At 39.0% G+C, this 71,047-nt stretch overlaps 4 protein-coding genes, 1 long non-coding RNA gene and 1 other non-coding gene across 8 annotated transcripts; 4 read left to right on the forward strand and 2 right to left on the reverse strand.

Annotated features, from left to right (window-relative positions):
- The first annotated feature begins 24,966 nt into the window (after nucleotides 1–24,966).
- On the forward strand, nucleotides 24,967–31,606 carry LOC121991965 (auxin response factor 17-like). The gene is made up of 15 exons (XM_042546052.1): nucleotides 24,967–25,418; nucleotides 26,181–26,278; nucleotides 27,009–27,133; nucleotides 27,251–27,346; nucleotides 27,439–27,495; nucleotides 27,581–27,736; nucleotides 27,925–28,009; nucleotides 28,285–28,375; nucleotides 28,460–28,624; nucleotides 28,693–28,815; nucleotides 28,944–29,019; nucleotides 29,107–29,254; nucleotides 29,362–30,572; nucleotides 30,991–31,181; nucleotides 31,258–31,606. The coding sequence occupies exons 2-15, from the start codon at nucleotides 26,236–26,238 to the stop codon at nucleotides 31,457–31,459; spliced, it is 2,769 nt and encodes a 922-aa protein (XP_042401986.1). The 5' UTR covers nucleotides 24,967–25,418; nucleotides 26,181–26,235; the 3' UTR covers nucleotides 31,460–31,606.
- A 139-nt stretch (nucleotides 31,607–31,745) lies between these two features.
- On the forward strand, nucleotides 31,746–32,563 carry LOC121991967. 2 transcript variants are annotated; one of them, XM_042546054.1, is made up of 3 exons: nucleotides 31,746–31,931; nucleotides 32,003–32,061; nucleotides 32,190–32,563. In XM_042546054.1, the coding sequence occupies exons 1-3, from the start codon at nucleotides 31,894–31,896 to the stop codon at nucleotides 32,399–32,401; spliced, it is 309 nt and encodes a 102-aa protein (XP_042401988.1). In that variant the 5' UTR covers nucleotides 31,746–31,893; the 3' UTR covers nucleotides 32,402–32,563. The 2 variants fall into 2 exon arrangements, with proteins under 2 accessions (XP_042401988.1, XP_042401987.1); XM_042546053.1 differs by having other exon boundaries at nucleotides 32,003–32,563.
- Nucleotides 32,564–33,408: 845 nt separating this feature from the next.
- LOC121991968 (N-acetyl-D-glucosamine kinase-like) lies at nucleotides 33,409–41,360 on the reverse strand. 2 transcript variants are annotated; one of them, XM_042546055.1, is made up of 8 exons: nucleotides 40,820–41,360; nucleotides 39,751–39,898; nucleotides 36,870–37,061; nucleotides 35,504–35,632; nucleotides 34,650–34,819; nucleotides 34,387–34,517; nucleotides 33,652–33,767; nucleotides 33,409–33,550 (listed from the first exon to the last, which is right to left on the reverse strand). In XM_042546055.1, the coding sequence occupies exons 1-7, from the start codon at nucleotides 41,019–41,021 to the stop codon at nucleotides 33,663–33,665; spliced, it is 1,077 nt and encodes a 358-aa protein (XP_042401989.1). In that variant the 5' UTR covers nucleotides 41,022–41,360; the 3' UTR covers nucleotides 33,409–33,550; nucleotides 33,652–33,662. The 2 variants fall into 2 exon arrangements, with proteins under 2 accessions (XP_042401989.1, XP_042401990.1); XM_042546056.1 differs by having other exon boundaries at nucleotides 33,409–33,561.
- An 824-nt stretch (nucleotides 41,361–42,184) lies between these two features.
- Nucleotides 42,185–48,288, forward strand: LOC121989935. Its single transcript, XR_006114368.1, has 3 exons — nucleotides 42,185–42,640; nucleotides 47,689–47,768; nucleotides 48,154–48,288. It is a non-coding gene; the product is annotated as an uncharacterized LOC121989935 (long non-coding RNA).
- A 2,241-nt stretch (nucleotides 48,289–50,529) lies between these two features.
- TRNAR-CCG lies at nucleotides 50,530–50,602 on the forward strand. Its single transcript has one exon. It is a non-coding gene; the product is annotated as a tRNA-Arg (tRNA).
- Nucleotides 50,603–51,050: 448 nt separating this feature from the next.
- Nucleotides 51,051–53,984, reverse strand: LOC121991969 (tubulin beta chain-like). Its single transcript, XM_042546058.1, has 3 exons — nucleotides 53,454–53,984; nucleotides 51,994–52,263; nucleotides 51,051–51,887 (listed from the first exon to the last, which is right to left on the reverse strand). The coding sequence occupies exons 1-3, from the start codon at nucleotides 53,845–53,847 to the stop codon at nucleotides 51,211–51,213; spliced, it is 1,341 nt and encodes a 446-aa protein (XP_042401992.1). The 5' UTR covers nucleotides 53,848–53,984; the 3' UTR covers nucleotides 51,051–51,210.
- Between the last annotated feature and the right edge of the window lie 17,063 nt (nucleotides 53,985–71,047).

Consider the following 71,047-nt stretch of genomic DNA (forward strand, 5'->3'; position numbering starts at 1 on the left):
AATATAAATATATAAACTGGTTCTTTCTAAACTGGTTCTAGGGTTTAAGATGAGAAAACAATTGATGAGGGACCTATAGCAAGGTGATTCAAGATCAAACCTTGGGATTATTTTTCTGGAGCACTGGGACTGCAGAAGCCGTGCAACAACAAAGGTAAAATATTAGAAACTCTGATCTGAAAACCAATATTCTTCTTGATTTCTTTTGACAAAGGGTCCCTTTTCCACAACTACTCCACAGAAATGCCTTGCCCACTAATTGACCATGCATCCAGTTTCATGTTCATGACCCCGGTCGTGTGGGGGCGTCTGGGCAGCGTATGACCTTTTGCCACCCAGAGTACAAGGAATTACATTAGTTGGCCATATACTTTTGCATAGAAGATAAACATTCATATAATTATTTATTATCAGTGCTTAAATCTTATAAAGATCAACACAGATCTGACACTCCAAGCTTATTGCGATCTGACAGATCCATTCCATAGCTGTCATACCAATTACTCATTCAGAAGTAGGTGCAAAAACAATGCTGCATTTTTCTAGATCCAAATTTGACTCTGATGTGATGGACAACTAAAAGGTGTGTAAACCTAATCTTCAAACCCTTTGGGAAGCAAGGCAACAAAACCATTTATGCAAAAGGTTGAACTCATGCCACTTAATCACCTAAACTGAACTCATGTCAGGTTTCAGATTTGGTGGATAATTTTAATTCAGTTGTCAATTTTTTTGCCCATCCCTATTTAGCATGAAGCTCTCCCTAAACTGCGTATACAGGCCCCAGGTGTGACAATACCTATAGTAAGAGCTTCAAGCACCAACCTCACTTCTTTCACAAATAATGCAATTGCATCTCTTCTACAGAAGATTAATCACCCTTAATTGTCAGAAGAATCATCTGCTAATTCCCAGTGTTTGGGGACCAGTAGGGAGTGTAAATTAAAGCTGTGGTCCTGTCGATAACTTAATGTGTTCTCTAAACTTTTTGAGAGATAATTTAATGACACTGTCACTTCCTGGAGAAGGCTGGTGAGGGCTGAAGATTAAAGACGACCTAAATTCAATTGTTTTTATTGCATTTTTGGAAATTCTCATTCTTGTTTGTATGCTCATGTTGACAAATACTTTTTTAGGTTCATGCACTTTGTTTCTGTAAATCATAATCATCTCTCATGTTTTTCAACTGAGCAAATTCAGTCCATTTTCTCTGAAACTGATTATTTGACTAGACTGAAGTTGAATAATTTATACAAAACTGAGATCAGTCTTATTCTAGCATGTTTAAATTAGAAAAAGAGAAGGAAAAAAAATGAGAATAATTTATTTCCATATTTATTATAGAGTAGTTAATATTATTATTGTTATTATTCTATGTCAGTGATGCAATGTACGGTTTCATCAGGGAATTAAAACAATTAATATGTTGTAATCACAATCAAAAAGATACTTATTTCCCGTAATTATAGGCTTAAATCAGCCATAAATGATTAATATCTCTTTTAATATTAAATAACTACAAAGTGCAATAAATTGTAGGATTGTAAATACGTGAAAGGAGGTGAATCATGTGTATTTTATAAACTTTTTTTTTTTGACTTTTTTACAATTAAGTGTGAGTGTGCAACGGAATAAATAGATTAAGTAAGAAAAGTGGAAATGGAAAATAAAAAACAATGACACGATTAATTTATTTGGTTCGGATCTTTCGACAACCTCTGCTTCAAGACTCAGGTTTGTTGGACATTTTCAATAAGTAATTCATTAATAAATGATCGATTACAAGGAGAAGAATAAGGAAGTGTAACAACATACATTTCCTTTAAGTAGGAATGTAAATAACTTTAAAATAAATATTATCAACACAATATGTCGAAGTTGAATTGTTCGTGTGTTGGTGTCGGCCTGCCGTTAATGGTTGGATGTAGTCAAGTAGTAACATGATAGCAGCGCGAGGATGTAGTTGTAGAATGATCGTCAGAGCTCGTGAAGAAGTTGTAGAAATTGATGTCTAAGGTTGCTATTTTAGGCTCCTTTTATAGTTATTTTTGGGCATCTGGACCACTTCGGATGCTTGGATTGATGTATATTTGATCTTGCTTTGTCGTTGAATTAGCCACCTTCGGATGCCTAGACCACCTCAGGGGACGTGGATCGTTGACATGGTCACACATCAACAAAGCTCTATATGGGAAGTTCTATCCAACTCCGAGCGCCTGGACTGGTCTAGGCACTTGAACCTTGACGTGTGTCGGTCAATCTGAGTGTGCCAACTCAGATGAACACGTGGCTTGGTTCGATATCATCCAGGCGCCTAGATCCACTCGGGGAGCTTGAACCTTCGGGCACCTGGACCTTTTCTGAGCGCTTGGAAATCATTTTTCCAATCAACTTTCAACTTTTAATTTCTTGCACCATCAAGTTAGCAAAACAGACAATAATATGAAAATAAGTATTATGTTTGATAGTGTCCGGACTGTTCGATCCTAACTTTAGGTTTCACTAAAATCCTAAGTTAGATCGACACTTATTGTTTTCTCAATGGGGAGCACATCTTCACTGAATCTCTCCTCCAATTTCTTACCTTTACTTATCATTTATGGACTTAGTTGACCTTGATCTCTTGACCCATCATATCTTCTGTTAGATGTCTTATCTGGACTTTAGCTAGTCGTCTAGTCCTGACCTGACTGGACTTCCTGTCAGCTGCCTAGTCCTCTCTGGTTCAGCTGGACTTTCTACTAATTGTCCGGTCCTTCCTGATCAGACTGGGCTTCAGCCTGGTGTCTGGTCTTTATCAACTCTTTTAATCCTATACACTTGGTAAATGGATTAGAACACAACATCTAACTTTAACTTTTTATCATACATCAAAACCTGAATTTGATCATCAATGTTAACTGCACCAATAAATTTTTTTTTTTTTATGTAATAATAATCTGAGTTAAAGTTAGAAAAATATGTATAAAAAAAAAATAATAATAATAACATTAATGAGAAAATAAAATTATGTTCACTCTTAACATTGCTATTTTTATTTTTATTGGATTAAGGTTTTTCTATCTTAAACCATTTACCCTCTCTTTAGCAGTCATCAAAATATAAAAACTAAGAAGGTAAAAAAGCAAGCAATAAAAACAAAAAATGTTTGTCAGCATCTAACAATTAACAAGTAGAGCAAAACAAACTAACAAGTCAAATACACAACTGTAGCAAAATGCAAGTGTGATGATCTATTAAGAAGATGATAGAGGGTAGCTTGAGCTCCATGATCGAAGCGTATCCATCAATAGAGTTGTCAAACGGGTCAATTCATGACGGGGTGGGTCGACTTGTGGCGGGTCAACCATTTGACGGGGCGGGACGGGCTAACCCGTTAACTTGGCGGGTTGGGAAATTTCCAACCCAACCCAATCTAAGGCGGGTTGCGGATTTGGCGGGCCAACCCGCGGGCCTATCAATTTTAAAAAAAAAAAATAAATTTTTTTATATTTTCAACGTTTTACTTCGAAAATGTTTCATCAACCAAATGTATTCATAAACATGTATTTTACATATAAATAAACACAAACGAGTAGTTATGTGGGATAAAAAATATTATTTTTATTTCAAAATTATAATAAAGAAAGATAATAAATTAGTAAAAAAAATTTAGTTTACATGTGTTTCTCAATCCGCGGGCCAACCCAAGCCCATCACGGGTCGACCCGTGCGGGTCGCGGGCCTAGGCGGGTTTGCCCATGGCGGGTTTGGGTTGATAAAATTCGAACATAACCCGCTTAAAGATAAAATTCTTTTGTATATTTTTGTTGATATACATAATTATCCTCTTTAGTTTATTTAATTTATAAACCTAAGAAAAATGTTAGTTCACTTAGTAGATTCATTTTAGATTCTTGTTCCATTAATAATATACATTCTTGTAAAAGTTTTAAATTTGTTGACCTGAAAACTGTATTATGTACAATACTTGTGCTATAAAAATGTCTGACTCAAGGTTTTTTACAAAAAGGGTTGAGTCGACACGTTCTTCATTAAATCTTTTGTTAATTAAATATATAGATAATCTTTCGCATCATGTCCTAGGTGCTTGTTTTAGATCATATAAATTTTTTTTTTTAAAATTTGAATGCATAGTTAGAGTAATCTATATTTTCAAATATAGGTGGTTGACTTACATAGACTTCTTTCTTAATTAGTCCTTTTTAGAAAGCGGATTTGACATTCATTTGATAGAGTTTGAATTCTTTATGGGTTGTATAGCTGAGTAACGTTTTAATATATTCAAATCTAACTACTGGAGCATAGGTTTCATGGTAGTTAAGTTCCTCTACTTAATTGAACCCTTTAGTTATTAACCTAACTTTATTTCTTATAGTTTTCTCTTTTTTATTTAGTTTATTTTTAAAAACTCATTTTGTTTCTATGAATTTTTTATTTTTAAACAAAGTTACTAAGTCTTAGACTTCATTTCTTTCAAATTGAGTCAATTCTTCTTGCAGGACTATAATCCAATCTGAGTCAAGTAGGGGTTCTTCTATTGTTTTATGTTCAATTTTAGAGATCAATGCAATTTAACTTAGGTTTCTAAAGACTGATCTAGTTTGAACCCTTTGGTTTGGGTCATCTAGTATTTGGTCAATTGTATAGTCTGAACTGACTCTTTTAGTTTTTAAATTAGTTTGTTCTTGTTGATTTTATTGTGGTTATTCTTGCTCGTCTTCTTATTCTTTTATTTTGTTTATATTTTCACTAACTTTCCATTTATCAGTGCTAGCCCTAACAAAGTCGATTGGCTAATATTAATTTTGATTTTGGTTATGTTCTCTAGAGTTAGTGTTTTTAATAAATTTTACATTTATTATTTCTGCAATTCTTAATTTGCTTCTATTGTAAAGTTTATAACCCTTACTATTTATGGAGTATCATATAAAAATTTTATTTTCTACTTTTGAGGTAAATTTTTTAAAATGTTTTCATGTATTTAATATATAAATTGAACAATCATATACTTTAAAATATTTAATATTAGGTATTTTATGATAGTAAATTTTAAAAGAAGTTTTATTATATTTTTTATTTATTGTTGTTTTGTTTTGTACGTAGCAAGTTGTACTTATAGCTTCTGCCTAAAAATATTAGGTAGTTGATATTCATTGAACATTGTTCTAGTGGCTTCTTATAGACTATAGAGTTATATTTTTTCTTTCTAATATTCCATTTTGTTGAGGTATTTTAGGACATGAAAATTCGTGGTTATAATCATTTTCTAAGTAAAATTTGTTGAACCTATGATTTTTAAATTTACCACCATTATCACTCCTAAATTTTTTATTTTTAAGTTTTTTACATTTTATGATTTGTTTACAAAAATTACTAAAAATTTTAAATGTTTCGTCTTTATTTCTTAAGAATTTTACCCAGGTAAATTTTGAATAATCATCCATTATTACTAAACAGTATAAGCTTCCATTTATTGATTGAATTCTATGTGAGTCAAATAAGTCTAATTGTAACCATTTAAGTATTGAATTGGTTTGAGCTTGATTGGAGTTAATTTAGTTTGTTTTCCTTGTTGACAAGAATTATAAATTGTTAAGTCTTAATTGATTAATTTTGGTAATCCTTTAACTAGGTCATTTAATTTAGTGAGGTTTCTAAAGTGGGTGTAGGACAATCTTTTATGTCATAGTCAGGTTTCTTTTTTTTTTATCAAGTGACACTTAAGTGAGGAACTGGTTGGGTTAATGACATAGATGTTGATCCTGTCTGAAATCGTGAAGCTGGAAAGCTGGGAGGTGGCGGCTCCGCTGACCATGCGTGGACTTCACTCCGCTCTGCAAAACAAACGACGTCAGTGCCACGACAGGGAAGGGGTTCCCAGCGTTGGCCCTCCGACGCTCAAGTCAGTCATCGTAATATGGAGAAAGGCGGAGCAACAGTATCAACAGTAGAACTCAATTATAACACTTACCTCCGCTAGTGAAGGACCTCCCTTTATATAGAACCCTGGTGGGCAGCGTGCACACTTCTTGAGGCATGGGTACGCTCTCTCATATGTCTCATGAAAGGGCCTTGTTAGGAAAGTACCCCTGACACCATACTTTAATAGGGCATACATATCTCTGACGTGACAGTAGAAGTTTCTGCCGTACGATCCACCTGTCGACTATGCCTTGTGTTAGCAATACCATCTCCCAAAAGGATGTCGAGAGATACTACAATGGCCTCGTTGCTTGGCCGAGTGGGGTAGTCACTCGGCCGTGACTCCGCTCCGTCCATGGCCAGGTTCCGTTGCTTGGCCGAGCAAGGTAACTGCTACGCCGGGACTCCGCTACGCCCCTGGCCAGGTCCCGTACTACGTTCTGCCACTCTGTGTCAAGTGTCGGCTGTCTTGCGTATCATCCCGAGCCTGGGTGGGGGTTAGCTTGGACCCGTCTCCTGTCGGTTGGGGCCTGATTGCCCAATCGACCATTGCAATTGTCCTCAGTTTGACCCTTTGTCATCCGAGCGTTGACCGCCTTGACTTTGACCTCCACCCTGGTAGTTAATCTCGTGCCAGATAGACTTCCCTCCATTACCGCATCACAAGCCTCCTCCTCAAGTCTAGTCGAAGGAGGCTGCAAGTCTGACTAATTGGACCGGTAGTCTTCGATGACTTCCACGCTTTTGCCATTCAGCCTCACATGGCTCGACTGGGTATATAAACGCCACTCGGCCTAATTCCTTCGAAGTGACTGTGTTTCGGCCATTCGGTTGTGTGATAATCGCTTACTTGCGCCGCTCTGGCCATGAGTGGCAACACTTGGTGAAAAAAATTCCTTTTCATGCGCTCCTCGGTTGAGCTCTCTGACGTCGTCCAGATTTCTCGGAGACCGTGCAAATTCCTGATCATTATGTTCGAGCACATGGCCATCCTTTTTAATTAAGCCTCATTAATGTCGTCCGATGGTTGAGCGCCATGTGCCATTCTTTCTGTCACCGCACGTTTGACGTGATAGGTGGATATCCGCTGGCGACGTGACAGACGCCTTTTCGAATTCAACGGCTGAATCTTCTCCTAGTTTTTCGCAACCCTGGATCGGACGATTTAGGTTAATCGACCGCGAGGTTTATAAACCTCGCGTGCGTCACCTTCTTCCCTACTTCGCGCATCTTCGTCTTTAAATTCTTTGACGACGTCTCACTACTTCTCTTTCTCCGGCGATTCATTTGGTAAGCCTCTTCATCCCTTCCTTCGAATCTTTTCTTTGTTCTTTGTGGTCATCCTTGTTTTCGATGGCAAGCTCTTCACAGCTCCTTGCCTCCGTCCCTGGGTTCTGATACACTTTCATCGAGTCTAGGTTCGACGAGGGCGACGCTGAAAGCTTAAAATCCGCTTATGAACTTCCCCCTGATTACCAAATCATTCTTCCTTCTGTTTCCGACCGGCTACATGAACTACCACGGGGTACTCTTTGTTTCTTTAGGGACCAGTTCACCGTCGGTCTGGGGTTCCCGATCCATCATTTCTTTTCTGCCGTTTGTAAATATTTTCTCATTTCCTTTCATCAATTAGTGTCGAACTCCTTTCGGCTGTTGTGCGGGGTCGTCGTCCTGTTTCGCCTGCACGACATTCCTCTTACTCCTCAGATCTTTCACTATTTCTATTATCTCAAATTGTCCGAGCCGGAGACTTTTCTCTTCCAAGCCCGAGTGGACCTAGTCTTTTTTGATAAGATATCGTCCTCTAACAAGTATTGGAAGGATTACTTCTTCTTTGTTCGCTTTCCCAAGTAGTCGGACTTTTCGACCAATTGGCAGTTAGGAGTGTTGAACCTTCCAGAGCTCAAGAAGTACAAGACCTGATCGGACTATCTCCATGTGACTTCAAGTTTGGCTGGTCAAAAGTACCACATCCACAAGTTGCTGCTGGAGGGTGTCCTCTACGTGTTCGGCTTGAGCTCGATCTGCACAAGGCTTCCGTCCAGCGTAGTTATGCTCTTTCTATCTCCCAACATTTGAATCTAATTGATTTTTCCTCCTTTTGTGCAGCTCGAATCATGTTGCGAGCGCGTCTAACCGACAAGTGCAAGCTTGCAGACGCAGAGATCAACGTTATGGTCGTAGTCAAGCTGGAGAGTTGTGGTCTGCAGTCGGTTGGCTTCAACAAGGATCCGCTCGGTAAAGAGGAAGGAACACAGGTGCTAGGGAGTGGAGTTGGAAGAAGTCAAACAGTTGCGAGCGACGCAGAGGCTGTAACAACGAATCTCCCTCCCATTCGACCGTCAATGGTCCCCATCGCCATCGCCTTAGTCGGCCACCTCTGGCGAGCTCTTTCGTTAACGCAAGAGACGTTGAGCGGAGGGATCCTCCCAATCTACAATTTGAGCCCTATAGATCCCAATAATGATCATCTTTCGATCCTTCTCCGAGCGGAGCGAGACTTCGCTTCTGCCTCTCGAGCCGAGCATCGAGCAGTGTGACCTTTTGTACGAGGATAACAACTATACATATAACCTCGGGTTGGGATGTAAATTAATGGTTTGGCCTCTTTATGCTGGTTTTCTCACACAAATAAACGGTGCCTTTCTATACTTTGGTTCAATTCTGGCTGTACGGACCAGAAAGCATTAGGTACAAGGAAGCTTCCCGCTTTGAAACAGAGTACCGAAAAGGGGAGATTAATCAAATCTTTGTCGATTAATTTCTGTCTCCTTTTTTAAAATTTATTTATTTTTAAAGAACTTTTCAGCATTTCACGCAATGAAAAATCAAGATCAATGATGAGCGTGTGGACATTTTGAGGGAGAATTGAATGATAGCCATTTCTCTCACTGCCTTTGCCTTTGCCTTTGCCTAAATGACGAAAAGGAAGAGTGAATGAGTTACTCTGAAAACCTCAATCATCACAGTCCAAACTTCACCTTAACCTACAATGCATGCACCTCGGCTAGAACCCCTCGACTCCTCAAAACTCTACCAAGCTGGACGCCCCTATATAGGGCTTCTTGGCTTGCGCTTTCCTAATATCAAATTCTTGATTGTGTTCCTACTTTTACTCATCCTTAATCTCTTCTCTAGCACAAGATTGATAGTTAGATGCATGATTACAATTAGTTTGAGTTTGGTTTAAGGTTATTATTGATAATTTTAATTATCTATCCAAGGTTATTAATAACCTGTCACATCAGTAAATGAGGGGATATAATATGAAATCGGAATACCTACCTCGGAAGTATAAGATTTTTCATGATTTCGAGGTTAACAAAAAAAAAATTCTTAAAATTACCCTTTTTCCCACTCGATAGTTGTTGTGAATCCATGTTGAGCGTTGGCAAGGTGCTCACGTGTGTTGCCTGTAGTTGCTGCTGGAGCTTCCACCGGAAAGACCACGACGAGATGTGCGAGCTCGGGAAAGGAGCCGTAACACCGCTCTTGCTTTTGCCACTAGCAGCTTTGACGGCGTTGCCTCCGCCATCTCTTCTCAACCACCGAAGTCTCCCTCTCCGCCACCCTCTTTCCCTCTACTACAATCCCCCCTTTCGCTCCTTCACCGTCCTCATCCTCGAGCTCTCCCCTACACTATTCCCCACCTCCGACATTGACAGAGGTTTCTACCCGATCGTGTGCCAACTCCATTGAATTCGTCAGTGGAGGATGCTGAGGTTGGGGAGTTCGTGCCTCCTCGCTATAGGGGAGCGGTGGTTGTGGGATTCGTTCAATGCTTCCCCAACTACTTGTCGTTCCCTGATCTTGACTTCTTGAATTAGGGTTTTGAATTCTTGAATCAAACAAGATCGATCTTGATTTCTTGAATAAGGATAATATAGTAAATATTAAATTAGGTTATACACGAAAACTTTAACGAAAACTTTCAAACTTAAGTTGAACTAAACAACATTAGATTATATTATATTTTTCATAATTTTAATTATATAATTATTTTATAATTACATAATCAAAATTATGTATGACAGATAATTATATAATCAAAGTTATGTATAACTTAAATTAAACCCATCCTAAATATTAATGACAAATATATAAAAAGATAAAGAGGTAATGAATGCCATGAGATGTTAAAATTATAGTTCTAGACATTCATAATTCATCTCCAGATAAAATAAAGGGAGCCCCTCAAATAATTAGGGTCACGAAATGATCACGAGATGTTATAATGTTTGCATGCATGCATGAACTCATGCATGCGTTTTGTAATGAGTTTAATGTGGTTGTGGTCCATTTAACTCTCTGCTGAAATCAATCCCTAGTACAATGCATGATGATGGTCCAACCAAGGTGGAGGCGGAGGAAATTGGGCATGGTACAATGTGGGGCTGCACCACAAATTAAGGAGAGAAAGCTGTGCCGACACATCCGCATATCATCCTCCTCTCCTCCTTCAGTCAAACTAGCTATTCCTTACCCCAGATATAGGTATTTTCTTAATTTTTTTAGAAGATCGAATCTTAATTTTAATAAATTAACGGATAAATTTTTTTAATAGACAATTGACCTAAAAATGTTATATTGTCACTTATCCACTATGAGTATTTTTCAATTTAACTTAGTGGTAGAAAAATTTTATGGAATCCGATTGATTATCCTAAGATTAATCGACATAAGTTGAATACATTGATGCGGTGATAATAAGGGGCTCACCCTGCAGGGGTAGTTCCCACGATGGAAGTCAAAGTTAGGACGATCAATGTTCAGGTATCATATGGTCAAACGGATGATAACCGTATTGGCCGGTCGGATGATATACAGAATCCTGGCCGAGCAGCTCAGCCCGACAACAGGACTCGGCAAGGCGCAGCGAAGTTCTGGTTGAGCAGTTACCCCGCTCTGCCCGACAACAGGACTCGGCACAGACGGAGCAGAGTTTCGGCCGAGCGGACGCGGCACAGACGCAGCGAAGTTCCGACCGAGCAGATAATCCAGTCGGCCTAGCAACGGACCCACTATGTTATCTCTCGATATTCTTTTGGGAGTTAGTACCGTTGACACCAGCCATGGTCAACAAGAAGATTGTACGACAAAAGCTTCCACTGTTACATTAGAGATATGCTCAACTTGTTAAGGTATTGTGTCAGAGACACTTTATTGACAAGTCTTTTCAGGAGAAATTTCGAGAAGCGTGTCTGCTTGGGGAAGCGTGCACGTACGCTACGGGAACTTTATATAAAGGGGGGTTCAAAAGTATCAGCGGAGGTATACGATATACACTATTTACGTTACAGTGTTCATTCTTGTTGCTCCGCCTTCTACATCATCGTCGGTGACTGACTTGAGCGTCGGAGGGTCAACGCCGAGACCCCTTCTCTGGCTCGGCACTGACCTCATCTGTTTTGCAGGGCGGAGCAAAGTCTACGGGCGGTTAACGGGATCTCCACGTTCCCAACTTTACATCTCATCGACTTTCGGACAGGATCATATTGGCGCCGTCTGTGGGAACTTAACCTGCATCAGAGTTGAGAAGATGGAGGACGCTGACGACTCACTACCGTGACGCTCACCAAGAAGGAGCTCGACATGCTCGTGCAAGCCCAAGCGGCGAAGATGGTCAAGCAGCAGCAGCAACAGGCGTTAGTCGATTGACAAGCATCACAGCCTGCGACGTCGGCAGCCAGAAGACGAGCGAGGCAAGAAGACCAAGCGGAACAAGTTTCTGTATGGGGGCAGAATAGGAGACCGATCGGCACGCAGGGGGAAGCGCTGCACGTGCCAATCCCCTTCCATCGTGCCTTGTTCCAAACCCCCTTAGAAATAGCTTAGGCGAACCAAGAACGGGGATCCTCTTCGGATGACGCTCTCGTTCTGGATGCACGAAAAGGCAAGGCGCCCTGAAGCCATGCTTCGCTTGAATGGATCAATCTGTAATTCTCTCAGGAGATCTTGCATGACCCTCTACCCAAACACTATACCCCGTTGACGATCGGGGAATACAACGGAGCGAACGATCCAGATGATCATCTGGATAAGTTTGATAACGCAGTCACACTGCACCAATACACAGATGGGGTGAAGTGCCGAGTCTTTCTCACTATTCTCTCCAGATCGACGCAACGCTGGTTCAGAAGATTGTCGGACGGATCAATACGTAGCTTCAAGGACTTCCAAGTTGCATTCCTGCACCATTTGCCAGCAGTTGACGCTATCAGAAGACGAGCGTCAGCCTCTTTACTCTAAAGCAGGGGCCCAAGGAAGCGTGCAGAGCGTACATCAAGCGCTTTAACCAAGTAGTCATGGACATTCCATTGGTCTCTTTCGAGATGTTGATGAATGTCTTCATCCAGGGGCTCGCCGAATGAGAATTCTTCCGGTCACTCATCAAAAATCCACCCAAGGACTTCAACCACCTGTTCAAGAAGGTTACTGAATACATAAATGTAGAAGAATTCCAAGCGGCAAGGAAAAAGGAAACGTCGATCGAACCCTCGGCGACATCTATGCGTCGACCATCGAACAACCACCAACTACCCAAAGGGCCAAGGGCAGAGGGAGCGCGGCCACACCAGGAGGTCAGGACACATGCCGTGCAGCATGTGACCTCTGGTCGTCATAAGGCTGCAAAAGACAAGGTATGGACGCCAATATTTTACTCTTTTCATCAGTCGGCGACGCACAACTTGTGTGATTACTACGATTTGACATCGATCGTTAGCCGACCGGCGCCGAGAGGATATCGTCACCGATCTCTGTTGCCCGATCGGCGCCATAGGCATAAATCCATGAGACGACGTGAGGACGAAAGAAGGGCGTCCGAGCGACGCGATCAATAACACCAGCAGAGGGATAACACGAGTCCCTCCCAACTCCCTGCTGAGTAGAATAGACCCTCAGCTCGGAAAGAAGAAAACAAAAGCAATGCTGTCCGAGGAGAAATAGGCATGATCACCAGGGGGTCGACTGGCGACGACTCCAACAGAGCCAGGAAGTCGCACGCTCGTCGACTGAAAATCCACGCCGTGGGATGTAGCAGGGAGAAGGCCGAAGGGCTCGAGATCAGCTTCAATCCCAGAGACTTAGAGGGAGTGGAGATCCCTCACGATGACGCGCTGATTATCCAAGTGGTAATTATCAATTATACTATTCACCAAACTTTTATTGACACGGGGAGTTCAGTGAACATCATCTTCAAGAAGACGTTTGATCAATTTCAAATCAATCGAAGCGAGTTGCTGCCTATGACAACCTCGCTCTACGGTTTCTCAGGCAATGAGGTATTGTCGCTCGGATAGGCCAGGTTGGCCATCTCGCTCGGAGAAGAGTTGCCGAGGAGAACCAGGACCTCAAACTTCATTGTGGTGGATGCACCGTCGGCCTACAACGTCATCTTAGGCCGACCGGCCCTCAACGAATTCCGGGCAGTGATGTCTACATACTGGCAAAAGATCAAATTCCCGGTGGACGACCGGGTGGGAGAAGTCAAAGGCGACCAGCTTGCCTCTCGGCGATGCTACGTCGAAATGATCAAATCGGAAGCTAAGAATGTTCGGAAGAATCCACGTCTAGAGGTAAACGCAATCACTGAAAAACCTCCTACATTGGTATACGAAGAAAAGGAGGAGATTCAAATGCACCCAAACTGGATGGAAGCAACCACCTTTATCGCCACCAACCTGGAGGAGGAGGAGAAGGCAGAGTTGGTCGCCTGCCTTAGACAAAATCACGATGTGTTCGCATGGTCGACACACAAGCTTCCTGGAATCTCACTAAGCGTCGTCCAGCATGAGCTTCACGTTCAATCGGACGCTCGGCCGGTAAAGCAAAGGAAAAGAGATTTCAACACGGAGCAAAACTTGATCATCCGAGCGGAAATAAAAAACTGTTGGAGGCCGGCCATATAAGAGAAGTCCAATTCCCGAGCTGGCCGCTAACGTCGTGCTAGTCTCCAAGCCGATAAATAAATGGCGGGTCTGCATCGACTTCTATGACCTGAATAAGGCATGCCTAAAGGATTTCTATCCGTTACCTCGGATAGACCAAATGATGAACTCTACTGCGGGCTGCGAGCTGATCTGCATGCTTGATGTTTATCAGCGCTATCATTAAGTACCGCTCGCCCGAGAAGACCAGGAGAAGGTCAGTTTTATCATTGCCGACGGAACGTTCTGCTACAACGTCATGCCGTTCGGACTCAAGAACGCGAGCGCCACTTACCAGCAACTCATGAACAAGGTGTTCCGGAGGCAGATCGGTCGTAACATGAAGGTATATGTGGATGACATATTGATAAAATCTCTTCGTGTTGCTGACCTATGCACAAATATTGACGAGACCTGTCAAACTCTGAGGGCTTACGGGATAAAATTGAACCCGAATAAATATCTGTTCGGCGCAAAGAGTGGTCGTTTCTTGGGTTACACCGTCACCGAGCGGGGCATCGAAGCCAACCCAAGCAAGGTTAAGGCGCTACAAGACATACCACTACCCCGGAGCTTGAAGGAAGCCCAACGGTTGACCAGTCGGATCACAACACTATCCATATTTATATCTAAGTCATCCGATTGAAACTTGTCATTCTTTAAGGTGCTTCGTCGAGCTACAAAATTCCAGTGGGGCTTCGAGTGTGATAGGGTGTTAGAAGAGCTCAAGGAGTATCTTAATTCCTTACTTGTATTAGCCAAGTCGATTGTTGGCGAGCCGCTCTGGATCTATCTATCATCCAGTGAACATGCGGTCGGATCGGCTTTAGTAAGGCAGAACAGCCAGGAATAATAGCATGTATACTTTTTAAGCCATATATTAAAGGATGCAGAGTCTCGCTACACTAGTCTGGAAAAATTAGCTTATGCATTGATACTTGCCACTCGGAGGCTTTGTCCATACTTTCTAGCACACTCAATCATCGTGCTGACTAACAGCGCCTTGGGACGGGTCCTTCTCAACCCCGAGTCATCTGGGAGCTAATCAAATAGACGACTGAGCTAAGCGAATTCAACATAGAATATCAACCCCGAATGGAAATCAATGCCCAAGCCTTGGCTGATTTCGTCACAGAGGTCCAGAATGTTGAGCCGGAGGCAACCTGGAAGATATATATGGATGGTTCGTTCACTTGGCAAGGTAGCGGGATTGACATAATGTTAAGCTCATCACAGGAAGACCATATACACATGTCCGTACCGTTGGACTATAAAGCCACCAATAATGAAGCTAAGTTTGAAGCATTGATAGACGACTTACAGGCGGCCTGACATGTGGGAGCCGTTAAAGTCCTCATCCACTCAGACTCTCAGTTGGCTGCTCAGCAGCTCTCAGGGACGTTCAAGATAAACAATGCCCAACTCAAGCTCTACGCGGAAGTCTTTTAGAAGCTGAAGGTCAACTTTAAGAAGGTCGTCATATAGAAGATCCCCCGATCGGAGAACCAAGCAGCAGATGAGTTGGTAAGATTAGCCAGCTCCTTGGCAACGACCGTCATAGAGCATCCGATCGAGCAAGTCTCATTGGTGGCGCATATCGATAGGACAGAAGGAATAACTCTCCCGAGTGACTGGAGGATGACACTGATAGAGTTCCTCTGATCGGGAGTCACACTGGTTGATTAGGAGGAAACCCGTCTACTGAAAAAGAGAGTCGAACGGTTCACCCTTGTCGGAGATCAGTTGTATAAAAGAGTTTTCTCCAGGCCCCTGCTCAAATGCGTCGGGCCGGAAGATGCCGAGTACATCAGGGCTCTTGTGGAGGTCAACTGGGCGGTCGCTCGTTGGCCCAAAAGATACTCCTGGTCAGATATTTTTGTCTCACTCTTCAAGAGGACTCCGTTCGAACAATAGGCACTTGCCTGTCCTTCAAAAAATATCAAAATATTCCGCACCATCCGATCGAGGAGATAAAGACGTCCACGGTATCTTGCCCGTTCGACCAATAGGGTATGAACATCGTTCGTGTTGGTGCGGTTAGCACTAACGGTCTAGCTCAAGTTTTGATGAATGATAAAATAAGTTAAGTTAGTTTTGTTATTATCTAACACTCTGATCGAGTGTGCAGGAGAAGCCCAGACAGGTCGACGGGCTGACCTGATGTCTGGCACGAAGCCCAGCTAGGTTGATGGGTCGACCGGATAGCTGGCACGAAGTCCAAACGGGTCGACGGGTTGACCGGACGTTTGGCACGAAGTCCAGCTAGGTCGACGGGTTGACCGAATAGCTGGCACGAAGCCCAGACTGGTTGAAGGGCTGACCGGATGTCTGACAGGTAAGTAAAGGTAAGTCACTGGAGGGGAGTGACTGTGAGGACGCATTCCCGGGAAGGGAACTTAGGCGCTGATCCGACTTAGAACCATTTCGGAACTCTAAGTCGAGATCGTGACTAGATTCCGGTCTTGGAGAGACGGAATCTAATTAATACTCTACTTGTTAAACTTGAACTATGCTAACACTTTGTTTTGCAGGATATATGTATTATATATTTGCTTTCGGACTAACGTTTTCTTGCAGAAAGGAAGATGCTGGAAAACTGGGGTCCGGGCGCCCGGGAACAGTCCGAGCGCCCGGAGGTGAAAACTTATCCTCAGCGTCACCTCGCCACGTGGAGCGCCCTGGTTGACTCAGCTACGTCACATCCAGGGCGCCCTGAAGGTTCCAGGCGCCCCGAATCTCATATATAAGGAGGGTCAAGGCTGGAGTCAGAAACACAACTCACGATCTGATCTTTTGTGCTCCTGCGACGCTGCGAAAAGCTCTCTGACAAATTGCTAGTTTGCTTTGTATTCTTTTTATTGTCGGTCTTTTCATTTTCTAATAATTCCTGTACTTTCTTTGTAATTCTCATTTCGAATTATTAGTGATTGTCCACCGAAAGCACCCTTGTGTGCGGGTCTTGGAGTAGGAGTCGACACAGGCTCCGAACCAAGTAAAAAATTACTTGTGTCACTTCTCTTTTCTTTACTCTTTCCGCTGTGTATTCTCGATATTTTTTTAAATCGATATACACCCCCCTCTATCGAACGCTTATGATCCAATAGTTGGGTCATTCCCCATGGTGACATGTCAGCGGAGATTCCTGATCGTCGCGGTGGACTACTTCTTGAAGTGGATGGAAGTCGAGCTGCTCGCGAGAATAATCGAGCATATGGTCATTAAGTTTGTTTGGCAGAACATCATATGTCGGTTCGGCATCCCACGTCGGCTCGTATCAGATAATGGGAGACAATTCACCGGTCAGAAGCTTAGAGAGTGGTGTGAGGGCTATGACATCTAGTAGGCCTTCACCTCTGTGACCTACTCCCAAAGCAATGGGTAAGCGGAAGTCGCCAATAGGGAAATCCTCAAAGGGCTACGGGCTCGACTTGACCACACCGGAGGCAGCTGGGTTGACGAGCTCCCCAATGTGTTGTGGACCCTTCATACGACTCCAAAGGAGGGGACCGACGTAAATCCTTTCCACTTAGTATACGGCAGCGAAGCAGTCGTCCCTGTAGAAGTTGGAGTGGAATCCGATAGGGTGCGGTTCTATGATGAAGAAAACGCTGGACGGAGATTCATGGAGCTCGGCTTGGTGGACGAGACGCGGGCTAAAGCAGTCATTCGGCTAATGGTGTACCGGTAGCGGATGAAGCAAAACTACAATCGGAGGGTGATCTCGTGTGGAAGAAAGTAAAGCTGGTCAGTGACGTCGCCAAACTCGAAGCCCCATAGGTGGGACCTTTTAAGGTCGTGCAGAGGTTCCGCTCAGGCGCCTACTACTTGGAAGATGAGAGCGAAAGGCAGCTCGAGCAACTGTGGAGCACGAATCATCTCCAACCCTACAGGGTCGGGTGAGAGGTGCGCAAGTGAACACGGATGTATTTGTATATTGCTTCATAGATGCGAAGTATGCCCCTTTTGAGCTGAGTCAACGGTCGAGCGGCGACCTTAAACTCTCGTCTTCACCAACGGTCGAACGACAACCTTAAACTCTCATCTTCACCAACGGTCGAGCAGCGACCTTAAACCCTCTGTCCTTATCAACGGTCGAGTAGCGACCTTAAACTCTTATCTTGATAAGCGGTCAAGCGTCGATCTTATAACTCAAGAATGATGAGCGGTCGACCGTGAATATACGCTACTCAAAAGCTCCAAGTCTTCAAAATACGATGACCGTTCGGGATTATTCTGCTATAACTTCTCGTCACCGGTCGGAAGGTCACAAAGCCACAATAAGCAACTCGCAATCTCGCTCAGGGTTTTACATGGCAACATGTGAACAACTAAAATGCGAGTCAAATCAAAAGATGTCGAATGCCGGCAAGGGGATGAACGAATAAGAAAAGATCGTCGGACGGGCGATCATTCATTAATACTTGGCATGAGGATTACAAATAGCTTGCATGAAGATTACAAACAGAAGGGTGAATACAAAATCACTCGAGCAAAGGTCACTCTAGATAATCTAAGACGTCATCGGGCATCGATTCAGTCAGCTTGTCCCGACTGATGACCTTACTCTATAGAGTAGCAGGGAGGTAGCCGCCTTCCCTGAGTTGGTCGAACGTCCCTTCGATCGCCAAGTTAAATAGACGAAGTGTCCGGTCAGCAACCTTGTCATTAAAAACATCCGAATGGATGTAGGCTTGCTTTATGAGTTCGAACCTACTCAACTTGGCTCTCTGATAGGTCTCTAGGGTCACTCAGGAGGCCTCAAGTTCTTCCTTCAACCGGGCCAACTCTTTGTTCTTGGAGTCGAGCTGAGTCTTCGTTGAAGTCTGCTCGACCAACCGCCCATCCCTCTCGGCCTTCAGCATGGCCTCAGCACCTTCATGTTTTGAGGCAACACCTGAAACTCTTTATTCTTGATCTCCAAATCTTCAATAGTCCGGAGTTTCCTAGTGTTGGCCGAATAGATTTTGGCTTCAAAGGTGTTGGCATGTTTATTAAGCCGAACTATTTGGGTGGCCTGCTCAGCGTTTTTTCCTTTCTCCACCTCCAGCAGCTCGGCGCTCTTAGCCAGTTCGACTCTTAGCTTAGCCATCTCAATATTCATCTGCTCTAGCCGCTCCTGAGAAGCAGATGATTGGTCCTCGCCTCTTGCGCCAGATCGATGAAGTCTCCGCCCGGTGCCTCTTGCGCCTTATCAATTGTTCCCCAGATGAGGCTGAATCTGATGCCCTATCAACCGGAATCACTGGCAGCCGCTCGAAGGGAGGGTGCGATGCACCAACCGCTCCACCGTTGGGCGTCCGACTGGCTATCCCTTCGCTCATTAAGGCTGGAGCCACCTCGCTCTCGTCATGCAGGTCTTCTCGTGAGCCGATCGGCTGCAGACCACGACTCTCCAGTTCGACCACGACCGTCGCATTAATTTCAACATCCACAAGCTTGGCCTTTCCGGCCAGATGCGCACGCAGCATGATGTCAGCTGCAAAAGAAGAAGAAAAATCAGTTAGAATCAATGGAAGAAGTGAAGAAGCTGCATACCTAGGCTGGACGGAAGCCTTGTGCAGATCGTACTTAAGTTGAAAACGTAGAGGACATAATCCAACAGTAACTTGTGGATATTATATTTCTGACCGGCTAGCATTGAAGCTGTATTGAGATAGTCCTATTGACTCTTGTACTTTTTAGGGGAGGTTGACTCGCCACTTTGAGCTGCCAGTCGGTCGGAGAGTTTGGCCGCTCGGGAAGGCGCACAAAAAAAAAGTACTTCCTCCAATGCTTGTTGGAAGTCGATATTTTATCGAAAAAAAACTAAGTCCACTCAGGCTTGGAAAAGAAAAGTATCCGGCTCGGACAATTTGGGATAATAAAAATAATGAAAAAGCCGGGGAGTGAGAGGAATATCGTGCAAGCGGAACAGAACCATCACCTCGTACAGTAGCCGAAAGGAGTTCGACATTAGTTGATAAAGAGAGATACGAAAATATTTACATACGGTGGAAAAGAAGGGATGGATTGGAAACTGCAGATCGACAGTAAACTGATCCTTAAAGAAACAAAGACAGTCGGGTGGCGGAGTATTTAGTCGATCGGAAGGAGAAGGAAAAAGAACTTGGTAATCAGAAGGAAACTCATAGGCGGTTGTCAAACTCTCACCGTCCCCGGCGTCAAACCTGGACTCAGTAGAGGTGTACCAAGACTCAGGGAGGGCAACGGGAGGTTGTGAAGAACTCGCCATCGCAAAAAGCAAAGAAGGCAGCGAAGAGATGCGATTGGAGGGAAGGAAAGCTTACTGGAATGTTGGCGGAGGAGCAGGAGAGGAAGGATATCGTCGAGAAACAAAGGTGGAGTATCGCCAAAGAGCTCGAAGACGGAGATATGCACAAGGAGAAGGCGGTGAACATGGATTTATAAACCGCAGGGTCGGTCGATTGAGGCCGTCCGATCTAGGGTCGCGGAGATCTAGGTAAAAATCTGGCCGTTGAATTCAAAGCACCGAAAGTCACATTGCCAGGGGATATCCGCCTGTCACGGCAAATGTGCGGCGGTGGCAAGAGGGACATATGGCGATGGGCCACGGGATGACATTTAATGAAGGCAATTAAGAGGCATGGAGGCGCGCTCAGTAATAATGAGCAAGGATTTGCACGATCTCCCAGAAATATGGATGACGTAAACCTAGATCGCGCCCACCCAAGGAAGCGCAAGGATCTTGCTTGTGCTGATTGGCGTAAGGAAGCAGGCATATCGCCGAACGACAGTCTTCAACAGGCCGATTGGCAAAGAAACTTGCTAACACATTCGCTCAGTTACAAGGGAGTGGTCACATAGCCGACCGTCGGGCTATGTCGTTCCGATCAGAAGCTAAGGAGTGTCATAAGCCGATCGGGTGAAAAGCGTCATTAACAATTTGTCCAGTCAGTCGGACATGCAGCCTCCTTCGTACGGCCGGCCTTAGGGTGGTCAAGGTGGGGCCGGCGCACAGGGCCCCACCTCGGGTAGTGCCCATTTCTATTAGTAAAAAATATGTTAGTATTTATTGAATAAAAAATTAATTTAAAAAGATCTAATTATAAAATCTAAAGTGATTGTAGTTTTTTTTTAAAGTGTTAATAATAAAAGAGAGAAATACCCATGGGAGGGAGCTTGATCATATCTTTTCTTCCTTACTTTTTTTCTATTTTTTTCCTAGACTCTAAATTCACTTTTGCTCCTTATCTCACACTTACTCTTCACTTTCGTCCACTTTGACAGCCACCGATAACCACCTTTCTAGTTCTCACACTGTGATTTTCAAAGTCATTGTCGTCGTTGCATCGTTGCGTCACCACCGATGCCCATAGACACTACACACGCGCTTAAGACCCTTTGAGACTTCAATTTAGGTAGAGTTTTCTTATCTCATCCATGTGTGATTTAGCTTGGTGCATGATTAAATGAAAAATGATTTTAAATTACTCAATTAGTTTGTTTGATCTCTTTTTATTATGCTAAAATCCTTATCCTGTTAATGAAATTATTTTTATAGTATCGATTTTATTATTATTTTTATATAAATACAAAGGGTCTATATATTTTTTTTTTTTTGTACCGGATCCTTCAAAATCTAGGGTCGGCCCTGCTCCTTCGACTAGACTTGAGGAGGAGACATGTGATGCAACGATAAGGAGAGGCCCACCTTGCAGGGGTAGTTGCCACGATGGAAATCAAAGTTAGGACGGTCAACGTTCAGGTATCATATGGCTAAACGGATGATAACCATATTGTTCGGTCAGACGATATGTAGAATCCTAGCCGAGCAGCTAGCCTGCTGGCCCGACAACAGGACTTAGCACGGGCACAGCAAAGTTCTGGCCGAGCAGCTATCCCATTCGGCCAGGCAATAGGACTCGACACAGGCGAAGCAGAGTTCCGGCCGAGCGGACGTGGCACAGGTGTAGTAAAGTTCCGACCAAGCGGCTAATCCGCTCGGCCTAGCAACGGATCCACTGTGTTATCTTTCGACATCCTTTTGGGAGTTTATGCCACTGACACCAGGCATAGTCAACAAGAAGATCGTACGACGGAAATTTCTACTGTCACATCAGATATATGCTCGATTTGTTAAGGTATTGGTCAGAGACACTTTACTGGCAAATCTTTTCGGATAAAATTTCAAGAAACGTGCATGCCTGAAGAAGCGTGCACGCGCGTTACAGGAACTCTATATAAAGGGAGGTTCAAGTATCGACGGAGGTACGCGATATACACTATTTGCGCTATAGTGTTCATTCTTATTGCTCCGTCTTTTACATCATCGTCGATGACTGATTTGAGTATCGGAGGGCCAACGTTAAGGACCCCTTCCTTGGCTCGGCACTGATGTCATCTATTTTACAGGGCGAAACGGAGCCTACGGGCGATTAGCGAGACCTCCATATCTTTAATTTTTCATCTGATCGAGTTTTAAACAGGATCATAAATGATCATAATAAAAAAAATTATATATATAACATTTTCGATGGGTCATTGGTCAACGTGCCTACCTACTAGCTGTTTTGTCACTCAACAAACTCAACTAAGTTTAGAGTAAATTTGGTATGGTACAATAATGTTGTTTTGATAGGTTGATAAAATATTTAATAAAGTTTGTCTGTGATATTATATGTATTGTGTAGGGATTCATGGGCGCGCATGGAGCTAAGAGAGTTTGTGTAATTTGATGTGGTTAAGTTGTTGGAAGGCTAACTTGACCCGGTAAAGTAGCATGATGAGATGGAGATCTATAACAAGGTAGACGCAGAGGTGATTGATGAAGAATGATGAGACATTTAAAGGATTAAAAATTTAGGCAAAAATTAAAAGGTTTTTTAAATATGTAAATCATTAGCGCCCCTTAAAAAAAATTAAAAGGGCATGATAATAATTTTTTATTCTCAAAATATCTTTTATCCAACCGTATTAGAACAATTAATCATAATTGTTATTAGAGACGGAGCCAAAGAGGAGACGATAGCAGTCGTCCCTTTCAAATTTTAAATATAAGAAGTATATGAAGTATAGAAATAGAAGGTGAAAAAGAAATAAATGGGAGATAATGACATGATCGTCTCCCCTCAATATAAATACATATATTTCGCCCTCTCGATATGAAATTCTTAACTCCGTCTCTAGTTGTTATAGTGTGTAGAAGTTACTGTCCGTTGCTATAAATATTTTTAAGTGATTTTAAGTTTAGGATTTATGATTTATGATTTAAGATTTAAGTAAAATTATTTTAAAATAATTTTGATTTATTTAAAATAATTTTGATGAATTTTAATTAATTTTGATTAAGTTAATAAAGAGGATTATAATATAATAGTGATTTATGTGTAATAACTTTCATTAAAGTGAATATTTAATTTTTCATATTGTAGTAGTTACTAAATATTTAAGTAAAAGATAAAGTCATCCCCTTAACGACCACTCCCATATAACCATAACAATTATTAAGTAGATTCTATATAGCTCTCGGTAATTGTTATATAGTTATAACGTGTACCTAAGTTTTAAATTCTAAATACTATTTCATCAAAATATAAATCAATATCATTTTAAATTAATCAAAATTATTTAAAACAGTTATAGTAATTACAGAGTAATTTCTATATATTATAACAGTTATTTAATTACTTCTCCATATTGTAACAGCTATGCTATTATACTGTTGGATAAGGGATATTTTGGAAATATAATTTTTTATCTAGAGCTCTTTTGATATGTTTTTTTTTATAGGAACACCTTTTTAATTTTTGCCCTAAAATTTTTGACCTAAGTGGATTCTAGGACAAGGAGCGTGGAATCACTGAAGATTTTCAAGCAACTCGATGCATGCAAACATAAATCATCTTCTTCCTTTTATTCATGACTTTAAATATGCAACCACAAGTTACTCTTATTTGAATCGGATCATTGTCATCCATTCCAACTACGATATGATACATCGATCTATAATTGAGTCGCCATCATTTGGATAGGATCAGGATCGCCATCCGTTTCATTAAAGACAATTGCATACAAATTATCATGTCAAACAATGAGAATTTGATCCTTAGCTCGAAGATATTATCTCGCCTAGGTGTTAAATCAACTTGTGTATTTTATTGCTCATCAAGGACACTCTCAATTCATTTAATCATATCTTCTTAAGTTTTTTTTTTAACTCTATTTCAAAAATATTAATTAATTAATTAATAAATACACTTTAATAGTCAAAAGACATTTAAGTAGATAACAAAACAGTTTATTTGTTTAAAAGTATTTTAAAAATTTTAAATTGTTCAAAGTATGATTCTTAAAATTTTTCCCTCATTCATCTCTTGTATAATTATTTTCTAATTTTCTAATTTTTTTTATAAATATTTTAGTATTATTTTTAAAAAAAGTCAAATATGAGGGTGTCACATCGTCATAAATCCAAATTGGAGGGTGTTTTTCAACGTGATGGAGATTGTAGATTGTAAATAAATGCAGCACATGGAACACTACCTCTTCCCTTTTTCCACATTAACACCTCCACTTTCAAATTTTGCGCTTCGACACTTACTATTTGTTCCAATTTCTTAAAAATTTAGGTATAAAGATTTTTAAAGAGTAATCTACACTTTTTGATAGGACATTTTTAAAATATCTAGGATAGTAAATGAATCAAATGAAACTTATTTAATAAAATAATCAAATCAAATTGAGTTTGATTTATATTTAATTTCTTTTTTATAATTATAAATTGTTTACTTTTTAAAATTTATTTAATTATTATTGACTTGATAATATAAGTTTATTTATTTTAAAAATATATTTTATCCTAATTGATAAGTTTTGTTCATCATGTCATGTTCGAACTTATTTATTTAATTTAATAAATTATTATTTTTTGTTGAATAAATATACATATTTTTTATTAAATTAAATATTAAATTGACTAACATTAATTCATTTATTATGATTTTAATAACTTCATCTAAAAAAACCGCTCGATTATCATAATTTACTCTTTCATTTGGTTTGGATGTGCAAAATGATAATAGTAAATTTTGGGGTAATATGAAATTTCTTATCTCTCTTGGGGAAAAGAATAGCAGCGTTTAAAATTACCAACCAAGAAAAAGCGTAGCTTCGATGGATGCCGGAAAATAAAAAGGAGTTCTTGGGACACTCTCTTCTCAAACGAAGCGCCCTCAAGCTCGCTCCTCGGCGCACGCACTCGATCGCAGCGAGTCGACGGCCGGCATTCGATTGCGCCCGCCCTCTAGCTAATGAATCTTCCATCGCAGGGTTCCGCTTTCGCTTCCTAAATGCTTGTTCTGCGTTTGTGATTTCGGAGCCTGGCGCTGGTTCGCGGCGGCGGGGTGCTGAGCTACCGTGGGTTCAAGATGAGAGCTTTTGGAAGGAGATACTCGCTCTAGGTTCTCCTTGTTTCGGCTGTCAGCTGGTTCGAGAGGTCCGAGGCGGAGATCGGGGCGGGCGTTGGTGTTTGGTGAAGAAAAGGAGGTGTTTTTGGCGCTGAGCTAGCTGTTGGTGTTAGTTCGGGTCGAGAAGGGAGTTCCTGAGGTGAGATCTGGGGTGGCTTGCTGTTCCTACTTTCCTGTTGGTGTTCTATGTTCTACTCAAGAGATTTCGAGCTGGTTTTTGAGGGAAAAAAATATTTCCTTTTTGGAGCTCTATTTCGGTGTTTCTGGTCCATGCTTCTCGTTATCAAATTCTTTGTTGGTAGGGTTCGGATTGGTTGGTTTGGTTGAGGTAGCTGCTACGACTTACGGCTTCTCTTTTGCTTGTTTTATGGTTTATTGGCTCTGTTCTGTCGTCTGAGAACTTGAAGGAATTTACTTGATGTTGATGGACAATACAGAAGGAATTTTGCTTGGAGCTTTGTTGAACCCAGAAATATCGCGCATGGTCCTTTTTAAACATAAATAAAAGAGCAAAAAATCTAGAGGATCTGCAAATCTTTTCAGCTAGGGCTTAGATAGCTAATTGCTGAACTGAAGATACTGAAAGCGAACATTTCTTGTACTTGAATAGGCTTTCAATGAATTTTCTGTCTCTCTATCTCTCTCTCTCTCTCTCACTCCCTCATCAAAAGATTGAGCCTGCCATTCTATTTTGATTTATTTCTTTCTCCTATAGTTCCAGATCGGATAGATTCCATGTCAACTGAAAGGTTAAAAGCATTTGGCGAGGATGAAAGAACGATAGTGATAATATTTTGCAGAGTAAAATATAAATATGAAGTTGTTTATTTGTATGAAAGAGAATGGACATTCTTGCTATTCAACTTCATTTTCTCAAAGTGTTTGTTAATCCTTTGACTAGAGTGTGGAACTTCGATGCTAGAGTTGCAATCTTGTGATTCCAGACAAATAAGAAGATGAAACTCTCGTCACCAGGTGTTGGAAATCCGCAGCAAGAAGGTGAGTTCTATGACATTTTTTGTTGATTTACTTGCAATGTTCATCATATGAAGATATATGTACGATTTTTTGGTATTTAAACTAAATCAATGTAATCTTTCATTAACAATGACCTAAGTTCCCTCCCCAACGTTTAGTTTTTTTTCCCTTCCATATTCATGGATCTCATTGATTGTTGCTAAATGTGCTAGATAACACTGCTGAGTCAAGTGAGTCCTCATCTGTGGGTTTGCTGTAAGGATCAGTATCTGTTTTAACCTTATCAATGTTGTTTCCCAAGAACCACCATTGGATTCATCGTTAGTCTAGGTTTTTTCTGATAATTACATCAGTTGATCTTAACTGATTAATGCCTTAATCTAACCCCTTTTTAACTCCTTAAATATGCATACTTTTCCAAAGTAACAATACAGTTTGTAGTTTTATTAAATCCTTCTGGCCTTTCAAGATCTGAAACTACAGTTATTGCTAAATCCATCTGTTTGGAAGTAGGAATTGATAAATGAGTGTGTTCAGTGGCAAAATAGGGCATTGATTACTGATTAAGTTGGAGCTTATATGCAGTGCTACGTGCGCATCAGTAGAAATTAGAAAATTCATATCCATTTAGTGTCTGTAAACTGTACTTTTATGTCTCCTCCAACCTGCACCATTACTTTCTTACTACTGCATTCGATTCTCCCATCTATTCTTTCTTCATTTAACTGAGTTTAATATCTTCATCATGTAGCCCAAGATACAGAAGAACAAATATGCTTGAATTCGGAGTTATGGCATGCTTGTGCTGGACCACTAGTCTCATTACCTATTGTTGGAAGTCGTGTAGTCTATTTCCCTCAAGGCCATAGTGAACAGGTTAGCAGTTTTACTAATGTCCCCAAGGCTGTGAATCCATTTTTTGGCTTGGTTTGTTTGGAGTGGACCATGCTTTATTCTTCCAGTCGTGCTGTTTAATCTGGGTTGTCTCCTCAGGTAGCTGCATCGACCAATAAGGAAATCAATTCCCTTCCTAGCTACCCGAGCTTACCCCCTCAGTTGGTTTGCCAGCTTCATAATGTTACTATGCACGTAAGTTTCTCTCAGACAATCTATTTCTTTTTTTTTCTTGTGATCATTTACATATTTTCACAAATGTGTATTTTTTTTTTTTACTTTTACAGGCAGACAAAGAGACAGATGAAGTTTATGCCCAGATGACTTTGCAACCATTAAGTCCAGTAATCACTATATCTGCACTCTCAATGCGTTATTCTGTCACCACTTCAATTTCATTCTGATCACAACATTAAATTTGTTCTGCAGCAAGAACAAAAAGATCCCTATCTACCTACTGAATTGGGTACACCGAGCAAACAGCCAACTAATTACTTCTGCAAGACACTAACTGCAAGTGACACCAGTACGCATGGTGGATTCTCTGTTCCTCGTCGAGCAGCAGAAAAAGTGTTTCCTCCATTGGTAAATCTAGCTTTCTAGGAGTTTGAATTGGCTGTCAAATAATTTATTTATTTATCCTTCTCCTAATCACCAACAAGCCTTTTTAGGCACAGCTATTTAGAGACTGCTATATGGATTTTATCCCTCGACTGAACTCTGCGCAAGGCTCTCTATATTTACATCCTAATTAAGCCATATTGCTGTTGTAGGATTTTACACAGCAGCCTCCTTGTCAAGAGTTGATTGCGAGGGACCTCCATGGTAATGAGTGGAAGTTCCGCCACATATTTCGAGGTATGTAAATAGCTTACCACTTCTCATATTTGGAGGTTATGATGAAACAATAGTCTATTATATATAATGTATAGGTGCTAAGGTTGGATTAAACTATTTGGTAGAGTTTTGCACCATCATGACATAAGGCAATGGTTCTAACCACGACTTTAATGTCTGAGTTATGCCATCTGACAATGTTTTCAAATTTTCTTGCCATGGCGGATTGTCATTTGTAGCCTGATCTAGAATGTGGCATAGATTTCACTGAGGGTGTGGTCATGGTACTGATGCAGGTCAGCCAAAGAGGCATCTTCTCACAACAGGATGGAGTGTTTTTGTGAGCGCAAAGAGGCTTGTTGCAGGGGATTCTGTTCTTTTCATATGGTGCTGCTCCAATTGATTATTTGGGCATCCTTGAACAGTTTGTTTTCTATAATCTAAAATTTGAACTTTTTTTGGCTTTAATAGGAATGATAACAATCAGTTACTTCTGGGAATTAGGCGTGCTACTAGGCCACAAACAGTTATGCCTTCATCTGTTTTGTCTAGTGATAGCATGCACATAGGACTTCTTGCTGCAGCTGCTCATGCTGCTGCCACAAACAGTCGATTTACTATATTCTATAATCCAAGGTAATTAGCACACATCTCTAAGATCTAGGTTATCTGTTCATTCAAATCTGAAATTTTATCTTTTTCAGGGCAAGCCCTTCTGAATTTGTTATCCCACTCGCTAAGTATGTGAAAGCTGTCTATCACACCCGCATTTCTGTGGGTATGCGTTTCAGGATGCTTTTTGAGACAGAAGAGTCAAGTGTTCGAAGGTAGCTTTGTTTGTAGCTCAGTTTTAGTGTTTTGTCTCTCGAACATTTATTCTGCAATTTTGTGATCAAGTTGATATTTCTTTGTCAATGTTCTTTGTTGACAATTTTATTCTTCTTTAATTCAACAGATATATGGGTACGATTACTGGAATTAGTGATCTTGATCCTGTCCATTGGCCAAATTCACATTGGCGCTCTGTTAAGGTAAAAAGTATTCTTAATAATCTATTTCTTGGAGATACAAAAACCACAATCATTCAGTTATATGTCATCTGGGTTTCATTGATCAAGGTTGGCTGGGATGAGTCAACTGCTGGACAGAGGCAGCCGAGGGTGTCGCTCTGGGAAATTGAGCCTCTCACAACTTTTCCGATGTATCCACCCCCGTTTCCCTTTAGGCTTAAGCGTCCATGGCCTATTGGATTGCCCTCCCTTCTCGGTACAGATGTTTAATATTATCTTTATAAAGAATCTACTATTTCTTTAGAGCACTTTTTGTTGTGTGTTTGTGTAAGCATTCAGCTAACTAATATAATGTATAATTAGGTGGAAAGGAGGATGATATCGGTCTGAATTCATCTTTAATGTGGCTCCGAAATGCAGGAAATCCTGCATTTCAATCACTGAATTTTCAGGGCATGGGTGTTACGCCGTGGATGCAAATTCCACCACGGTTTGATACCCAAATGCTCGGTCTGCAAACCGACATGTACCAGACAGCGGCTGTGGCAGCAATTCAGGAAACAAGGAATGTGGACACTACGAAGCACGTACCTCAGATGCTGCAATTCCAGCAAACTCCAAACACTACTAGCAGATCATCCCCGTTACTACCCACTCAAGTTCTGCAGAATGGACAACCGCAACTTCCTCAAACCTTCCATCAAAATATACCAATAAACCAGGTGCAAGGCCAGCCTCAATCTGAATATCTTCAGTGTCAGCTTCCACAAGTATACTCACTTAGCGAGCAGCAGCAGCAGCAGCAACAAATTTTGCAGCAACAAATACCAGAGCAGCAGCAAATTCTGCATCATCAGCATATGCAACAGAAGAAATTGTTATTGAATAATGAACAAATTTCTGATGGAGTACCTTCCTTGCCTCAACTTATGGCTGAATCACCGTCTCCATCTACTGCAATGCAAAGTGTTTCTCCATTTTCCCGGCCGCAGAATTTTCCCGAGAGTAGTAACTGTGACCCAACTTCTACCGCCTCTCCATTGCACAATCTTTTGCAACAGTTTTCTCCAGAGGCAGCATCAAATCTGCTTGCGTGGGTGAGAAGCAACCCGGCAATAAGTTCTAGACCTGATCAATTGTCATCAAAGAGATTAGCAGTTGAATCAATGCTCCCCCCTGCTGGAGATCAGTCTGTCATGCCTCAGCTAGGACAATTAGGCGTGACACAAACTAGCATTTCTCAGCATTATGTGGCATTGCCGCCGTTTCCTGGAAGAGAGCGCATGGTGGATCAAGATGGTAACATTGATTCCCAGAGCCATCACTTGTTTAGTGTTAACTTCGACTCCTCTTCACTTCTGGTGCAGAATGGTATGACAAACCCAAGTAATGCTAGCACTGAGACTGACTCATTGAACATGCATTATGCTGGTAGTAATTTTGTGGGTTCCTTAGGAAATGATTTTTCATCGAATCAAGCATTGACTGGTGTGTATGATTTTGAGGAACCTGGATATTTACCTACTCGTGAAAATGCAGAATCTCTCAATGAAAAAGGTCGAACCTTTGTAAAGGTCAGTAATCTATCCTTCCATGAAATTAATGTCCATCTTTGCTGCACCTTTTTTCTCTTTTCTTTTTTGCAAATTGTAGCTGAAAAGCCTGATGCTCTAAAGCTCTCTTTTATCGAGAAATGGATGCCAAGTGTTCGGTGTTATTTTGCTGTTCTAGAACTGGATTTTAGATTAAAGTTGAAAACCGAAATCCTAGATTGTTTTTCTTTGGTATGAAAGACTAAGGATCATATCCAGTTACATTCTCAATTGGATTTTGATGATTTGTAGTCATTCAGTTGACTTGTTTTATCTCCTTTCCAGAAACCTGTTACAAGTTAAACATGCTTATATAGAAACGAAAGGTCGTTCGCCGTAAAATTTTACACTATTCCTTGTATCATTTCTGCCAAGTGATTAGCTAGATTTACTGGTGCAGATTTATAAATCAGGATCCTACGGAAGGTCACTCGACATAACCAGATTCAGCAGCTACAATGAGCTCCGTAGTGAGCTAGGGCGTTTATTTGGCCTCGAAGGCCAGTTGGAAGACCCTTTGAGATCAGGCTGGCAGCTTGTATTCGTCGACAGGGAGGATGACACTCTTCTTGTCGGTGATGATCCTTGGCAGTAAGTTTATAAACCACTTGAATTTCAGATCACATATATCTGGCATAGCCCCTGACTATACTCGTTCATCTATCAGGGAGTTTGTGAACAACGTATGGTGCATACAGATACTTTCGCCTCAGGAAATGCAGCAGATGGGAAAACAAAGCACCGATTCATCCAACTCCGCCCTGACCAAAAGGCTCCCAACCAGTAGCTGCGACGATTACATTAGCCGCCAGGACTCAAGGAACCTGAGCACTACCAGGATAACATCTGTCGGGTCACTCGAATACTGAAAAACAAAATCATATCTTTTGTGCATTATATTTGCGCCTTAGGCCCTCAACTAAAGTAGCGAGTAATAATTTTTCTCAATTTTACGCATGTCTAATAATTGTATCATATGATATCATCCCATAATATTGGCATATAATTTCCCACTACTAAGTTTTGCTTAAATCTTCTCCACAAAATACATGATCTTTGCACTAATTGTCTCCTTGTTTCTGAGTATCTTCAGCTCCAATTGCTTTCCACTCAGGTTCTGCTCCATTTTGTTCTTTCAACTTGGACATTTTTGTGTCTGCCCTCTCCCTCTGCCTCTGCCTCTGCCTCATCTTTAGACACTGACATGAAGATCTGGACCACAAAGTTTTTATCAGTCCATGTGATTTGCACTCATTGAATAATAGAAAAAGAACCTCTCACTGTCACCCATGCATGTTATAGCATGACTGATCCCACCCTCACTCCTGTCCTTCTCATGAGGTAAGTGATTATTCATTGATTCTTATTTTTTGCTTAGTTTTTTGGATTCAGTTGTTCTGTGCTTTATTCAGTGGCATTGGAGCCCCACCATCGTTTGCACTGTGGTCGACTGTTATCATCACACAGAGGGGTGAGCATGTGGCCTCCATAAAGACCTCTCCCCTTCACTTTCATAGATGTCTATCAGCATCTTTTTCCTCCATGGCATCTTCTTCTTTCTCCTGTCATGATGATTTCATGGCCCCTTCAAATCTTCAGCCGGCCCCATCCATTTCGAGTACTTCATGTTCTGCTGCTGCTACAGCACAGTCACATCTGAGGAGGCTTACTCTGGGCATTCTTCTTCTCGAGCAGCAGCTGGTGGTGGCCAAGCATGGAGGTTTCTTCTAAATCTTCTCCTGAAAATATTTTCTTTTCCAGCTCACAAATGCCTTGAAACCAGACTAGTGTTCTTGAGTAAACAAAGGTAGAAGTGCACTGCAGAAAATGATGGATGGAACAGTTGAAAGTGACAATTAGATGAATTATAAACTTGTATTATGGCTAAGGCAGGGTGGTCTAAAGGGATGTTATATGATACACATGCGTACTATGATTATTCTTCAATTTATTATTATTATTATTTTTTTTTTTTTTGAGAAATGATTGATAATGTTGGATTCGAGGGATTACTTTCATAGTTGCATCAACTTAGAGCTTACTTCAACAAGAGGAATGGTTAAGAATTCAATCTCATTTCAATAAATTAACGGATAAATTTTCTAAATTAATTGTTGAACTAAGCATGTTGGGTTGATGGATTTTCAAATGTGAACGTTTCCTAATTTATTCTATTTATTTTGATGACTAATAAAAAAAATTTATTCACCTGGAAAATTAGTCAATGCAAACTAAATTGTTTAAGATATCTTTGTTCAACTATGAAGTTGGAGTCTAGGCTTATTTACTAGAGAAAATTAGTAATTAAATCAAAATATTTGTTAAGTAAAAGTTAACTCAATTAAAATGTTGTCTTTTGTTGGATATCTTTAAAAATGATTTAGTTTAAATAAATTATTTAAACGCAACTTCTGAGAGAGTAAATAGATGGGAAAAAGATAATTGTTCTTTAAAACGCTTTTAAAAATACTTTTGGTGTCAAAGTATAAAGAACAATATTAATAAAAGAAAGATTGTTAAAGAAATGAATTATTGATTTGCTCAAGTTAAATTCTATTTGTTATTTTATTTATGAGGAAATATTTTATTCTAATAAAAAAATATGAGCAAAAAGACAGTGGAAAAGTCATGTTTTTCAAATTACTTTGATATGTTTTACTGATTTATTTGATGTGCCCAAATTGATGTATGAGATGAATTTACAGCTTATTAAAATCCTCAGTTAAATGTGTTTTATGTGGTTAGCTTTAGTCACAATCATGATTAAACCAGAACTTAATTCAATACATTAATCTAGACACAATTGAAAACAAATAAATAAAGTAAATAAAAACCACAAATTATATATGAATCTGTTGAGAAGAACACCAGTTACCAAGTAAAATTTAGTCCAAATCTACTTGACTATCATTTACAGCACAAAACCAGAGATTCCTCTTGAAGTTAATGAACTAGTGTGCCTGAAAAGAAACTTAATTTGTAAGAGAAAGAAATGAGTTGTGGACTGCTGATGATTCTTTTAAGTGCACAATTTTACTAACCAATTAGCTGTTATACTCACACTTTCTTGTGTTATTGTGCCACTGATATTTGAGGGGAATCTCGATCTTGTACATCTTTAATTTTTTTCGTGTATCTGCTCCAGGCTACCAACGCAGCACCGACTGCTGGTTCAACCTGCGAGAAACAACTTGGCGAACACATGAGTGAAAGAGTAATTGAAGTATGTCATTGTAGAAACTGAAATTCGAAACCTGAAATGTAGCTGCCAAATTTAAGTGGCCATTTCCAGATCTGGCTCCAAATAACATCAGAAACTTTCAAAACACTAGATATATGCGTATATTATTTATGCTTCATGTAAATTGATTATTATTTGTTGCTAGAGTGCCACAACATAAAGATCCATTACCTATAGTAATGAAGTAAAGGTACTTAGATCTGTTAACTTTAATTATAGCTTCTTTCACTTTGTTTACCTCAGTGAAAATGTGAGATTTTACAAACCCTCTATTTTTATTTGAATTTTGCAAGATAATTTTAGTTGAGATGTGTTCGTGTTTGTGCATGAGAAGAGTAGTTTGTGAAGAGAAGTCAGAACAACATGACTTTCTTCCTCTGAGTGAGGGGTAAGGTTGTGTAAACACGAGCCAGAACTTAATATATAGAAATTAATATAAATCTAGAGATGGAACTCGAAATTTTTTTATATAAAATAGGCACACTTCGATGTCAAACTCTAACAGAAGGTAAAAAGAATAATTTAGATAAGTTGAAACTATGGTTGATTTCGCACCTTAGGTTGAATGGGTAGAGCTCCTGGAAAAACCTTTGAAATGCACTTCACAACTTCCTTACCAATATCCCATCTCTTATTAGCTTCGAGAACACCGCCTACCATAACGAGTGGGAAAATGTCCTTGCCATCTGCAACCATAAAGCATCTTTAATCAACATGAAGTGGTAGCCATGGAAGAAATTCTTTCCAAAAAAACAGTTGGCTAACTAGCACACGGAGAATGATTTCTTCAAGCAAGATTTAATGGAATTTTCATTCACCTTCACCACACAATCTAAGTCTCTTCACAACAGCTATAATACTGTCTGCCAACTCTTGAACAGAGTCATATAGTATCTTATTTGCAACTTCATCGCCATCTTCAGCAGTAGATACCACAGTGGGAACCAATGCCGCAATGCGAGCCCAAGAGGAATCTGCATAAGTCCATCTGTGCCATTCAAGTAAAAGAGATTATATATACACATCTCAAGAAGCTAGTATTGCAAAAGAACTTCTGCATCTAATTTTAAAACATGTAGAACAGACTAACTAATAATGCAAATTACACTTTTTGATTAAAAAAAAATACTAACAGAAAAACATACACCATCTTCATATTGAACCCCTATGTTTTCTTGGAGGATGGAAAGCTGAATGATGTTAAACAAAAAGAGACAGAAAATAAAGGAAAGAATAACATTTTCCATTTTTTATATAATTTTGAAGGATAAAAATTGAATGAACATATTTACTTTTCCTTAATGCTATTTATTATGAAAAAATATAGAGGAATATTTATATATACTCTAGGTTGACCGATTTCCTTGTTTTACTTTCAGTTTTCCATGCAGCTTTTAGGCAGATTAATTTTGAGAAAAAAAAAAGTTAGCATGACTCTGCAACTTTTCTTTATGATTTCTCCTTTTCACAATCTATCTTTCCAGATATACAATGAAGTATAGCAAAATTCAATGCTATGGTATGCCAGCAATTAAAATTAATTCATGTGCAGCTATATAGGTGATTAATTAAGGATCGGTGAAATAGTGCTTTAATCACTATGTAGCTAAATTTTCATTGAGGGGATCACATCATGGTGCTCAATGTTATGTAAGAAAAGTTGAGTCAGTACCCAATCAGTTCATCTGGTGAAGAAAGTTCAAACATGTCAAGAATGTTTTTTGTTAACTTTGTCTGAGGCCCCCGACCATCGTGTGCCCTAATGACTGCAGTCAATGCCTGTGCAGCAATGCCATATCCACTACATATGGACAAAATATCAGTAACTTCCATGCTTGAATAAGAAATGGCAGTAGTGTAATATATATCTATATCTTTTCAGTATACAATCTATACCAGTTAAAACCAATAACATAAACCATATACTCTAAGTAACCTAGCATCTATGACAGTTGCATGAATGCATGTTCTTCAATAAATTGATAGAATATTGGCCAAGGATGACAAGTAGTGACATGGGGAATTTAAAAAATTACTGGCATCACTCTGTCAATGGCTATGTACAACCACCCAGGGAATATGTGTGTGTTAGAGAGATGGGATGAGAGTGAGATAAAAAATCCAACATTGTAGGAAAGCTTGTGTTTTCTAAACAATTCCACTGAACTATAACGTGAGTAAGCTACAAAATAAAAGCTGAAAGAACCAAGCTGACACACACAGCCTAGGTTTCCTAAACATCTACTCAACTATAAGGTGATTGAGTTGGAAAATACAAACTGAAAGAGCCAATCTGACACACCCACAAAGCTTGTGTTTTTTTAAACACCTAAATTAATATCTAAGATGATTGAGAAACAAAATACAAGCTGAAACTAGCATTCTCTCTCTCTCTCTCTCTCTCTCTCTCACACACACACACACACACAAGTATCCTACACAAGGTGATTGAGTTACAAATACAAGCTGAAAGAGAAATATAACACAGACACACCACAAAAAATCAAATTAAGGCAAGCAAGTAATTATATACTACCAATTTTCACCACATAATATCAAATTAAGACAGACAAGTAAAATATTATCAATTTACTTGCACTAAATTGTTCGGCATCAAAAATCCAATGGATCTGTCATTTAGTACTTTTTATAGAAACATATATATTAACATGATTATTGAGTTGGAAGCCAAAGAAGAGCAAATAAAAGTTACGCTTCTGGTTATCAATCTTCAATAACTACATTACTGCTGACATCTTTGTTCTATAACATGATATGTCATTCACAAGTTCCTCAACATATTCAGCAAATGCCTGCAAAGTCATTAGATGCAGCTTGGTTGTTTTTTTCAAAATTCGTCCAGTTTTTCTTATGACATCAATATAAACATACCAAAAACAAATCCTCTTGAATGTCTGATACATTTACAAGTAGGAAAACCCATCATAAAAATATAATCTAAGACGGTAATGAATGTGACTATTGTAAGTCGATCATGTTAGGAACAAAATAGATCAAAGCAAAGGAATATACATAACCTCCCCCAATCCCCTAGAACTGGACCTGCACCAGCAGCTCTGGCTTGTTTTCCATCCTCCGTGAACCCATAAGCAATGGTTCCTGTGCCTGCAATTAATACACATCCATATAGCTTTCCCATTGTTCCACTGGCCATCGCTGCAACAGCATCATTTTCAACATAGAATGTGACTTTATCTGGGAATATGTTTCTGTTAAATGAGACAAAAAAAAACTACAATATTCAGGTTCAAATTAATTGTTTGCTATTACTTTATTCCAAAGTAAGAAAAATACTTAAATGTTTCCGGAGCAAATAAAAATACAAAGATCTCACAAGGTTGTAGGGTCATATAACAGTCACTTAATGGTAAATTTCAGAAAGTTCAGCAATCCTAAAAAGCATTCTTCCTTGCGCTGCCATGTTACAGAATTGAGAGATATTACATATAAAGGTATAATTAATCTCCCAGTAATATATGTTTATGATGAATACATGGTTTACAAGGATAATGATATCAACAACGGTTCTTTTCTCAACAAACTTCAAAAGTTAAATAAACAAATTTATTATTGTTTTTCAGAATTTACAGAAACAAATATCTGAACAGAGGACTTGGGAGTGCATTTTTTTGTGCTATACAGACATATGGATACTGAGAAGAAGATATAGTTTAAATTAACTAATTTTGTCCAAGTTATCTATTTGCGACTTTTCTTCGAGAGAGTGATAGTATAGAATCATCATTTAGCAAGGAGAGTAGCTATCTGCCAAAGATCCCAACCACCCTGATAATGCCTGCATCATAGATTATGTACTGCCAAACATGCATCTAGTATCCTTTCACAGAAAGCAAACAAGTAATCCTTGACTTGTTTGGCAATGAACCAAAAATTTTAAAACCGAAAATTAAATCAATGTATGATAATTGAAATTAACTAAATCTACAATCACGAAACCCAGTGGATTCTGAGAATTTAGCATGTCAGATAACAACCAAATAGCAGACCAAAAATATTGTATATGGAGTCATCATAGGTTTCATCTTTATTTGGAAATATCAATGATCCAAACTAAATTTTGTTAAAATAACAAATCTAGATTCCTATCACATTTAAATAAATCATGAGTCCCAACTAATTGGGTGTTTCTTATCTTGTTATTGAACTTTATGCAAGGCTATGCCCCTAGTGAAATTCATAGCATCAAATCATGTTTAATCATGTTAAATTTTTTTGGTCTTCCACTAACTGTCACACCTTCAACTCTTCTCAATTCAACTTGTCTAGATAAAAAATCTGTTGTTCAACTTTGAAATGATAAACCACCTAGCAGTCTTGATTGCATGCAACTAGAGGTGTAAAGGAACTCAGTGCAACTGGTTCCAAAGTTCAACTTGTCTTGTTTGAAAACCCTGCACTTTCGAGCTCTTCATCCTCATTCCTAGTAGAGCAGGATCATGGGGCACTTTGCCCCGCATGGACATGCCTCAAAGTTACTTGTTTTGTCTCTCCACAAGATGCCAACATACTCATTGTCTCCCAGCTTTCCAACAAAAGAGTTAATCAAGAGAATAAACAGCCAGTCGACCAGATCATAACCATGAATAAAAGCTGGTGCTTGTCTGGTAATTCAGGAATACTAAACCAGTAGTTCCTGCTGTAATTAAAAGAAGATTATGATGCCCACACAGGAACTTCTCTAAGAAACTTCAAATATATTTCATCATATTCTCCATTTAACATTTCCAACAATGCAGCTTAGTTGTCCTTTTAGCTCAGATATCTGAGGTCATTCTCCTCCTAGAAATGTGGTAATCAGACTGGCACTTAGTATGACTTCATAAAATGCACAAAAGTCGGCAAAATGCGACTGCGCTCGCCCCCAACACCACCGCCAACCCGTCCCAGGTCCAACACGGTGGCTACTATCCCTTGGAATAGTGACTAGGGCACGAGGGAGGCATTTACCTCAATTTCGCCGAAATTTGAACCCCGGACCTCAAGCTGGCAACACCGCATGTGCTAACCACTAGGGATGTAAACCAACCGAGCCGAGCTTTGGGATGTTCAAGCTTGTTTGATAAGATAAACGAGCCGAACTTAAAATGAACCAAGCTTTTGAAATGATTGTTCAAGCTTGGCTTAGTTTATTTTTTTTATGAGTTTGAGCTTGTTTGTTCGTTTAGATATTATCAAGCTCTCAATTCAAGCTTGACTTGAGCTTTGTTTGAGTTTGGCTTGAGCTCGTTCGTTTAGATGTTATCGAACTCTCAATTCAAGCTTGATTGTTTGAAACTTTTAGTTGTTTGATTGGTTATTAAGCTTGATAATTTAAACTTATTTGTTTATTTTATTTTATTTTATTATTTATTTAGTATATTGAAAAGAGTTTTATTAATGAATATGGTTCGTGAACATTGTTCGCGAACGTTAATGAGCTGAACACATGTGTTCAAGCTTGTTTGTTTAGTTTAACGAGCTATTCAGGCTTGTTCGTTTAGTTAATATTGTATATATTGAACGAACATAAACAAACACTTACCAAACCGAACACCAAGCTTGTTCACGCAGGGAGCTTCATAAAATGCACAAAAGCTTCTACATGAAGTTGCCAGCTTCAAGATTTATGCTAAAACACTCTGTATAATGTGTCTCTTATTGCTCATGCATTTAAGGCTTTAAATTTCAATATAGCAAGGTGAAACAAATATGGCAAAAAAAAAAAAATCTTTCATATTCCATAATCAGAATATATGCTGCTCTCTTCAAATAATATAGAGATTCTTTCAAAAAACAGCATCCCATACCCCTTTAGAAATCATTATAGGAATGCCAACAATGATCAGGAAGTACAATAAATCACACAAGTTGATCTTTTGGAGGTGAAAATGAACAAACCTGAGCCAGTTGATTATCCTTTGTTGATCTGAAGGATGATTAACTCCAGATACAGCCAAGCAAACTGCCCGTACAGATGAGCGACTACAGCAAGCTTCTGAAAGAGCTTGAGCCATAACCTCCTCTAGCCACTCCCTAGCAGCATTTTCTAAATAAAATTCATTCAGAAATTAGAACCTTCATAGAAGACATCAACTAACAGGATCAATAGTCACCGTACATCTCAGGTTTATCCATAATGCAACTAATAAAATCAGAAGAAACTTTCTACAATTGAGAAACTAGTTCACCTATAGACTAATTAAAAACATTTCCAAGAAAAGAATCTTAATTACATAAATCTCTCCTTCATGTTAGTCATTGACATTTGTTATGCCCATGTTGAACCAGGATACCTTCCTTGAAATAGTTTATATAGATTGAGCTAATAGCTTAAACTAAAGAATATCTTTGAAAGAGTCAAAGTTAGGCTCCCACTGGAAACGAAACCATCAAATGAAAATCTTCTAAGGATGGAAATCATCAAATCCTCCTCAAAGATCTGCTCATATAACTGCCAAATTTCCATTCTCTACAAGACCATTTCTACATTCAGATCCTAAGACAGGCAGCACTCATGCGATTTGCTAAAGTTTTTAAGAGAAAACAAAAGCCTTAAGGAAAAAAGAATCAAAATTTGCACTTTCAAGCAATTTGAGAAGGAAAACATATGTCAGTTAGTGCTTAGGACCAGTAATTTTCAATATCGCTTTATAGCTAATCTCCTTATATAAAGACAACAATTCATGCTTTTATAGGAATGAAAATCGTATTGTTTTAAAATGTCACGTAAGTTTATCATCTTCTTTGACTATGTGACTATCTATAAAAATAAAAATAAAAACAAAAACGGGTATCTATACTTCCTTTATCAGAATGGTCTCAGTCGTCAATTCTCTTCATCATGAAAAGGTGCATTGGCAGATTGTTGGATCAGACTGACGAAAGAAAACCAAGCAGCGGCCTTGAATGTCAAAAGCGCCGTAGATGCAAGGGGTATAGAAATAAAGAACGAAAGAAGAATCGATACCTCCGACGGAATTGTGATTTGAGCATCCACCAACAGCGCGGGAAAGGACAGGCAAGGGCTCAGGAAGAGGGCAGGATGCCGGAAGGCATACGCACACGGTGGAGGTAGTACCTCCATCGACGCCGAGGACGACGCCCCCGTCAGGACTCGGCGGCACCTGAGACTCGAAACCCCAAATCTCCCCATTCCTATACCGCTTCATTGCCTCCGTCCTTCTCCACCCACCGCGCCCTCCTTCCTCAGCGCAGGAAAATTGAATCGATGTAAAGCCTCAAACGAAACCAAAACACGACGACCTTTTGGTCCTTTTCTTCCTCCGATTCGCCGAAAGAACCCACTCCCCGCAGCAAAAAAAATATCGATCTTGTGGAAGCAGTCTCGAGTCGCTCATACAAAATCTTTACTTTGATGTCAAGATCATGGAGACGACGAGGGGATCGGAATCGGATGGAGACGGCAAGAAGCCCAGAACCGTCGGAGGGAGGAGACGCCGAGGGGAAGCGCAGACATAAAATAATTACAGGTTGGCGTCCGCAAACGGAGTGACGTTAAACCTACTCGAACCTCACTTGTACCGGGTATTTGTAGGTCCCGCAGGCCACGCATCATCTGTCGGCGTTCTTATCGTCTGCGTCGCGTGGAATTGGTGTGGAAGCTCGCGTATGATTAAGACGTACGCAACGACGGCAACGATAATTTGGCAGATAAATCCAAATTTAGTAGACAAGCGGCGCTTTTGATGGCAGATATTTATGATTCGTAGCACGATTTACGCAACTAAGTGGCAAAAGGTGAAATCATTCGCCCCAGCGTCTTCGTCGCACCCGACCCTCCGCCGCACCCAACCCAAGGCCATCACGAGGGAGGTAAATCATAGCATCCTGAGCGAGCATGTGGCAGGTGGGGTGAGTTGCACAGGGACCGGGGATTTACGCCCCGACTATCCCGAATTTCGACCCCACGACCTCATGTGGCAAGCATCCCATCACATATCAACTCGGATGACCTATGAGATCCAATTTACGCAACTAAGGCACGAGTATTGGGTGGATCTCTAGGCCTGAATAATTAATTGAATCAAAGTCAAGTGAGTCTAAATAATTAACATCTTGAAATGATTATTTAAGTTTGATTTAATTTTTTTTAATGAGTTTGAGTTTGATTTAAATTTAATTTAAGTTTTCTTTATTTAAGGGGAGTTTGGTAGGTGGATTTAAGAGGTTGGAATGGAAATCAAATTTGTTTCATTTCCATTCTTGGTACTTGATATTTGGTAGACGGAAATTGGATTCAAAATATAGGTTTGATGCCCCTGATTTCATAGCTCTCTCCTCTTAAGTTATCACTAAACTCATTCCTCCTCATTCCTTTCTCTCTTTTTTTTCGGATAGCCCAACCCTAAGCCATCCAAGGCACTTCTTCACCCGAGTCTCTTCTCCACACGAGCATCTTCTCTGCCCTTCTTCTTCCCCATCCGTCAGAGCCTCCTCCCTTCTTCTTCTTCTCTTCCTCTCAGTCGTGCCCCCTTTCTTCTCCCCCTTCTTCTTGGCGCCTATTTCTCCTCCTCCTCCCTGCTCAGTTGTCCGAGCTGTTGCCATCAAAGCCACTTCTCCCCTTCCTCCTCCTCCCTTTCTTCTCCCCCCTTACCCTTCTCTTCCTCCTCCCAACCTAAGCTTCCTCCTCCCAACTGAAGCTGCTTCTCCCCATTCCTCCTCCTCCTCCTCCTCCCTTTCTTCTCGCCTCTTACCCTTCTCTTCCTCCTCCCTACCTAAGCTTCCTCTTCCCAACTGAAGCTGTTGTCATCGAAAGAAACTATAATATGTAAGTAAATATTTTTATCCAAATAAATTTTTAGAATTATGATTTTTCCTAAGTGAATAATTTTTGATTTCATAATTGTGTTTACTTTGTCATCGATTGTTATGTGATGTAGATAAACATGGGACGACCACAGTTTAACTATAGAAGATGTAGATTAATATGTACTTTGTGGAATATGTATGGAATGCTCATGATTTGTTTGGTTGTTGTACTTTATCAAATTGCAATACTTGTGTTGGCGCAGTAGTGCCGGCAAGAGAGGGGTGAATTGTTTGAAATAGAAAAATAAAACTCCTTCCCGATCCTTGGACTAACAACTTAAAGAAATAAGTAAAAGGTCACTATTTACTTGGTTATAACCTAGTTGGTTGTTAATCCAAGGCGGTTGAAAAGCTCATTAAGAATTTCCTTCTTTGAAGGTGAAGAAGCCTTTTACATACACTGAAAGCTAAAAAATAACTAGGAAAGTGATTACAGAAGTTGTTGTACTATTTTCTAGCTCCAAGGGGTTTTTTATAGCTCTTGGAAATCCTATCCGTAGCTTGAGGGTGCCTCCAAAAGGCTTGGAGGGCGCCTCCAGCGAGGCGCAAAGGGATAGAGTTTTATCCCTTGACAACGATCAGTTTTCTTGGTCAAAGGCGCCTTCCATACTTACTGAGGGCGCCTTCCGCCTGAAGGTGGTAGAGGCGCGCGATCGCCTTGGAAGCGCCTTTAATTCCTATTGAGCGTGCCTCCAACAGTCTTCATCAGCTTCTTTCTCTCTTCTGCCACTCCGATCGCCTGGGTGATTGCGGCCAACCGAAATAGGGCTCACCCGAACCCAATTTCCATCTTTCTCCTCGAGCAAGCTTTCGCTCTGGCTTTTCGTCCCTCGAGCGTCGTGTACATTCTTCTCGCCTACCAGTGTAATCTTCCACAGCACCTCGTCCCTCAGATCCACCGAGCCCATCGGCTCCCTTCTCGTGTCATCCTTCTCACTAGCTGTGTCTTCTGCTCGAATTCTTGTGCTCCTAAACTCTTGCACACTTGGACACAAGGATCAAACCAAAACAGAACCTAACTTAACTTGGTTGATCACCCCAAAACAACCACAAGGTCCAACAATCTCTCCCCTTTTAATGTGCATCAACCTAAGTTCAAGTTAGTGTAATAACGAACAAGATGCAATAAAAGAATTTACAAAACAATCATTTTAATCATAAAGTTGCAAATAAAAGAAATGGTAACATATAGAGTTAGTAGAATTCAAAAAATTCTAACTCCCCCTAAACTTGTATCTATTCCTCTCCCTTTGATCATATCAAAAAAACCACTGGGTCCAACAATAAAAACAGAATAGAGTTAGCAAAATTCAAAAAATTCTAACTCCTCCTAAACTTGTACATATTCCTCCCCCTTTGATTACATAAAAAAATAAGGCACAATAAGAAAATAACTTGAATTTAAAACAATTTCTAGGTTATGAAGTTTTCAAATAATTGACAAGATTGAAAACATTTCATTAATTTCACAAGTTTATCAGTTTGTTAATTAAATATTCAATTCAGTAATTGGCTTCTAGGTTGTGGCGAGGTATTAGGCCTTCTTGGTTATTGGATCATCAACCACTTATAGACAAAACTTCTGAAAGAATTTAAATATTTAACTTTTCTGAAAGCCTTAGATTCAAAGAAAAAATGTTAATCTAAGTATGATTTTGGAACCCAATATAGGTTCCTTCCTACTAGGTTAGCTAAGAATCTAGGGGATACATATCCTTTAGGAATTCTTCTAAGTTGTCCCTAATGTTTTCTAATGTACCAATTTAACCTTCCATAGATTCTAAATTTTGATTTTTGAAAGTTATTTGGTTTTAAGCATGTACCTTTTTTTCAAACTTTCGATTTGCATTTTCAATTTATCATTTTCTAACTTTAAATTGTTAAATAATTCTAAGGGACATGTCTTAGCTAAGTTCAATTTTAACTCAGCATTTTTCTTTTCTAACTTTACTAAATCTTTAGAAAGAATTTTGATAAAGTTACAAGACCACTTGGGAGATAGAGCACATACCTTACTTACCTCAATTTCTAATACTCCCTCTTCATCACTGCTTTCTTCTGATGACCCTCCCCTTTCATCGATGCTCATCTCTAAGCTGGTTTCATCTTCTACTTTATGGTTGGCCATTAGGGTTAGTCCTGAGAAGGCCTTAGCCTCGGATTCAAAGGATGATGATTCATCCCATGCGACCTTCAGGTTCTTGTATTTAGAGGATGTTGATCTTTTGTGCTTTTCCTTTTCCTTCTTCTTTAGTTTACAACATTTATTCTTGATGTGGCCTTCTTCGTTGCAGTTGTAACAACGGACCTTCCTTTTGCTTCGATAATCCTTATTCGTCTGCGATTTAAATTTATTAAATCAAATAAACTTATTGAACTTTCTTACCATTAGTGCAGCTTCATCTTCATCAATTGATTTTTCGGAGTCGAAATCGTTCGTTCTTGCCTTTAGGGCAATGTTCTGGCTAGGTCTCTTTTGTCCTGCACATCGAGATTCATGTAATTTGAAAACAAAAAAGAGATTATCTAATGTACTTACCTCGAGATCCTTTGAGATATAGTAAGAGTCTACAATAGATGTCCATTCCGGTGTTCTTGGTAACGCATTTAATGCATACCTTTGCGCGTCCCAATTTGTTACCGTTTCTCCGAGGTTTGATAATCCGGTGATTAGCTCCTTGAGTCTTCCGTGTAACTGTGCTACTGACTCTCCTTCTTCCATCTGGAGGTTCGTCAGTTGATTCTGGAGCACGTCGCATCCCGCAAGCTTTGTTTCGGAAGTTTCTTCGTGCAGTTCCAGAAACTTCTCCCAAAGTTCCTTTGCTGAGTAATCTCTGATTCGATTTACTTCCTGGGGTGGAAGTACGCTGAGTAGGTGGAACTTAGCTCATCCGTTTGCTACGAAGTATGCTTGCTCCTTTTTGGTCCACTGATATTCTTCTTTTTCTTCTCCTTGGGGGGCTTTTGGAGCTACAAAATTGTATTTAATCATTAGTAATATTTTAAAATTGGTTTTGAAGAATACCTTCATTCGTTTCTTCCATGACGCAAATTCTCCCTCGAATTTTGGTAGGTAGATTATCAATCCAGCCATCATTTTTTATCTTTGATGTTTCAGTCAACAGTTAGTCTTTTTGAGGTGATTGGGCTCTGATACCACTTGTTGGCGCAGCGGGGCCGGCAAAAGGGGGGTGAATTGCCTGAAATAGAAAAATAAAATCCCTTCCTGATCCTTAGACTAGAAATGTAATTAAAAACATAAGTAACAACCTAAAGAAATAAGTAAAGGTCACTATTTACTTGGTTACAACCTAGTTGGTTGTTAATCTAAGGCGATTGAAAAACTCATTAAGAATCTCCTTCTCTGAAGGCGGAGAAGCCTTTTACACATACTGAAAACTCATAAATAACTAGAAAAGTGATTACAGAAGTTGTGATATTTCCTAACTCCAGGGGCCGTTTTATAGCTCCTGAAAATTCTATCCATAGCTTAAGGGTGCCTCCAAAGGGCTTGGAGGGCGCCTCCAGCGAGGCGCTAAGGGGTTTTATCCCTTGGCAACAGTCAGTTTTCTTGGTCGAAGGTGTCTTCCATATTCATGGAGGGCACCTTCCATGCTTACGGAGGGCGCCTTCCATGCTCATGGGAGACGCCTTCCGCCTGAAGGTGGTAGAGGTGCGCGGGCGGCTTGGAGGCGCCTTCAACTCCTGTTGAGGGCGCCTCCATAAGTTTTCATCAGCTTCTTTCACTCTTTTGCTGCTCTGATCGCTTGGGTGATTGCGGTCAATCAAAATAAGGCTCACCCAAACCTAATTTCTGGCATTCTCCTCGAGCAGGCTTCCGCTCCAGCTTCTCATCCCTTGAACGTCGCGTACATTTTTCTCATCCACCGGTGTACTCTTCCGCAGCACCTCGTCCCTATCTAGGATGTACCGAGCTCGTCGGCTCCCTTCCCGTGTCATCATTCTCGCTAGTTGCATCTTCCGCTCGACTTCCTGTGCTCTTAAGCTCCTACACATTTAGACACAAGAATCAAACCAAAACAGAACCTAACTTAACTTGGTTGATCACACCAAAATAACCACGGGGCCCAACAACTTGTATATCGTCAAAGTAGCTAAGATTCGTCAAATAAAAAGTAGGGAGGACAAATAGATTACGTGTGTGGAATGGATGTTCAACCTTACAAAAGATAGCAATGAAATAAGTATTAGTGAACTTCAAATGGATATGAGAACATTCAGGATATTATGTGATATGGTACAAGATGTTGGGGTTTAAAAGCCATAAAAATGTCACTATTGATGAAAATGTGGCCTTATTTGTCTACGTGTTGGCACATCATAAAAAAAATCAAATGATAAATCTCTTTTTTAAACAAAGTGGAGAGACAGTGAATTGTCATTTCAATCTATGTCTTCGAGCAATTTTATAATTGCACAACATATTACTTAAAAAACCTGAACGCGTAAGTGATGACTACAAAGAAGATAAATGGAAACTATTTAAGGTAAGAATTTTAACATCACTTATAATTCTTTAGTTTAGTTACATTTTTTATTTTAATATATAATTCTATAATTTAATTATATTTTTTAACATCATAAAAATTATTATAGGGTTGTTTAGGTGCTTTACACAGTACTTTTATCCAAGTTATACCTCCTAAAGAAGAAAAATAACGTTATCGCACAAGAAAGGGGAGATTGCAACAAATGTGTTGGGAGTGTATTGCCCACAAATGCAATTCATATATGTGTTACCTGAGTGGGAAGATTTTGTCCATGATGGTCAGGTACTTCGTGATGCCATCAATAGACCATCTGATCTTAAAGTTCCTCAAGGTAAATAACAAATACATTTTACTTTGAAGTTGGAATTATAATGAAGTTTCAAATTTCTGGAATACTTACATTTATTAATTTAACTATTGTCCTTGGTTTAAGCTGTTATTATTTGGTCGATGTTGGATATTACAACTCAGATGGATTTATGACACTTTATCGCAGGCATTGGTATCACCTCAATAAATAGGAAGATCATCATCCTGAGACAGCTAAAGAATATTTTAACATGAGGCACTTTAGAGGTATATTAAGAGGTGTTTTGAATTGTTGAAGGGTTGTTGGAAAATCTTAAGGGTGGGTTTGGTTTGCACCATTTTCATTTTCATTTTCTGAAAAACGCGCGTTTTCTAGAAAATAGAAAATGACTTTTTGTCATTCTCTGTTTTTCTAGAAAACGCTAGCTATTTTTTTAGAAAACAAGAACGAAAAACGCAAACCAAACACTATTTTTCAGAAAACGCGCGTTTTCCAGAAAATGAAAATGGAAACGGTGCAAACCAAACTCACCCTTAGCTTCCCCTTCATTTTTTCCAATGCAAATCCAAGTTCGTATTATCATTGCTTGTTGTTTGCTTCATAACTTGATCCGTAAATTCATGAGTCATAATCCTCAAGAGTGTATCCCAGATGAAGATGAACAAAGTGAAGATGATGACAGTGAACGCGAGACTGAAATGGACTACATATAGACAATTATCCCAACTAATTAGTGGACTGCATTTACGAATAATTTAGCGCTCCAAATGTTTAACAATTGGGAAAATGAAGTATTTGATATGGAATGAATTTCATCATTTTGATTATCTTGGTAGATGTTTTGACTATACAAAACTATTGACAGAATTGTTTAATATGTGACGATGGTTTATTTTGAAGATAATTATTGTGTTCTATTATGTTTTTTTGTACATTAAAAAAATACTCACCATATTATATTTTTTTATATAAAAAGGTTCTTGTCTATGAATCTATGTGATTATTTTTGTATTTTATTTATAAGAGTAAAATAAAAATTTTAGTTGATTCTCGTTCCATAATTTAAGGCGAACCAAGCAACAGTAATGAGAATAATACCAATTTCAGTATTTATACCAAACACCATCAATCCACATTCATTTCTATTATCATTAACCCCTCAATCAAAACTTATTACTATTTCCATTGCCGAATGCATACGAAGCGTCTCCTTAGATGTTATCAAGTTCTTAATTCAAGATTATTTGATTGTTTAAAATTTTTACATTTTAAGCTTATTTGGTTGTTTATTAAGCTTGGCTATTGAGTTTGATAATACAAATTTATTTATTCATTTTGAAATTTTATTTGTTATTTATCAGGTTGATAAGAGTTTTATTGAAAAACATTGATCACAAATATATTCACAGGCATGTTCATAAACAATGAGCTGAACACATATGTTCAAGCTTGTTTGTTTAATTTAACGAGTTGTTTAAGCTGATTCATTTAATTGATTTTATGTGTATTGAACGAAAATAAACAAACTCTTACTAAACCAAACATCAAACTTGTTTATAAACATTTGGTTCATGTACAACCCTAGAAAGTATATCAGATTGATGGATACGGAGTCCAAAACAAAACAACTTGACTTCAATATATGCACCACAAACATAGTCATTAGGGGTGAGTATTCAATTAAAATCGAACCAAAATCCAATAAACCAAATTTTTTTTAGCCAACCGACCTGACTGGATTCTTTAACGAAAATTGACTGAACTGATAAAATATTAGTTAATTTAGTTTTCAAATGAATTAACCGAACTTTTATACCATTCTCCTCCCGAGTCGAGTTTCCAAAGCCATGAGCACGAAGGCATTTGACAGAATTTCATGTGAAACAACTCACTAGAAGAAACAAGCATAATTTCACAATTGACATCACTAGGAATCAAGAAGAACATTTCACAAATTTCAAAATCGCTATTGAAACATCAAACAAGCAAAATATAACTCATTGAAGAAATAAGCAAAATTTCACAATTAACATCACTAGGAATCAAGAAGGGCATTTCGTAGAATTCAAAATCACTATTAAAATATCAAATAAGTAAGAAACAACTCACTAAATTAAGGGTTGTGATCTTGGTCAGAGAAGTAAACTAGGGCTCCCAGTCGGAGGTGGAGGCGTCGAGAGAGTGAGCAGGGGAGGGAGGTAATGCATACGCGGCGTCGGAGATAACTAGGGCTCTCAGAGGGCAGATCGCCCAACTTCCTCCCGGAGGGTCTTCTCGCCCAATCTGTCCTCCTCTGGCATCGCACGATGAGTCCTAAACAGGAATGTTATGACAGAGTGAAATGAAGAGACAGGCAGACAAGACAACAGAGAAGAAGTACAAAGCAAAGATAGACGAGCGTGAGAAAGAGAGAAGTCGTGATTTAAGGAAAAAGAAGAGTTGCGTGAGGAGAGAATTAGGATTTTTATAAGCCTTGATAGATTTATTCAGTTCAGCAGGAAAAGATTTGTTTATATGGTTTAACCGAATTTTGACTTTCAAAATCTAAACTAAATAGATTAAATCGATATAATCGATATTTTTCAAAAATAAAAATCAAATTTTTGAATAAATCAAACTAAAATTTTAAATTCGGTTCACTTGGTCGATTAATTTTGTTTAATCAAATTTTTACTCACTCCTAATAGTCATTAGGGGTGAGTTGCTATTCAAGTTTGCTTCAATTAACAATTGAGTGAGTGTCTCGTTCAACATACCGACTACAAATGATTCTGCACTTTGTTTACTTTATCTCTTATAAATCCTCATAGAAGATGGAACTTAGTCGGAAGCCAACAACTTGAATTCAACATATACATCACAAATATAATTATTGGCGTGGGTTGCAATTAGGATGAGCTTCATATCGATGCATTTATACAATTTTAATGTAAGTTATAAAATTATTAAGATAAGATCAAACTGCAACAGTCTAATTGAATGTATAACTCTAGACATCATAAGAAAAAAGCTTCCCCAAATGTATTCGACCGCGTGGCCTAATGGATAAGGCGCTCGCCTCCGGAGCGGGAGACTGTGGGTTCGAGTCCCACCGTGGTCGGCTTTGAATTTTTTATATAAAAAAGAAATGTTCTTAGTAATTTTTTTATGGAATATTATTTCCACAATTATTCAGTTTCAGAAATAAATAGAATGCCTTTTCTCTAATCTGTTAGAGGCTGCAATTAGAGAGAGATTTTTTCAAGCTAGATAGTGTCTAAGCAGTTTGATGTTAAATCGACATTTTATAATTAGCTTAGTCCCGTTTGAGTTAAAGATTGGTGAAAATTGATTGGACTAAAAAAAGAAATGAAAATGAGATATAATAATTAACATAGTCCCGTTTAAATTCTTTTAAACAAAAAGACTCTTAAGCACAAATCTTGTTGCGAAACCACAATCAAGTAGCATAAAACTGCGTAATCACTTCAAATACAGAGCGTGCAAAACTACATATTATTCTGAAATAAAAAAGGAATTATATAAAAGCAACGAAAAGACGAGAGAAATTCAGAAATACAGATGATGAAATTACTCGATGAGTGCGATAACAAGGTTCAACTCAATATCACAAATAGCATTACTAGGAATACAAACACACAATGTAGAACTACTGTCTTGATCCAATGGGCACTCACAAAAGCAAGACATTTCCGAGATCGAAATGACTCATTCAGTGGGTTCCTCTTCTTCTTCTTCTTCTTCCTCGTACTCCTCTTCTGCTGTGGCATCTTGGTACTGCTGGTACTCTGCCACCAGATCATTCATGTTGCTCTCGGCCTCGGTGAATTCCATCTCATCCATACCCTCTCCAGTGTACCAGTGCAAGAAAGCCTTTCTCCTGAACATGGCCGTGAATTGTTCGCTAACCCTCCTGAACATCTCTTGGATGGACGTTGAGTTCCCAATAAACGTGGAAGCCATCTTCAGTCCGTTGGGTGGCATGTCACACACGCTGGATTTCACATTGTTCGGAATCCACTCGACGAAGTAGGAAGAGTTTTTGTTCTGAACATTGAGCATCTGCTCATCGACTTCTTTGGTGCTCATCTTTCCACGGAACATGGCTGAGGCAGTTAAGTAACGACCATGACGAGGATCAGCAGCACACATCATGTTCTTGGAATCCCACATTTGTTGGGTCAATTCGGGGACTGTCAGAGCCCTGTATTGCTGTGAGCCCCTGGAGGTCAATGGTGCAAACCCCACCATAAAGAAGTGCAGGCGCGGGAAAGGAATGAGGTTTACAGCAAGCTTTCTGAGGTCAGAATTGAGCTGACCAGGGAAGCGGAGACAGCATGTAACGCCACTCATCGTAGCAGAGATAAGATGATTCAGATCACCAACTGAAACATCAAGAAGAACATCAGATGAGAGATGCTGATAATGGAACTTTGAACATGGAATAATAAGATGATTTTATGCAAGTTCCTTGTTGGAATGAATACTTACAAGTAGGATTTGAAAGCTTAAGAGTGCGGAAGCAGATATCATACAATGCTTCATTGTCAAGGACCATGCATTCATCAGCATTTTCGACGAGCTGGTGAACTGAGAGAGTAGCATTGTATGGCTCCACAACTGTATCAGACACCTTCGGTGATGGGAAAACAGAGAATGTTAGCATCATTCTATCAGGATATTCCTCCCTAATCTTAGAGATAAGAAGGGTGCCCATGCCAGACCCAGTTCCTCCTCCAAGAGAATGGCAAACTTGAAAGCCTGCAGAACAAGATAACAAATTTGTTACATATATTGTTGTTTGCATACAGTGCTACATACCTAGAAAACTACATGAACATGAAATAGCATCGTTGTTTAGGGTTTCACATTGTCAATCAGAACAAAGACCAGTTAGCCAGAAAGACAACAGATAGTTCAATTTTCCAGCACTTGATATCAACGATAGCTAGTAAGATGCCAAATTCATTACATTCCAAGTAGCAAATGTGGGGATTAGGAATCAAAACCAGTAGGCATCAAGCCGAATGTAGGCAAAATTTATACTAGGACTAGCAGAAGTTTGGTAATATAAACTGCTCTCTTCAATTAGGCAGTTTTATTTTCCATTATTGCTCATGCAAATTGAACAACTACTGTATAGATTATCAAACTTAGAGAAGTAGGTGATCAACTTGAGTTACTAAAACAGAAAGTTAAAGCGGATTCAGTAATCTTAACCAAGAAAAAGAGATCAATTGTTGCAATAGAGGTGCACATCCAAACACCAAATGAAATTGAATCTCTTTGTATGTGCACCAAACTCAGAGATCTAATAAATCTTCCCTGCGGCACAACAAAAGATATTAAAATAGAAATGGATAATATCACAGAATCAATTGGATATCAACGCATGTGAACACTCTAAAGTGCAATCTCAAAATTTATATACAAGAAAGAGGCAGGATACCAACGCCTTCGAATTCCTTGCAAGCACAATCGCAGAAGATTAACAAGAAGAGGTAAGCAAGGAGTTAGCAATTGACGTGAAACAAAAGACAAATCTGGCAAGAAAGTCACAGTAGTGTAATTTGTGAGCTATTAGTAGAAATAAACAGTTTAAACAAAAAAAAAAAATCCTAAAGTTGAAGTATAAAGCCTAACATCGTCTATACACATTTGTTAGAGCGAAGCTAGAAAATTCTAGAGTGGAGTTTCCACTGCTTCATTAAAAAGCTTGTACTTTATCACTGTTTGAAGTAGCAAGATGCAAGTCATAAAAATCACAACAGAGAAAAGAAAATATGAAACCCTAAGTTCATAAAACGCCTTGAACAATGGGAGATCATCTTGGCACATTAACTGAACAATTCGAACATAAATCAGAAAAAATCGAAAGGTCAATTTACATTAGCAGATCTAACAAATATCATATTTATTTGAGAAGAAAGATTTTGCAATCGAAGTCATACCCTGCAAGCAGTCACAATTCTCCGCTTCCTTTCTCACAACATCTAGGACCGAATCAATAAGCTCCGCTCCCTCAGTGTAGTGTCCCTTGGCCCAGTTGTTCCCCGCCCCAGACTGTCCAAACACGAAATTGTCGGGGCGGAAGATCTGGCCAAACGGCCCAGATCTGACGGAATCCATGGTTCCCGGTTCAAGATCCATGAGGACAGCACGGGGAACGTAGCGCCCGCCACTTGCCTCGTTGTAGTATACATTGATCCTCTCGAGCTGCAGATCAGAGTCGCCGGTGTACTTCCCGGTGCCATCGATGCCGTGCTCGTCGCAGATCACCTCCCAGAACTTGGCCCCGATCTGGTTCCCGCACTGCCCGCCCTGGACGTGGAGGATCTCCCTCATCTTCTCGCCGTCTCCGGAGCTTCTGCGACGACTTAGAATTCCGGATCGCCGGCGTGAGAGCGAGAGAGAGAGAGGAAAAAAAGAGGAGCGGAGCAGCGACTGGATGCGAAGAGCAGGACCGGAACTGTCTCGTCTCAGAGATCTGGAAGGGCTTTTATCACCGGGGACGTTGCAGTTTCCTAACCGCCCCGTTAGGTTACCGCTCTGTCACATGCGAATGCCATCCAATGGCGATTCGTTACGCCGTAAATTTAAAACCCAAATGGAGCGCCAGCGGTGCCCGGTGACTCGTACCGGGTTTCTCAAGATTCAAATCATACACTGCATATGCAGTTTCACCCCTACTAATTACAAATTTCTGAATTACCAATCTCTAATTTTTTAAGTTTCTGTGCAAATGTGTATAATTTATAGTCATAATTATTTTTGATAATTATAAATTTTGAGCTTGATTATAGCAATCCTCAAATATGTTATTGTCACGCCTTGCGTTGTAATTCTCGTATATAGGAAGGTATACCATTCTGTGACAATATAATACAAGAAAACTTAAGAACATCTAAACATGATAATTAAAAAATTCATCAACTGTATATATCATGTATTCCTATAAAATGATACCTATAAAATAACAGACGAAACAAAATGTAAATAGAATGAGAGGAAAGTAAATCAAGAATCAATAGAAATCTCCGAGTAACTGCAATATCAAAAATAAAATATAAAAAATCCTGTGGCTACAAAACAAGCGGATAAAAAAAAAAAAGTAGACAGTGAGTCAAATGTGTTGGTGCAATAGAAGGATTTTAATATTTATTTAATAATATATTTAATGTAGCATTGTCAGGTCAAAAGGTTGATTGAAAGATTAATAAAAATGAATAGTCTATTGCGTGATTAGAAAGTTTAAATAATAGATTAAGGATAATCAAATGTTTGGTAAGAAGAAAATCTTTAGAAGGAGATAATCCTAAGTCATAAAAAGTTTTGGAAGAGTGAAACTCTAAGTAAGGAAAAAAATTAGGAGGAGATAACTCTAAGTAATGTGAAACTTTGAAGGAATGAACTCTAAATAAGGAAAAATCCTAGGGGATGTGACCTTAAGTAATGAGAAGTCTTGGAATAGTGAACTCTAAATAAGAAAAACCTCTAGGGAAAGATAACTCTAGGTAATGAGAAGTATTTGAGGAATGAACTCTAAGTAAAGGAAAATCCTAAAGGAAGATAACCCTAGCTAATGAGAAGTCTTGAAAAAGTGAACTTCAAGTAAGTATGATTGAAAGATTTCTAGTCAACTACGCACGGTTGATTGGACTACAGATTTTGGTAAACCTAAGTATAGTTTTACCAACATTATTTTATATTATTATTATTGTTATTGTATTAATTTAGTATTGTAGGAAAAAACTTAATGAATCGGGCTGATTAGATATTAAGCAGATGAAGTCCAAATAGATCTGGATGACCAGATGTTTGGTGATTAAATTGAGATAAACTCTTGGAGTGGAGTGGTAAGATCATGTCCCAGTTGGGACAAAACTTAGGAGACAATCCGATTGAAGAAATTAACAAAAGTTTCTAAGTTAAGATCAAGACAGACATAATTGTCTATATCACTCATGTATATTATTATGTGTTATTTAATTTTGTTTTATAGAACTACTATTATTATTCTGATTGTGCTAACTCTATTTCGTAGAAAATAGGAAATTGAGTTGACCGAGGGGTTTAGTCGATCGAACCATATGGATCGGTCGATTGATCCAGGTAGATAAGCACCACCAAATTTGTATCATTGCAAGGATGGAAACTTTGGTTCTGTCAACTGATAAGCATGATCAGTTGACTGATCAAATATGGAAAGGCAAACAATCAGGTCGAATCACAAAGGAAACGTTGAGGTTCCATCGACCGAAAAGTAGGATCAATCAACAGATCAAAGATAGAAAGTGAAGATCAGATGGAATCATGCAGGGAAGGAAAGTTTTGGGTTCCATCAACAGATAAGGCTTTTTGGTCGACCGAATAGGATGATTTATGAGATTGATTAGATCAGATTGGAGAAAACAAGGAAGGGCGCAAAGTTTAGTCGATGGATAGGTTCCGTCGAGTGAACATTTTTCAGTCAACCAAACTATTTCATCTAAACCTATAAAAGAAGCCTCGAGATTTGAGGCTCAGCATCCATTCCTTCATAGTTCCATTTCGCTATTACTGTTGTTCATGCAAGTCTTGCTCCTATTATGCCAAGAAGCTCTCCAACAACCTGCGCTTACATTCGATCTTAAGTTTTAGTATATTTTCTTTACTTGCATTTACATCTAAGAAGATTGTAGTGTTGTTACTATCTTCTTATTTCATTGTACGGGTTTGTTTCTTCTCTGAAATGTTTTCAGAGAGAAGAACTATACCTGATTGCCTACTCGGAAGTGATCAAGGATTGCAAGTTTTAGAGTAGTAGTTGTTGGACTATGAACCAAGAAAAATTGATTGTCTCTATGTGATTGTTCTTTTATTATTTTGTTATTATTCTACTTTGATTCAGTTTTATGAAACAAAAAGAAAAGATAAGTTCTTAAACAATCGAGATTCACTACCCTCTCCCTTTCTCTACTCTTTCGATTGTACAAAATAACTAATTGGTAATGAGAAAATATGTCCATGAATTTAATCTTGTTTAGGAGGTTAAGAAAACATAATTTATTATTACAACTTTTAATTCTTCTTTAAGTTCTAAAATTATATGTAAATGTATATTTATAATTCCTAACATTTGTACGCTGGAATTAGAATTTATCTTCATATGTTATTATCAATTCTTAAATATTACTGTTTAATCAATAGATATATAGGTCATCCATAGTATAATATCAATATGGATAAATGTCATACACATATGAGTATCAACATGTATAAGCAATAATCTAAATATGATAAATCAACTAAAAGTGAATAATTAGAGTCAATATCATCATAGTATAATCATGTCATACGTTATCTAACGTATCAACTAAAAGCCCTCCTGATGGACTACAACTATAAAGTTTCATCGTACAAATAAATATTGACCGAGGGCTACATCATGTCATCATGACTCAAGTGTACGGTTAGATACTCAATATAAAGTTAGGCTCAAAATTTTCACTTTTAGGATTTCATTTTACCATCTTTATTATTTCACTTTAATCTTTTTTACCAACACTATTCCATTTTAAGTTCATGTCTTATTGGTTAGTCTAAAAGACCAACCCAAATTAACTTTTCTAATTATCAAATATGTTAATTTATTTAAGTATCATCATAGGTTTCATATTTAAAAATTATAAACAAAAAGCTACAGAGGATTCACCGCTCCTTGTGAGGAGACGTATATCCTATGACCACTCGTTGGGATTATTACTCAAAGTCTTTAGCTAAAGCACCACATGTTAAAAGTACGAGACTCTTGTACACATGTACGAGTAATTTGAATCTACAGAACGAGGAAGTATTACTTGGGCTAGGTGTGACGTAGTCAACCTTACGAGGGGAGACACATAGACCTGTCTTGAACCAAGTGAGTATAAGACGAATGAAAGGAGCGAGACACGACTCACTGTAGCTGCTGAAGGGTTCAGAATTAGTTCTGAAATAAACTGTGATTTTTCGATTAATTAGGGATCATGATGTACTACTAGGTGTCACTCATGATCATTCCATAATTAAGTAGTTAATTATGAACGGTCAAGATAAATCGAGAACCTATTGGGTCATATACATTACAAGTCTCTAAAAGATATAAAACAAGTTAGAGAATAGGATTCTTAGATCAAAAGATAAAATTTGGTTAGACCATACATAAGACAAATGTGGAAATATTTGTTGGAACGGAAGCGCAGATGGGTCACATCTCTTATGAAAGAGTTGGACCCTATTTGGTTTAGTAATAAACTAATTTGGTTTAGCCATGAACTAACTTGATTTAGTTATGAATCAAACCAAGGGGTTAATGGACTAATTTTTTGTTAAGACATAATGGGTTAAATTTAGAATTTCTAATCCAACTAATTAAAGAGAACTATATATTGATATGGTTAAGAGAAAATTAATACACAATTCATTATTGACTTGATTAGGTTTTGAAAACCTAAACCTAATACCTCTCTCTCCCTTTCCCTCTCTCTTGCTGTCGACCACAACAAGAGGTTCTCCACTTGTTACTGTTAGTCACCCAAAGGAAGAAGATCTTCATTTTGCTTCTTCTTCCTTTTCTTGATCCTTCTCCTTCACTCATGGTTAGTACCTTCCGAATGCGAAGCTTTTTCTCTTGGAGTTGTCTTGAAGAGCTCGTCGTGGATATGAATAGAAGTGAGGTTCGATAACGTTGTAAAAGGTTGATACCCTTCTCATTACAGGTCATTAGTAAGGTATACCTAGAATAATTGTTATTCAATTTTGTTTTGTTTTATAATCTTGTCTGTGCAATTATATCTTGCATACGTGTGGTGTGTTTGATGTAATAAATTAGTTATTTATCGTTAAGTCTTCCGCTGTGCATGTTTGTGAAACATGTTTTTAGCACACAATGCATCGGGCATTTCCCAACAACTTATCCACTTTCGTCTGGATGATTTTATTCTGATCGATTCTAAAGTTCCTCTTCTTCTGTTTGATTGGCCGAGCGTCCGGGTAGATGTGGAGCGCATTCTCCATGAATATTGGTGGAACACCGTTGATTTCCTTGGGCGTCCAAGCGAAAACATCATTATTGTGTGTGAGACACGCGACCAACTCTACTTTAAACTTTAGAGCCAGGTCGGTAACTATCTGGGTGGTTACTTCTAACCGACCGGGCTAAATCTGTACTTCTCTTTCTCCTCATAAATAAGTTCAGGAGGCACCTCACGAATAGTATTGCCCTCCATCTACTGGATCTTTCGAGCGGTATTAGCTTCCATCTTGACAATGTCGACGTAGCACTTGTGAGCTACTAATTGATCTCCTTTAGCTTCCCCGACTTGGTCATCCATAGGAAACTTTATTTTCTGACAGAAGGTCTATACAATCGTCCAAAATTCATTTAGGGTCGATCGACCAAGAATAGCATTGTAGGCTGAGGGCGCGTCCACCACTATCAAGGTCGATTAGCTAGTCCTAAGTAGGGGCTCCTCCTCTAAAGATATGACCAAATTTATTTATATGAGTGGCTAGACTCATTGCTCGTGAATCTATATAGCGGAGTCACCATGAGCTGGAGCTCACCTTCCTCAATCTATAGCTGCTCGAACGCCTGCTTGAAGATGTTGCTCACCGAGCTGCCTGTATCTACAAAGGTGTGATAGATGTTATAGTTGACTATAACAACCTTAATTATTAAAGCGTCATCATAGGGTACTTTGACCCCCTCTAAATCTTGGGCCCAAAGCTGATCTCGGGCCCATGTGCCTCCTCTTGGCTGCAGTCGGCGACGTGGATCTCCAATCGGTGGGCATGTGACTTCCTCGCCCAGTTGGAATCCCCGTCGATCGATCCTCTGACAATTATTCCAATATTTCCTTGAGCAGCATTGTTATGATTTTCTTCTTGTCACGTTAGGGGTTGCTCATGCTAGGCTCAGGCGAGGGCCTAAGCTCGGTCTTCTTGCCACTGAGGCATCTTTTGGTGTAAATTAGCGTCCTGGTAGTTTCTCCTGGGTGAACCATTAGGCCACTGATATTGTCGGTGGTTGGGAGATGGCGAACGTGAGCAGTATCCTTTATTACCTTCCTAGTGATTCTCATGATTGTAATGATAACAATCCTGGGTGTCGTGATTCACCGAGCAATGGTATGCAGAGCATTTGGGTGGAGACCATCTACAGGGTTCAGGACATTCCACCCGCTCAACCCCCACATACTATACCACTTGGGGTTGGGGCTCTAGATGGCAGGGTTGAGGACCCACTCGGGGTCCTTTATGTTGGTGCAGGGAGCACCAGATGATCAAACTTGTGTTTTGATTATGTCAAATGGTCTAAAGTTAAGTTGTCTTGTTATCTAACAAGGTTAATCGAGCTTGCAGGAAAAGTCCTAAGTATTCTTAGGCAAAAGTCCTAGTGAATTCTAGACAAGTGAAAAACCCTAGGGGGTGGTAACCCTAGGTCCTAGGGGGTGGTAATCCTAGGTGAGAAAAAGTTCTAGCTGCGGTTAGGCAAATGGAAAACCCTAGGAGGTGGTAACCCTAAGTCCTGGGGGGTGGTAACCCTAAGCGGAAAGTCTTGGTGAGTCGAGCGCTTCAGGTAAAATCCTAGAGTTGGGAACTCTTGGTTGAAATCCTGGTGTCGCGAACCGGGTGGAAGTCTGGATGGGTCGTGAAGCGAATGTCCAGCATGAAGACCGGAAACGTCGAGCACTGAGCAAAAGTCCAGTCGGTCTAGAGAACTGGTCTGGCAGTAGGTGAGGTGAGGACGTGTTCCCTGATGAGGGAACAGTAGACATTAATTCGACCTAGGGTTTCTAAGAAACTCGAAGTCAGAACCGGACATTCCGGTGACTGTCAAATGCTTGTATTTATCTTATATTACTGTGCTAACTTGGTTTTGCATGGTATACTTTGTTTGTGGATTAATATGCCTTGCAGGAATGAAGTTGCACAATGGAATGCTCGGACGAACAGTGTCCGAGGCACCCCAGGCTGTTGGAGGCGCCTCGGGTGCCTTGGTCGAAAGCCTCGGCAGCAAGGCACGAAGGCGCCTTGAACGCTGGATGGAGGGCGCCCTCTATGGAGCTTAGAGGCGCCTTCGAGTGGATAAGAGCGGACGTCACGGAGGTTATCGATGCTGCAATTCGGGATAAGTATCCTTGCTGAAGGTGCCTCCTATGGATGTTGGAGCCACCCTCAATGGCCTACTTAAGGCAGTCTCGAGCAGAGGTTGTAAAACACTTGATTTCAACAATCTTTCTACTACACACTACTCAAAGGACGATCCGACAAAGCCGTAACTCGACTCCGACAATCGGAATCTTTAAATTCTCTTTTCTTATTTGTCGGTATACTTTTATTTATTGCATTTAAAGTGTACTTTGATTTGTAAATTTTCGAAGCTATAGTGATTTCCCATCGAAAGCACTCTTGCGTGCAGGTCTTGGAGTAGGAGTCGTCACAGGCTCCGAATCAAGTAAAATCTTGGTATTTGTGTTTGATTTTTATTATTCCACTATGTATCTTTGATCGATTATTTCAAAACGAAAGTGGAAGCCACGAGAGCTGTTCACCCCCCTCCCTCTGACGCTTTTCAATCCTACAATTGGTATCAGAGCGGGGCCACTCTGAATCGTTACAACTATCGTTCGAGCAATTTTTGCTTTTTCATTTTTTTAAAAAAAATAATTCTTACGCCTTTCGTTTTTTCCCTCCAAAATTATTTTTGAAAATTTCATTTTCATCTTTTCACCATTGGTTAGTATTAGCGAAATATTATATTTTTCAAAATTTGAGATAATATTTTTTTATTAATATTTTATTATTTTTTCTCAAAATTAGTGAATTGTCATTTTTATTTTTCTTTCACACTACTAATCCAAGACCAAATCTTGAAACGTTTGTTATTATTTTTGTTTTGTGCGAGATTCTTGTTTTAATGGTCCACCAAGAACATTATAGCATAGTTCGTCCGCCTCTTTTCTCTGGAAAAGATTTCGGCTACTGAAAGGGCAGAATGGAGTACTACCTGAAGACAGAGGTAGAGATGCGGATCATCATTCAAACGGGCTTCTCTCTACCAGTCGACAACACCGGAGCACTTGTCCCCTGCGACAAATGGGACGCACCAACTAATAAGAAAATTGAAGCCAATGAAAAAGCAACACAAACTCTTCAATGCGACTTAACCAAAGAAGAATTGAACTGAGTTGGCCTGTTCTCAAGGACCAAAGATCTGTGGGGAAAGCTAATCGAGCTCCACGAAGGGACTTCCGACACGAAGGTAAGCAAACGTGACTTAATATTAAATAAACTGTATAACATAAAAATGCAGGAAGACGAATCGGCAAACCAACTTCACGCACGGATTCAGGACCTTCTGAACGACCTTCATGCAATCGGTCAGAAGGTGGAAAATCGTGATATAATCAGGTATGCGCTCAATGCATTTCTGAGGAATACCTTGTGGGCATCAATGGTAGATGCCTACAAAGTATCCAAGGACCTTTCTTTAATTAGACTAGACGAGGTTTTTCCTGAATTTAAACTTCATGAACAAACTAATACTACTCGGATCAAGAAAGGTATTGCTTCGATTGCAGGAACAAGAAGAATACGGGAATCAAAAGCAAAGCGCAAAACCAAACCCAAGTCTGAAGATGAATCAGACTCAGAAGACGACGATGACGAAATTACCGCCGAACTCGTAAAATTGGTACGAAAAATATGAAAAAAGAAGAAGGTGACTCAATCGAACACAAAGGCCAAGTTTGGGGTTACTTGCTACAGCTGCAACAAGAAGGGACACTATAAGCTTGACTGTCCAAACCAGAAGCTGTTAGGATGTATACTAAAAGCCTAGCTTTTGGTATAAACATTTATCTAGAAATAAGAATCACATTGGTCAAATGTCTACATTTATGATAAATGTAGTTGTTCAATTAATTTATATGGTAGATAACATAGTGTGTGGTGTCACACACAAAAGATCATGTTATCGGTTCCTTATAAATTATAAACAGTAGCTCACGACCAAGATGGAAAAGAACAAACCATTGGAAGGTCGTAGTGTAATTAAGTATTAGTTTATCTTAACTATATAATTACACTAGTACACTTAGAGTGTATTGAGTAGGACCATTTGAGGTCGTTCCTTTTATACTGACTTTATAAAGGAACAAAGACCTCAGTTATTATGGAAGTGTGTGCTCTTAATCCTAATATAATAACAAGCACATATATTTGATATTTATTTCTTTAATTTATCAATGGGTGAGATTTAGTTCGATAAATCAATAAGCCCGATAAGTTGGGAAATGATATCACTTATAGTGTGTGTTGTTGATTATAAAAGGAAACTGTGTCCTAGTGATCTAGGTTGAGAATGTCCCCAAGAGGAGCTCATAAGGATTGTCATGTTAAACCCTGCAGGTGGACTTAGTCCGACATGACGATGAAGTTGAGTGGTACTACTCTTGGAGCTAGATATTAATTAAGTGAGTTGTCAGTAACTTACTTAATTAGTGGACATTTGTTATCTTAAACACAGGGAGACTAACACACTCATAATAAGAAGGAGCCCAAAATGTAATTTGGGATTGGTGCGGTAGTTCAATAATAGTTCTTTAGTGGAATGAATTATTATTGATGAAATTAAGTTGTGTGTTCAGGGCGAACACGGGATGCTTAATTTCATCGGGAGACCAAAACCAATTCCTCCTCTCGGTCTCTATCGTAGCCTCTAGTATATAAGATTTATACCCACCGTATACCACCTTCTTACCCATCCAATGGGGCGGCCAAGCTAGCTTGGAACCCAAGCTAGGCGCCAAGACCAAGTGGATGAGTCATGTAGGTGGCGGCCAAAGCTTGGGTCCCAAGCTTAGGTGGCCGCCACTAGAATATAAAAGGATTTTATTAAAATTATTTCTTATGTGGATATCATGATTTTAAAGAGAGTTTAAAATTAAAATTTCCTTTTATAAATTTCTACAAAGATTAAGAGAAGAGATTAATCTCTTTCCTTATTTGTAGTTTAAAAGGATGGTTTTAATTTTTGGTAAACTTTCCTTATTTGTAAATCATCTACATGTTTAAAAGAGAGTTTAAAATTTGAAATCTTTCCTTATTTGTTGATTAAAGGAGGATTTTAAATTTTAAGAAAACTTTCCTTTTTAACCATGTTCATGATTTAAAAGAGAGTTTAAAATTAAATATTCTCTTTTATAAGTTTCTACAAAAGATTAAGAAAAGATTTGATATCTTTCCTTATTTGTAGATTAAAAGAGATTTTAATTTTTAGAGATAACTTTCTTTTTATCCACATGTTTAAAAGAAAGATTTTAATTTATTAAATTTCCTTTTTATAGACCAATCATGAAGGGATAAAAATTATTGGAGAAATTTTTATAAATTTCCGGAAGTAAATAAGGAAGTTTTAATTGTTGTTTAAAATTTTATTTGCTTGGAAAATTTATGTGGTGGCCGGCCATTACAAATTAAAAAGAAAAATTATTTTTAATTAAATAAATTTTCCTTTTTAATGGAAAAATAATTAAGGAAGTTTTTATTAAATTTTCCTTATTTGCCAAGACCAAGGATTATAAAAGAGGGGGTAGACGAGGCTTCAAGGCTAATGATCTCTATTCTTTTCCTTCCTCTCCTTTTTGGTTTTGGTGGCCGGCCCTATTTCTCTCCTCTCCTCTTGTTGGCCGAAACATATCTCTTGGTGGAGCTTTTGTTAGTGACCGGATCAAGGAAGGAGAAGAAGGAGAGAAAGCAAGCCTCGTTTCTAGCATCCCTTGGAGCATGGTGGTGGTGGCCGAACCTCTTCATCCTAGAAGATGTTTTGATGGCCGAAACTTGCAAGGAAGAAGAAGGTGATTGGTGGTTTCTCATCTCGGAAGATCGTTGCCCACACAACGTCCGAGGTTAGAAGAGGAATACGGTAGAAGATCAAGAGGTCTTTCTAGAAGGTATAACTAGTAGTTTTTCCTTTTCCGCATCAACTAGTTATTTATGGAAATAATACCAAATACAAGAGACTTACGATTCTAGTATTTCGAATATGTTTTTCGAAGTTGTGTTCTTTTGTTTTATTTTTCCTTGTGATTTGATTGTTCTTTTCAGTTAACGTAAAGTTATTTTAGGAAATTAAATATTAGATTTCTATAAAAGATTTTGTCTAGTCGGTGGTGGTTGCTCCCATATCCAAGAAGGTCATGTGCCTCGCCACGTCAGTACTGGGAACCAATTATGGAAATTAATATTTAATGGAATTAATAACTTAAGGTGATTTGGGTCGAACGTGTTAAGTTCCGCAGGAGATCCAAGTCAAAACCTAAAAGAACAAATAGATTAAGTTTTGGATCAAACGTATTAAGTTCCGCAGGCGATCCAAAATTTAATTTAAAAGAACACATGGTAGCTAGGAAAAGGTTCAGACCTTTGTACAAAATTTTTGTACAGTGGAACCTCTAGGCTTTCCGAGTAGCAAACAACAGAAGCAAGGAAGAAGGAGGGCGTTAAAGGCAACGTGGTCTTAGTCATCATAAGAGTCCGACGAAGAAGAACACAAGCAAGCAAGCTACCTTGCTTTATCGGTACAAGCGTACGTTGCCGAAACTGAGTCCGAGTATGATATCGAGAGCGAATCAGAAACAGGATTTGAGAGAAGCCACAGATTCGTATCCATTTCCGAAGGGCCTAATCCCATTGTAAGAACTTCTCAGATAGATAAATTATATAACTTTGTTAACTATCTCATGCGTAAGTTAGCCAAATCCAACCTCCAAGTCAAGTCACTCCAAAAGGAGGTAACAATCCTTAAGGAGGAGACTAACCTAAGTCCTTTGACTGATCTAGTTCAAAATGGAAGTTCAACTCAAGTCCAACAACTTGAGGAAGAAAATTTAAATTTGAAAACTCAAGTTAAATAACTTAAGGACATGTTGGAACGATTCACCTTGGGTTCTAAGAATCTTGATCTGATCTTGGAAAACAAAGAGTCGTTTACAACCGATTCGGACTTAGATTTAAGGCTAAACAAAAATACAGATCTTACTTATCACTTGTAAATAGAACAAATGGAAAATTAATTCAAGCATGAGTCCCCAAGTCAAACTTGATTAATCAAGTTGGGCTTGGTCAATATTGGATCCCCAAGGATCAAATCCACTACCTTGATAGATCCTATCGAAGCTATGATCCAGGGGAAGTTGATAGAAAAATTATTTTTATCAATAGATAGATTTGTTTAATGCTTGCTTTATTGCTTTCATTATACATGCTTAGACTAGGGTAGATAAGGACCTAGGTTTGATTCACACTTGACTAGTTAGACCGAGAAGTTTCAGAAAGGAAATTAAATATCCAATTTCTTTCAAAGGCTTTGTCTAGAAGTGGTGGATGATCTCTTACCCAAGAAGGCCTAGTGCTTCGCCACAGCCTGAAAGTCAATCATTGAAATAAATATTTAATTGACTAACTATAAAACCTTAGTCTAACTCAATTTTAAATCAATCCTTAGATCGTAATCTAAATTGAAAACTAAATTAATCATCTCACAAAACTATTAAAGTTCCCTGATTGAAAATCTAGAAAATGATGAGATGAACCTAAGTTTAAAGTAGTTAACTAAACCTAAATTAATTAAATTAAAGATAACTCAATTAAAATTTATAATTATTTTCAAATCATAACTAATTTAAAAATGTTAATTACTTTTCAAATTATAATTAAATTATAATTATTTTCAAATCATAACTAATTTTAAAATATTAATTAGTTTTAAATCATAATTAATTTCAATTAATTATAAAATCCTTAATCAAAGTAAATTATTTTCAAATGATTTAATTTTTAAAATCTTAATCATAATTATTTTTATTAAAAGTTTTAAAATTTAATTACTCAAACGTATATGTTTTCAAATTCAAACTTAATTGTTCTGAATTTAAAATACTTTTGTCTTCAACATTTTAAAATCATTCAAAATTCAAACCTATACTTTACTTTTAAAATCTAAATTTAACTTAAATTATTTTTGAAATATACTTCAATATCATAAATATTTTTCAAAGTTAAAGATAAAATCAACCTAACTTAACTCCATCTCACACACACTCATAAGCTGAATATGTTTGACAATATAGAATGAGTGAGATGGAAAATCAGGAAAATAAATAATGACTTTTATGTTTATTTTATATGCTTGGACTCTAGGACCCTAAAGCTTAAAAAAAAATTTGACATTAATTAAGGGGGTAAAAGGAAGGTTAAGGCATTAAGTTTTTGTTAAAACATTATTTTTCAAGATTTCAAAGTTTTTTTCTCAAAATTTCAAAGTTATTTTTTTTTTAAAAAAAAAGGTTCAAAATATTTTTGAAAAAGGAAGTTCAGTAAACCTTATTTGAAAAAGCAAGTTTAAATACTTTTGAAAAAGTTTTAAGTACTTAACTATTCTTTTTATCTAAAAACCTTTTTAAAAGCTAAGTTTTCATCAAACTAAGTTTTTATCATTTTTCTTAAGCTAAGTACTTAACTGAACTTTTATCAACATCTTTTTAAAACTAAGTACTTAACTAAGTTTTGATCAAATTTTTTGAAACTAAGCTTTTATCAAAATATTTTCAAAAGTTAAGTGCTTACCTAAGTTTTGATAAAGCTAAGTATTTGATAAAGTTTCTTTTGAAAAAAGAATTCATCTTCTTTGCTAAAGTATTGTTACAAGGAATTCCTTTTAAAGTTAAATGTTTTATCAAAATCTTTTTCAAATCTAAGTATTTATCAAAATCCTTAAAGATAAGTTTTTCTCTAACTCTTTTTTAAAAGCAATTATTTTCAAAAGCTAAGTTTAGCTAAGTTTTTTTAAAAAAGTCAAGTACTCATTTTCAACTCTTAAAATTAGCTATGTTTTTTTTTGCTACCCTTTAAGGGGAGCTTAAAATTAAACAAAGTATTTTTTTTTCTATCTTTATATGTTAAACAACCTTCTCTCTACTTATTTTCTTTTTTATTTATGTCAAAGGGGGAGAGAAAGTCAAAGTTAAGAGTTAAACATAAGTTTTATAAAAGGGGGAGCATAAAGGATTTTTTTTTTTTTTACAAATTATTGCATTTATGCTCATGCTAAATTTCCTTTAAATTATTGTTATATTTTACTTAACTCTGAACCAGGTTGCTATAATCAAATAGGAGGAGATTGTTGGTAGAGCTGTCAGACGGGCCAACCTGTGGCGGGACAGGTCGGCCCGTGGTGGGTTAACCATTTGGCGGGGCGGGGCGGGGCGGGCCAACCCGCCAACTTGGCGGGTTGGGAAATTTCCAACCCAACCCATTCTAAGGCGGGTTGCGGGTTTGGCGGGCCAACCCGCGGGCCCATCAAAATTTTTTTAAAAAATTTAAAAATATTGTATATCTTCAACATTTTACCTCGAAAAAGTTTTCTACAATTAAATGTATACATAAACATGTATTTTAAATATAAATGAACACAAACGAATACTTATGTTGGATGAAAAGTACTATTTTTATTTCAAAATTATAACAAAGAAAGATAATAAATTGGCCTAAAACTTAGCTTACATGTGTTTTTTAAACCCGCGGGCCAACCCAAGCCCGAGCGGGCCGACCCGCGCGGGTCGCGGGCCTAGGCGGGTCGGCCCACGGCGGACTTGGGTTGATAAAATTCCAACCCAACCCGCTTAAATTGTTTGGCGGGGCGGACTAACCCGACGGACCCAACCCAAATTGACGGCTCTAATTGTTGGTGCAGGGAGCAACAGACGATCGAACCTGTGTTTTGATTATGTCAAAGAGTCCAATGTTAAGTTGTCTTGTTATCTAACAAGGTTGATTGAGTTTGCAGGAAAAGTCCTAAGTGTTCTTAGGCAAAAGTCCTAGTGGATTCTAGGTAAGTGGAAAACCCTAGGGGGTGGTAACCCTATGTCCTAGGGGGTGGTAACCTTAAGTGATGAAAAGTTCTAACTGCGGTTAGGTAAATGGAAAACCCTAGGGGATGGTAACCCTAGGTCCTAGGGGGTGGTAACTCTAGACGGAAAGTCTTTGCGGGTCGAGTGCTTCGGGCAAAATCCTAGAGTCGGGGACTCTAGATTGAAATCCTGGTGTTGCGAACCGGGTGGAAGTCTGGACGAGTTGTGGAGCTAACGTCCAGCATGAAGACCGGAAGCGTTGGGCGCTGAGCAAAAGTCCAGTCAGTCTGGAGGACTGGTTTGGCAACAGGTATACTCTCCTGAGAGGAGTAGGTGAGGACGCGTTCCCTGATGAGGGAATAGTAGGCGTCAATTCGACCTAGGGTTTCTGAGAAATTCGAAATCAGAACCAGACAGTCCGGTGACTGTCAAATACTTGTATTTATCTTATATTATTGTGTTAACTTGATTTTGCATGGTATACTTTATTTATGGATTAATATGCCTTGCAGGAATGAATTTGCACAAGAGAATGCTCGGATGAACAGTGTCTGAGGCACCTCCACGCTGTTAGAGGCGCCTCGGGTGCCTTGGTCGAAAGCCTCGCGCAGCAAGGCGCGAAGGCGCCTTCCAAGGAGATGGAAGGCGCCTTGAACGCTAGATGGAGGGCGCCCTCCATGGAGCTTAGAGACACCTTTGGGTGGATAAGAAGCAGACGCCACGGAGGTTATCGATGCTACAATTTTGGGATAAGTATCCTTGCTGAAGGCGCCTCCTATGGATGCTGGAGCCGCCCTCAATGGCCTACTTAAGGCAGTTTCGAGCAAAGGTTGTAAAACACTTGATTTCAGCAATCTTTCTACTGTACACTACTCAAAGGATGATCCAACAAAGTTGTAACTCGACTCCGACAACTGGAAGCTTTAAATTCTCTTTTCTTACTTGTCGGTATACATTTATTTATTGCATTTAAAATGTACTTTGATTTGTAAATTTTTGAAACTATAGTGATTTCCCATCGAAAGCACTCTTATGTGCAGGCTTTGGAGTAGGAGTCGCCATAGGCTCCGAACCAAATAAAATCTTGGTATTTGTGTTTGATTTTTATTATTCCACTGTGTATCTTTAATCGATTATTTCAAAACGAAAGTGGAAGCCACAAGCGTTATTCACCCCCCTCCCTCTAACGTTTTTCGATCCTACGCTTTATGCGAAGGCGGGGGAGGTGGTGATCGGCGCTCGGGAGTAGAGACCTGAGCGGGCGCAGAGACTTCCTTCTTCTGAGTGGATTGTGCTTCCTCCACAGTGGCAATAAGGCGAATACGCTCGCCAGCACCCCCGCCAACCCGTCCTAGAGCCAACATGGAGAAGGTAAATCACGGGCGGCTACTAGCCTTGAGAATAGTGACTAGCACATAAGGGAGACATTTACCTCGATTATGCCAAGATTCGAACCCCAGACCTTCTCCACATTAATATGTTCGGTTGCTCGGCTAAGTAGATGATCGAAATCTCTGGGCGACCTCTTGATGAGAAAGCGAAAGAAGTCATTATCAGTGAGCCCTTGGGAAAAGACGCTCACCAAAATCTCCGGGGTGGCCGAGAAAACGTCCATACCCACCTGATTGAACTTCTTGATGTAAGCCCGGAGCATTTCCTTGGGGCCCTACTTGAGTGAAAAGAGACTCAAAGGAGTCTTGTGATAACGGCGACAGCTAGCGAAATGGTGAAAGAAATGTTGGAGCAATCCCAGTAATCCCATGTTGGTTAGTCTTATGAAAACGTACCGGTTCCACTGTACAAAAATTTTTGTACAAGTGTCGAATCTTTCCTTAAATAACCTATTGTGTTATTTAGAAGTTAAATTAGGAACCACAGACGGAACTTAACATCATTGATTCCAAATTTAACTTATCTGTTCTTAATGGTTTAGATTTGAATCGCAAGCGGAATTTAACACTATTGATTCAAATCCACCTATGTTATTAATTCCATTAAATATTAATTTCCAAAATTGGCTTCCAGGACTACATGGCGAGGCACATGGCCTTCTTGGATATGGGAGCAACCACCACCGCCTAGACAAAGCCTTTTAAGGAAAGCTAATATTTAATTTCCTTAAATAACTCTAGGTTAACCAAAAAGAATAATCGAATCACAAATTCAAAAAAGAAGAAAACACAAACTCGAAAAATAAATTCGATAAACTAGATCTAATTGCCTCTTGTATTTAGAATTCTTACAAAGAAAATAACTAGTATGATGCGGAAGAAAACTACTAGTTATACCTTCTCTTTGTAAGCTAATGACCTCAAGATCTTCTGTCGTATTCCTCGCCTCGCCTTGGACGTCGTGTGGGTGACGATCCTCCAAGATGAACACCACCCAAAAGTTTCTTCCTCTTCTTCTAAAATCTGGCCACCACCACCACCAAGGAGAAGAGAGCAAAAGGGAAAAGAGAAGGGAGAGGGAGGGTCGGCCACTTGAGGTTCTCCAAGCAAGAGAATAAGAATTGTTGTGTCTCATGAAGCCTCCCTTGTTGGTGCAACCTTAGGTCAAGGTTGACCTGGTTGACCCGACTCGAGTTGACTTGACTCGAGTTGTATTTT

The sequence above is a fragment of the Zingiber officinale genome, chromosome 6B, assembly GCF_018446385.1.
Source record: "Zingiber officinale cultivar Zhangliang chromosome 6B, Zo_v1.1, whole genome shotgun sequence".
In the NCBI taxonomy this organism is placed as follows: Eukaryota; Viridiplantae; Streptophyta; class Magnoliopsida; order Zingiberales; family Zingiberaceae; genus Zingiber; species Zingiber officinale.

Excerpts from the sequence above, each read along its gene's own strand:
- LOC121991969 (XM_042546058.1), bottom strand. The coding sequence starts at position 53,847 with ATGAGGGAGATCCTCCACGTCCAGGGCGGGCAGTGCGGGAACCAGATC. Across the intron at positions 52,264-53,453 it reads GAATTGTGACTGCTTGCAGG|GCTTTCAAGTTTGCCATTCT; the intron begins GTATGACTTCGA and ends CTTGTTCTGCAG. Across the intron at positions 51,888-51,993 it reads TAAGCTTTCAAATCCTACTT|TTGGTGATCTGAATCATCTT; the intron begins GTAAGTATTCAT and ends TTGATGTTTCAG.
- LOC121991965 (XM_042546052.1), top strand. The coding sequence starts at position 26,236 with ATGAAACTCTCGTCACCAGGTGTTGGAAATCCGCAGCAAGAAG. Across the intron at positions 27,347-27,438 it reads TTCATAATGTTACTATGCAC|GCAGACAAAGAGACAGATGA; the intron begins GTAAGTTTCTCT and ends TTACTTTTACAG. Across the intron at positions 30,573-30,990 it reads AAGGTCGAACCTTTGTAAAG|ATTTATAAATCAGGATCCTA; the intron begins GTCAGTAATCTA and ends TTACTGGTGCAG.
- LOC121991967 (XM_042546053.1), top strand. The coding sequence starts at position 31,894 with ATGACTGATCCCACCCTCACTCCTGTCCTTCTCATGAG. Across the intron at positions 31,932-32,002 it reads ACTCCTGTCCTTCTCATGAG|TGGCATTGGAGCCCCACCAT; the intron begins GTAAGTGATTAT and ends TGCTTTATTCAG.
- LOC121991968 (XM_042546055.1), bottom strand. The coding sequence starts at position 41,021 with ATGAAGCGGTATAGGAATGGGGAGATTTGGGGTTTCGAGTCTCAGGTG. Across the intron at positions 37,062-39,750 it reads AGGATAATCAACTGGCTCAG|AAACATATTCCCAGATAAAG; the intron begins GTTTGTTCATTT and ends CTCATTTAACAG. Across the intron at positions 35,633-36,869 it reads GTTCTAGGGGATTGGGGGAG|TGGATATGGCATTGCTGCAC; the intron begins GTTATGTATATT and ends GTCCATATGTAG.